This window comes from Salvelinus fontinalis, chromosome 3 (assembly GCF_029448725.1).
Source record: "Salvelinus fontinalis isolate EN_2023a chromosome 3, ASM2944872v1, whole genome shotgun sequence".
Lineage (NCBI taxonomy): Eukaryota > Metazoa > Chordata > Actinopteri > Salmoniformes > Salmonidae > Salvelinus > Salvelinus fontinalis.
In genome coordinates this window covers 59,671,832-59,743,920 of record NC_074667.1, presented here as the reverse complement: position 1 = coordinate 59,743,920, position 72,089 = coordinate 59,671,832, and the positions used below count along the sequence as shown (strand labels likewise).

At 43.7% G+C, this 72,089-nt stretch overlaps 3 protein-coding genes across 4 annotated transcripts; 1 reads left to right on the top strand and 2 right to left on the bottom strand.

The window, feature by feature from the left end:
- Positions 1–20,223: 20,223 nt before the first annotated feature.
- LOC129851236 (soluble calcium-activated nucleotidase 1-like) lies at positions 20,224–26,703 on the top strand. The gene is made up of 5 exons (XM_055917645.1): positions 20,224–20,673; positions 22,648–22,774; positions 25,561–25,701; positions 25,845–26,048; positions 26,321–26,703. Exons 1-5 carry the CDS (start codon positions 20,233–20,235, stop codon positions 26,689–26,691), a joined length of 1,284 nt encoding a protein of 427 aa, XP_055773620.1. The 5' UTR covers positions 20,224–20,232; the 3' UTR covers positions 26,692–26,703.
- Positions 26,704–27,766: 1,063 nt separating this feature from the next.
- LOC129851235 (protein O-GlcNAcase-like) lies at positions 27,767–43,588 on the bottom strand. The gene is made up of 17 exons (XM_055917644.1): positions 43,117–43,588; positions 41,260–41,311; positions 41,005–41,102; positions 40,192–40,322; positions 39,507–39,678; positions 39,085–39,183; positions 38,769–38,908; positions 34,693–34,831; positions 34,306–34,419; positions 33,787–34,085; positions 32,445–32,619; positions 32,128–32,213; positions 31,161–31,253; positions 30,048–30,133; positions 29,229–29,349; positions 28,916–29,033; positions 27,767–27,940 (listed from the first exon to the last, which is right to left on the bottom strand). Exons 1-17 carry the CDS (start codon positions 43,190–43,192, stop codon positions 27,804–27,806), a joined length of 2,136 nt encoding a protein of 711 aa, XP_055773619.1. The 5' UTR covers positions 43,193–43,588; the 3' UTR covers positions 27,767–27,803.
- A 342-nt stretch (positions 43,589–43,930) lies between these two features.
- LOC129851234 (peroxisome proliferator-activated receptor gamma coactivator-related protein 1-like) lies at positions 43,931–60,337 on the bottom strand. Of its 2 annotated transcripts, none has more exons than XM_055917642.1 (13): positions 60,169–60,337; positions 57,859–57,963; positions 57,090–57,242; positions 56,755–56,862; positions 51,255–53,211; positions 50,590–50,643; positions 50,258–50,341; positions 49,053–49,989; positions 46,575–46,799; positions 46,350–46,416; positions 45,667–45,788; positions 45,077–45,228; positions 43,931–44,627 (listed from the first exon to the last, which is right to left on the bottom strand). In XM_055917642.1, exons 1-13 carry the CDS (start codon positions 60,298–60,300, stop codon positions 44,524–44,526), a joined length of 4,200 nt encoding a protein of 1,399 aa, XP_055773617.1. In that variant the 5' UTR covers positions 60,301–60,337; the 3' UTR covers positions 43,931–44,523. The 2 variants fall into 2 exon arrangements, with proteins under 2 accessions (XP_055773617.1, XP_055773618.1); XM_055917643.1 differs by lacking the exon at positions 60,169–60,337 and adding an exon at positions 59,970–60,095.
- Positions 60,338–72,089: the final 11,752 nt, after the last annotated feature.

Below are 72,089 nucleotides of genomic sequence, written 5' to 3'. Positions count from 1 at the left end.
TGTCTTGTTGGAGGGGACCTAGCTATATCAGGGGTGTCAAACTCTTTCAATAGAGTTTATGCAGGTTTTGTTGTTTCCTTTTAATGTTTCCGATTCAAGACGTAGACGACCAGGTGAGGGGAGTTCCTAACTAATCAATGGCCTTAATTGATCAAGGTCGCTGTTGTAAATGAGAACTTGTTCTCAACTAGCCTACCTGGTTAAATAAAAACATTAAAAAAAATCAAATACAAGGGAGGAGCGAAAACCATTAGACACTCGGCCCTCCATGGAATGAGTTTGATCTGGTAGTGCACTATATAGGGAATAGTGTGCCATTTGAGACAGATCCATTGTTTTATAACAGCCTATTAGCGAGTGATTTTATCACCATAACAACAGTGGTGGTTTTGCCTCTTGTGTTGTTTACTTATGGGTTAGCGTTTCGTTATTTTGTGCTCCAGTCAATCAAACATTGTTACCTCATTTACCTGTATTAGGTTACATCACCTGGTTGCATCACAAATGGCACCTCATTCCCTATGTAGTGCTCTACTTTTGAACAGGGCACTATGGTAAAGTAGTGTACTATATAGGGAATAGGGTTCCATTTGGGACACACTTGGTTTGGAGTTTTTTTACTCTGTCATTATTGCACAGTTCTACCTTTCCTCTCACTGGCTAGAGAGAGGGGGATACAGGGACGGAGAGAGGGACACAGGGCCGGAGAGGGGGACACAGGGCCGGAGAGCGGGACACAGGGCCGGAGAGGGGGATACAGGGCCAGAGAGGGGGATACAGGGCCGGAGAGGGGGATACAGGGAGGTACAGAGGGATACAGGGACGGAGAGAGGGAGGGATACAAAGACGGAGAGAGGAAGAGATGGAAATCACTTGCTGGATGAGTGGGTGGCAGAGAGGATAGGGGGCTGGAGAAAGGAATGCGGTCAAGTGAAGGAGAGGAATATGCCCGTTGCTGAGCGCTCAGGAAGGAGGAGGAGAAATGGTGAATAACGGAACACAGCTGGATCTGAGAGAGGAAGAGATCAATAGTTGTCACAGCTGGTTTCTGTGGCACGCAGGTTTGGGTTTACATGCAGTGTGAGGGCGGTGATTTGGTGAGTGACTGCTTGAGTGAGAGAAAGTGAGAGTGTGTTTGTGTTAGAGGCACATGGTTTTGATAGGAGAGACCAGTGTTAGTCTCTTGTGGTCGGCTACCTCAGTAAGTCTTCACAGACTGGCTGATAACCTCATGATGATACATCCTACTCTCCTTACCTACACAGCTAACCTGTTGACATCTCTTTATTTTACCTTTATTTAACTAGGCAAGTCATTTAAGAACAAATTCTTATTTACAATGGCGGCCTACTCCGGCCAAACACTTACGGCGCTGGGCCAATTGTGCGCCGACTCCCAATCACAGCCGGATGTGATACAGCCTGGAATAGAACCAGGGTCTGTAGTGACGCCTCTAGCACTGAAATGCAGTGCCTTAGACCGCTGCACCACTCAGGAGCGCTAACTGAAGTGGAACAGAACCAGTGTTTATGTAACAGTTTTTCTTTCCAAAATGGCACCCTATTCCCTACATAGTGCACTGCTTTTCAACCCTATGGCCCCTGGTCAAAATAAGTGCCTTAAACAGGAAATATGGTACCGTTTTGGACACATCCTACAGTGTTTAGTAATCATTTAGTCTCTCCTAGACCAGAGGCAGATAGCATCAAGGGAGACGCCACTCCACAGTTCCCCTTACAGAGAAAATGTGTGTTTCCCTGGGGTCAAATACTATTTAAAATCATTTCAAATACATTATCTGGGCTTGATTGAGCTTGCCTGGCACAGTGGAACCAATAGAATAGTTGCAAGCAGTCAAACTCCACCCATCTGGGACTCCAACATGCTAGAGAGCAAACGCTAAAAGTCTTTGAAAGATTTAAAATAGTATTTGAACCCTGGTACGTATTCTACAGTATTGTAGTGTCTAGCCCTTGTTGCCTGTCTTGTAGCATTGCGTGACTCAGTAGTACAAGTGAGTGGGTGCATAACTGTGACAGAGGAACAACGGAACTAGTACCTACTTGTCTCTACCTTTTTTAAAGTCTGTTGCCCCTGGCAACCATGATGCAAGACATGCAGAGAACGGGTCATCTTGTCTGTACCACACACTAGAGGTCGACCGATTATGATTTTTCAACGCCGATGCCGATTACTGGAGGACCAAAAAAAGCCGATACCGATTAATCGGCCGATTTTTAAAATTTATTTTATTTGTAATAATGGCAATTACAACAATACTGAATGAACACTTATTTTAACTTAATATAATACATCAATAAAATCAATTTAGCCTCAAATAAATAATGAAACATGTTCAATTTGGTTTAAATAATGCAAATACAAAGTGTTGGAGAGGAAAGTAAAAGTGCAATATGTGCCATGTAAGAAAGCTAACGTTTAAGTTCCTTGCTCAGAACATGAGAACATATGAAAGCTGGTGGTTCCTTTTAACACGAGTCTTCAATATTCCCAGGTAAGTAGTTTTAGGTTGTAGTTATTATAGAAATTATAGGACTATTTCTCTCTATACGATTTGTATTTCATATACCTTTGACTATTGGATGTTCTTATAGGCACTTTAGTATTGCCAGTGTAACAGTATAGCTTCCATCCCTCTCCTCGCCGCTACCTGGGCTCGAACCAGGAACACATCGACAACAGCCACCCTCGAAGCAGCATTACCCATGCAGAGCAAGGGGAACAACTACCCCAAGTCTCAGAGCGAGTGACGTTTGAAACGCTATTAGCGCGCATAACGCTAACTAGCTAGCCATTTCACATCGCTTACACCAGCCTAATCCCGGGAGTTGATAAGTTTGAAGTCATAAACAGCGCAATGCTTGAAGCATTGCGAAGAGCTGCTGGCAAAACGCACAAAAGTGCTGTTTGAATGAATGCTTACGAGCCTGCTGGTGCCTACCATCGCTCAGACTGCTCTATCAAATCATAGACTTAATTATAACATAATAACACACAGAAATACGAGCCTTAGGTCATTAATATGGTCGAATCCAGAAACTATCATCTCGAAAACAAAACGTTTATTCTTTCAGTGAAATACGAACCGTTCCGTATTTTATCTAACGGGTGGCATAAGTCTAAATATTCCTGTTACATTGCACAACCTTCAATGTTATGTCGTAATTACGTAAAATTCTGGCAAATTAGTTCGCAATGAGCCAGGCGGCACAAACTGTTGCATATACCCTGACTCTGCGTGCAATGAACGCAAGAGAAGTGACAATTTCACCTGGTTAATATTGCCTGCTCCCTAGGAGAGGGGATGACCTTGATCATTTATTGTTAAAACGAGAGGCTGCCTGGATCTTTAACTTAAAGACCCTTGCTCCCTTCGGTCTCAACGTAGACTTTGATCTGAAGCCATTCTTGTGATATTTGTGACTTTGTAATTGTTTGTAAGCTTGTGTAGTCTAAAATGAATCTATGATCGTATGCTATCCATTTGTTTTTTGTATGCTGCTCTTTGTATTCCATTTTAATATTTGAGAATGAACCAATGATATTAGGCCACTCTTGGCCATGATTACAGACACCTGTGTGTCTTTTGACACTATATAAACGAGTCATCCCGCAGGGTTTGTGATTATACCCTGATGAAGACAGCTTGGCTGTCGAAACGTTGGTAATTACATTTTTGCATCTGAGCTCCTAGAGTGTGCGGCTCTCCTTTATTTTTAATATTGCCTGCTAACCTGGATTTCTTTTAGCTAAATATGCAGGTTTAAAAATATATACTTCTGTGTATTGATTTTAAGAAAGGCATTGATGTTTATGGTTAGGTACACGTTGGAGCAACGACAGTCCTTTTTCGCGAATGCGCACTGCATCGATTATATCCAACGCAGGACACGCTAGATAAACTAGTAATATCATCAACCATGTGTAGTTATAACTAGTGATTATAATTGATTGATTGTTTTTTATAAGATAAGTTTAATGCTAGCTAGCAACTTACCATGGCTTCTTACTGCATTCGCGTAACAGGCGGGCTCCTCGTGAGGCAGGTGGTTAGAGCGTTGGACTAGTAACCGGAAGGTGGTAAAAATCTGTTGTTCTGCCCCTGAACAAGGCAGTTAACCCACCGTTCCTCGGCCGTCATTGAAAATAAGAATGTGCTCTTAACTGACTTGCCTAGTTAAATATAAAGGTGTAGAAAAAAACCCCGGCAAAATCGGCATCCAGAATTACCGATTTCCGATTGTTATGAAAACTTGAATTCGGCCCTATTTAATCGGCCATTCAAATTAATCGGTCGACCTCTACCCCCCCCCCCCCCCCCCCCCCCACACACACACACACACACACACACACACACACACACACACACACACACACACACACAGCCCTCTCCAGTTTCAATTGGAAGACACCTGTTCCCTCTCCTCCACCCAGACATGGCACCCTATTCCCTACATAGAGCCTTATGGGACCATGTCAACAGTAGTACACTACATACAGAATGGGTGTTCAGGTACCACACCTGTGTTCAGGTAGGGGGAAGTTGCCCCTATACGCTGTTGTGTTGGGTCAGTTTGGCATTTTCCCTACTCCTAGTTAAAGATGGGACTGGGGTAGGTGAAGCTGACTCTAGATCTGTATTTAGTGGTAAACGACACCTAGAAGAGCTGGTAGCCCAGGGTCATATTCATTAGTGCAAACTTGTTGCAACAGGAAATGTTACGCAAAAAAACCCGGACATTCTTTCTTATTGGATAAGTTCAGTTTCTGTCTGTTTTCTTTTGTTTAGTGTCTAGTGAATACGACCCAGTCCTGGGGAGCCTTGTTCAGTCACTAGCTGGTTTAGTGTCTAGTGAATACGACCCAGTCCTGGGGAGCCTTGTTCAGTCACTAGCTGGTTTAGTGTCTAGTGAATACGACCCAGTCCTGGGGAGCCTTGTTCAGTCACTAGCTGGTTTAGTGTCTAGTGAATACGACCCAGTCCTGGGGAGCCTTGTTCAGTCACTAGCTGGTTTAGTGTCTAGTGAATACGACCCAGTCCTGGGGAGCCTTGTTCAGTCACTAGCTGGTTTAGTGTCTAGTGAATACGACCCAGTCCTGGGGAGCCTTGTTCAGTCACTAGCTGGTTTAGTGTCTAGTGAATACGACCCAGTCCTGGGGAGCCTTGTTCAGTCACTAGCTGGTTTAGTGTCTAGTGAATACGACCCAGTCCTGGAGAGCCTTGTTCAGTCACTAGCTGGTTTAGTGTCTAGTGAATACGACCCAGTCCTGGGGAGCCTTGTTCAGTCACTAGCTGGTTTAGTGTCTAGTGAATACGACCCAGTCCTGGGGAGCCTTGTTCAGTCACTAGCTTGTTTAGTGTCTAGTGAATACGACTCAGTCCTGGGGAGCCTTGTTCAGTCACTAGCTGGTTTAGTGTCTAGTAAATACGACCCAGTCCTGGGGAGCCTTGTTCAGTCACTAGCTGGTTTAGTGTCTAGTGAATACGACCCAGTCCTGGGGAGCCTTGTTCAGTCACTAGCTGGTTTCCATCTAATTTGCTGACAGATCTTCATGCAAATATTTAAACATCTGCATAAAGAAACATTTTTGCATTTTCCCAACAGTGGAGTTTCCTTCAAACAGACTTGTTGCTGTTAAAAGTCAGTGCATGATGACTTGGTGAACAAAATGTACTTTTAAACGTTTTATTTGGTACATGAAAACTTAAAGTTCAACGTGTTTCCATCACATTTTCACCTCCACGTGTTCTCTAGCCACAGCTGTCACATGCAGTGTGGTTAGGCTACCTACATTATGGTGTTATTATGGATACGAGCAAGAGGATTTTTTTTATTAGTCAAGCGGCAGTTTAGCATCAATCATCATGTCACCAGAATAAGACCCTGGATATTTATTGAAAGGAGCATCAAGCTCATCACCGTGCACTTTCACCACCCTGTGAAGTTCATCATGACTTATTTCATCTGTAGCCTAATAAACTGCATGCTGTCCTGAGTCATAGTGGGAGGCCCACACACACCATCATCACGTGACTCCATGTTTACTTCCATATGCTGGATAATAAACCAATATTTGCTGATAAAGGCATGTCCACCACCATCTCTCGCATAATACATTTTACAGGCTGCAGTATAACAATAAACAGTGGACAATATAGTGTTCAGCACCAGGCTGCAGTATAATAATAAACAGTGGACAATATAGTGTTCAGTACCAGGCTGCAGTATAATAATAAACAGTGGACAATATAGTGTTCAGCACCAGGCTGCAGTATAGCAATAAACAGTGGACAATATAGTGTTCAGCACCAGGCTGCAGTATAACAATAAACAGTGGACAATATAATGTTCAGCACCAGGCTGCAGTATAATAATAAACAATATAGTGTTCAGCACCAGGCTGCAGTATAACAATAAACAATATAGTGTTCAGCACCAGGCTGCAGTATAACAATAAACAATATAATGTTCAGCACCAGACTGCAGTATAACAATAAACAGTGGACAATATAGTGTTCAGCACCAGGCTGCAGTATAATAATAAACAATATAATGTTCAGCACCAGACTGCAGTATAACAATAAACAGTGGACAATATAATGTTCAGCACCAGGCTGCAGTATAACAATAAACAATATAATGTTCAGCACCAGACTGCAGTATAACAATAAACAGTGGACAATATAATGTTCAGCACCAGGCTGCAGTATAACAATAAACAGTGGACAATATAGTGTTCAGCACCAGGCTGCAGTATAATAATAAACAGTGGACAATATAATGTTCAGCACCAGGCTGCAGTATAACAATAAACAATATAATGTTCAGCACCAGGCTGCAGTATAATAATAAACAATATAGTGTTCAGCACCAGACTGCAGTATAACAATAAACAGTGGACAATATAGTGTTCAGCACCAGGCTGCAGTATAACAATAAACAATATAGTGTTCAGTACCAGGCTGCAGTATAACAATAAACAACGGACAATATAATGTTCAGCACCAGGCTGCAGTATAATAATAAACAGTGGACAATATAGTGTTCAGCACCAGGCTGCAGTATAACAATAAACAGTGGACAATATAGTGTTCAGCACCAGGCTGCAGTATAACAATAAACAGTGGACAATATAGTGTTCAGCACCAGGCTGCAGTATAACAATAAACAACGGACAATATAGTGTTCAGCACCAGGCTGCAGTATAATAATAAACAGTGGACAATATAATGTTCAGCACCAGGCTGCAGTATAACAATAAACAGTGGACAATATAGTGTTCAGCACCAGGCTGCAGTATAATAATAAACAGTGGACAATATAATGTTCAGCACCAGACTGCAGTATAATAAAACAGTGGACAATAGAGTGTTCAGCACCAGACTGCAGTATAATAATAAACAGTGGACAATATAGTGTTCAGCACCAGACTGCAGTATAATAATAAACAGTGGACAATATAGTGTTCAGCACCAGACTGCAGTATAATAATAAACAGTGGACAATATAATGTTCAGCACCAGGCTGCAGTATAATAATAAACAATATAATGTTCAGCACCAGGCTGCAGTATAACAATAAACAATATAATGTTCAGCACCAGGCTGCAGTATAACAATAAACAGTGGACAATATAGTGTTCAGCACCAGGCTGCAGTATAACAATAAACAGTGGACAATATAGTGTTCAGCACCAGGCTGCAGTATAACAATAAACAGTGAACAATATAATGTTCAGCACCAGGCTGCAGTATAACAATAAACAGTGGACAATATAATGTTCAGCACCAGGCTGCAGTATAACAATAAACAGTGAACAATATAGTGTTCAGCACCAGGCTGCAGTATAACAATAAACAGTGGACAATATAATGTTCAGCACCAGGCTGCAGTATAACAATAAACAGTGGACAATATAATGTTCAGCACCAGGCTGCAGTATAACAATAAACAGTGGACAATATAGTGTTCAGCACCAGGCTGCAGTATAACAATAAACAGTGGACAATATAATGTTCAGCACCAGGCTGCAGTATAATAATAAACAACGGACAATATAATGTTCAGCACCAGGCTGCAGTATAACAATAAACAGTGGACAATATAGTGTTCAGCACCAGGCTGCAGTATAATAATAAACAGTGGACAATATAGTGTTCAGCACCAGGCTGCAGTATAATAATAAACTGGACAATATAGTGTTCAGCACCAGGCTGGAGTATAACAATAAACAGTGGACAATATAGTGTTCAGCACCAGGCTGCAGTATAACAATAAACAGTGGACAATATAATGTTCAGCACCAGGCTGCAGTATAACAATAAACAATATAGTGTTCAGCACCAGGCTGCAGTATAACAATAAACAGTGGACAATATAGTGTTCAGCACCAGGCTGCAGTATAACAATAAACAGTGGACAATATAGTGTTCAGCACCAGGCTGCAGTATAACAATAAACAGTGGACAATATAATGTTCAGCACCAGGCTGCAGTATAACAATAAACAATATAATGTTCAGCACCAGGCTGCAGTATAATAATAAACAGTGGACAATATAGTGTTCAGCACCAGGCTGCAGTATAATAATAAACAGTGGACAATATAATGTTCAGCACCAGGCTGCAGTATAATAATAAACAGTGGACAATATAGTGTTCAGCACCAGGCTGCAGTATAACAATAAACAACGGACAATATAGTGTTCAGCACCAGGCTGCAGTATAATAATAAACAGTGGACAATATAGTGTTCAGCACCAGGCTGCAGTATAATAATAAACAGTGGACAATATAGTGTTCAGCACCAGGCTGCAGTATAATAATAAACAGTGGACAATATAGTGTTCAGCACCAGGCTGCAGTATAATAATAAACAGTGGACAATATAATGTTCAGCACCAGGCTGCAGTATAACAATAAACAGTGGACAATATAATGTTCAGCACCAGGCTGCAGTATAATAATAAACAGTGGACAATATAATGTTCAGCACCAGGCTGCAGTATAACAATAAACAGTGGACAATATAATGTTCAGCACCAGGCTGCAGTATAACAATAAACAGTGGACAATATAATGTTCAGCACCAGGCTGCAGTATAACAATAAACAGTGGACAATATAATGTTCAGCACCAGGCTGCAGTATAACAATAAACAATATAATGTTCAGCACCAGGCTGCAGTATAATAATAAACAGTGGACAATATAGTGTTCAGCACCAGACTGCAGTATAATAATAAACAGTGGACAATATAATGTTCAGCACCAGGCTGCAGTATAATAATAAACAATATAATGTTCAGCACCAGGCTGCAGTATAATAATAAACAGTGGACAATATAGTGTTCAGCACCAGGCTGCAGTATAACAATAAACAGTGGACAATATAATGTTCAGCACCAGGCTGCAGTATAACAATAAACAGTGGACAATATAGTGTTCAGCACCAGGCTGCAGTATAATAATAAACAGTGGACAATATAGTGTTCAGCACCAGGCTGCAGTATAACAATAAACAGTGGACAATATAGTGTTCAGCACCAGGCTGCAGTATAACAATAAACAGTGGACAATATAGTGTTCAGCACCAGGCTGCAGTATAACAATAAACAGTGGACAATATAGTGTTCAGCACCAGGCTGCAGTATAATAATAAACAACGGACAATATAATGTTCAGCACCAGGCTGCAGTATAATAATAAACAGTGGACAATATAGTGTTCAGCACCAGGCTGCAGTATAACAATAAACAGTGGACAATATAGTGTTCAGCACCAGGCTGCAGTATAACAATAAACAGTGGACCATATAGTGTTCAGCACCAGGCTGCAGTATAATAATAAACAGTGGACAATATAATGTTCAGCACCAGGCTGCAGTATAACAATAAACAATATAATGTTCAGCACCAGGCTGCAGTATAACAATAAACAGTGGAGAATATAGTGTTCAGCACCAGGCTGCAGTATAACAATAAACAGTGGACCATATAGTGTTCAGCACCAGGCTGCAGTATAACAATAAACAGTGGACAATATAGTGTTCAGCACCAGGCTGCAGTATAACAATAAACAGTGGACCATATAGCGTTCAGCACCAGGCTGCAGTATAACAATAAACAGTGGACAATATAATGTTCAGCACCAGGCTGCAGTATAACAATAAACAGTGGAGAATATAGTGTTCAGCACCAGGCTGCAGTATAACAATAAACAGTGGACAATATAATGTTCAGCACCAGGCTGCAGTATAACAATAAACAGTGGACAATATAGTGTTCAGCACCAGGCTGCAGTATAATAATAAACAACGGACAATATAGTGTTCAGCACCAGGCTGCAGTATAATAATAAACAGTGGACAATATAGTGTTCAGCACCAGGCTGCAGTATAACAATAAACAGTGGACAATATAGTGTTCAGCACCAGGCTGCAGTATAACAATAAACAATATAATGTTCAGCACCAGGCTGCAGTATAATAATAAACAGTGGACAATATAGTGTTCAGCACCAGGCTGCAGTATAATAATAAACAGTGGACAATATAATGTTCAGCACCAGGCTGCAGTATAACAATAAACAACGGACAATATAGTGTTCAGCACCAGGCTGCAGTATAATAATAAACAGTGGACAATATAATGTTCAGCACCAGGCTGCAGTATAACAATAAACAGTGGACAATATAGTGTTCAGCACCAGGCTGCAGTATAATAATAAACAGTGGACAATATAATGTTCAGCACCAGACTGCAGTATAATAAAACAGTGGACAATAGAGTGTTCAGCACCAGACTGCAGTATAATAATAAACAATATAATGTTCAGCACCAGACTGCAGTATAACAATAAACAATATAATGTTCAGCACCAGGCTGCAGTATAACAATAAACAGTGGACAATATAGTGTTCAGCACCAGGCTGCAGTATAACAATAAACAGTGGACAATATAGTGTTCAGCACCAGGCTGCAGTATAACAATAAACAGTGAACAATATAATGTTCAGCACCAGGCTGCAGTATAACAATAAACAGTGGACAATATAATGTTCAGCACCAGGCTGCAGTATAACAATAAACAGTGAACAATATAGTGTTCAGCACCAGGCTGCAGTATAACAATAAACAGTGGACAATATAATGTTCAGCACCAGGCTGCAGTATAACAATAAACAGTGGACAATATAATGTTCAGCACCAGGCTGCAGTATAACAATAAACAGTGGACAATATAGTGTTCAGCACCAGGCTGCAGTATAACAATAAACAGTGGACAATATAATGTTCAGCACCAGGCTGCAGTATAATAATAAACAACGGACAATATAATGTTCAGCACCAGGCTGCAGTATAACAATAAACAGTGGACAATATAGTGTTCAGCACCAGGCTGCAGTATAATAATAAACTGGACAATATAGTGTTCAGCACCAGGCTGCAGTATAATAATAAACTGGACAATATAGTGTTCAGCACCAGGCTGGAGTATAACAATAAACAGTGGACAATATAGTGTTCAGCACCAGGCTGCAGTATAACAATAAACAGTGGACAATATAATGTTCAGCACCAGGCTGCAGTATAACAATAAACAATATAGTGTTCAGCACCAGGCTGCAGTATAACAATAAACAGTGGACAATATAGTGTTCAGCACCAGGGTGCAGTATAACAATAAACAGTGGACAATATAGTGTTCAGCACCAGGCTGCAGTATAACAATAAACAGTGGACAATATAATGTTCAGCACCAGGCTGCAGTATAACAATAAACAATATAATGTTCAGCACCAGGCTGCAGTATAATAATAAACAGTGGACAATATAGTGTTCAGCACCAGGCTGCAGTATAATAATAAACAATATAATGTTCAGCACCAGGCTGCAGTATAATAATAAACAGTGGACAATATAGTGTTCAGCACCAGGCTGCAGTATAACAATAAACAATATAATGTTCAGCACCAGGCTGCAGTATAATAATAAACAGTGGACAATATAATGTTCAGCACCAGGCTGCAGTATAACAATAAACAATATAATGTTCAGCACCAGGCTGCAGTATAATAATAAACAGTGGACAATATAGTGTTCAGCACCAGGCTGCAGTATAATAATAAACAGTGGACAATATAATGTTCAGCACCAGGCTGCAGTATAACAATAAACAACGGACAATATAGTGTTCAGCACCAGGCTGCAGTATAATAATAAACAGTGGACAATATAGTGTTCAGCACCAGGCTGCAGTATAATAATAAACAGTGGACAATATAGTGTTCAGCACCAGGCTGCAGTATAATAATAAACAGTTGACAATATAGTGTTCAGCACCAGGCTGCAGTATAATAATAAACAGTGGACAATATAATGTTCAGCACCAGGCTGCAGTATAACAATAAACAGTGGACAATATAATGTTCAGCACCAGGCTGCAGTATAATAATAAACAGTGGACAATATAATGTTCAGCACCAGGCTGCAGTATAACAATAAACAGTGGACAATATAATGTTCAGCACCAGGCTGCAGTATAACAATAAACAATATAATGTTCAGCACCAGGCTGCAGTATAATAATAAACAGTGGACAATATAGTGTTCAGCACCAGACTGCAGTATAATAATAAACAGTGGACAATATAATGTTCAGCACCAGGCTGCAGTATAATAATAAACAATATAATGTTCAGCACCAGGCTGCAGTATAATAATAAACAGTGGACAATATAGTGTTCAGCACCAGGCTGCAGTATAACAATAAACAGTGGACAATATAATGTTCAGCACCAGGCTGCAGTATAATAATAAACAGTGGACAATATAGTGTTCAGCACCAGGCTGCAGTATAATAATAAACAGTGGACAATATAGTGTTCAGCACCAGGCTGCAGTATAACAATAAACAGTGGACAATATAGTGTTCAGCACCAGGCTGCAGTATAACAATAAACAACGGACAATATAGTGTTCAGCACCAGGCTGCAGTATAATAATAAACAACGGACAATATAATGTTCAGCACCAGGCTGCAGTATAATAATAAACAGTGGACAATATAGTGTTCAGCACCAGGCTGCAGTATAACAATAAACAGTGGACAATATAGTGTTCAGCACCAGGCTGCAGTATAACAATAAACAATATAATGTTCAGCACCAGGCTGCAGTATAACAATAAACAGTGGAGAATATAGTGTTCAGCACCAGGCTGCAGTATAACAATAAACAGTGGACCATATAGTGTTCAGCACCAGGCTGCAGTATAACAATAAACAGTGGACAATATAGTGTTCAGCACCAGGCTGCAGTATAATAATAAACAGTGGACAATATAATGTTCAGCACCAGGCTGCAGTATAACAATAAACAATATAATGTTCAGCACCAGGCTGCAGTATAACAATAAACAGTGGAGAATATAGTGTTCAGCACCAGGCTGCAGTATAACAATAAACAGTGGACCATATAGTGTTCAGCACCAGGCTGCAGTATAACAATAAACAGTGGACAATATAGTGTTCAGCACCAGGCTGCAGTATAACAATAAACAGTGGACCATATAGTGTTCAGCACCAGGCTGCAGTATAACAATAAACAGTGGACAATATAATGTTCAGCACCAGGCTGCAGTATAACAATAAACAGTGGACAATATAGTGTTCAGCACCAGGCTGCAGTATAACAATAAACAACGGACAATATAGTGTTCAGCACCAGGCTGCAGTATAACAATAAACAGTGGACAATATAATGTTCAGCACCAGGCTGCAGTATAATAATAAACAGTGGACAATATAGTGTTCAGCACCAGGCTGCAGTATAACAATAAACAGTGGACAATATAATGTTCAGCACCAGGCTGCAGTATAACAATAAACAGTGGACAATATAGTGTTCAGCACCAGGCTGCAGTATAACAATAAACAACGGACAATATAGTGTTCAGCACCAGGCTGCAGTATAATAATAAACAGTGGACAATATAGTGTTCAGCACCAGGCTGCAGTATAACAATAAACAGTGGACAATATAGTGTTCAGCACCAGGCTGCAGTATAACAATAAACAATATAATGTTCAGCACCAGGCTGCAGTATAATAATAAACAGTGGACAACATAGTGTTCAGCACCAGGCTGCAGTATAATAATAAACAGTGGACAATATAATGTTCAGCACCAGGCTGCAGTATAACAATAAACAGTGGACAATATAATGTTCAGCACCAGGCTGCAGTATAACAATAAACAATATAATGTTCAGCACCAGACTGCAGTATAACAATAAACAGTGGACAATATAGTGTTCAGCACCAGGCTGCAGTATAACAATAAACAGTGGACAATATAGTGTTCAGCACCAGGCTGCAGTATAACAATAAACAATATAATGTTCAGCACCAGGCTGCAGTATAACAATAAACAATATAGTGTTCAGCACCAGACTGCAGTATAACAATAAACAGTGGACAATATAGTGTTCAGCACCAGGCTGCAGTATAACAATAAACAGTGGACAATATAGTGTTCAGCACCAGGCTGCAGTATAATAATAAACAGTGGACAATATAGTGTTCAGCACCAGGCTGCAGTATAACAATAAACAGTGGACAATATAATGTTCAGCACCAGGCTGCAGTATAACAATAAACAGTGGACAATATAGTGTTCAGCACCAGGCTGCAGTATAACAATAAACAGTGGACAATATAATGTTCAGCACCAGGCTGCAGTATAACAATAAACAATATAATGTTCAGCACCAGGCTGCAGTATAACAATAAACAGTGGACAATATAGTGTTCAGCACCAGGCTGCAGTATAATAATAAACAGTGGACAATATAGTGTTCAGCACCAGGCTGCAGTATAATAATAAACAGTGGACAATATAGTGTTCAGCACCAGGCTGCAGTATAATAATAAACAGTGGACAATATAGTGTTCAGCACCAGGCTGCAGTATAATAATAAACAGTGGACAATATAGTGTTCAGTACCAGGCTGCAGTATAATAATAAACAGTGGACAATATAGTGTTCAGCACCAGGCTGCAGTATAATAATAAACAGTGGACAATATAATGTTCAGCACCAGGCTGCAGTATAATAATAAACAGTGGACAATATAGTGTTCAGCACCAGGCTGCAGTATAACAATAAACAACGGACAATATAGTGTTCAGCACCAGGCTGCAGTATAATAATAAACAGTGGACAATATAGTGTTCAGCACCAGGCTGCAGTATAATAATAAACAGTGGACAATATAGTGTTCAGCACCAGGCTGCAGTATAATAATAAACAGTGGACAATATAATGTTCAGCACCAGGCTGCAGTATAACAATAAACAGTGGACAATATAATGTTCAGCACCAGGCTGCAGTATAATAATAAACAGTGGACAATATAGTGTTCAGCACCAGGCTGCAGTATAACAATAAACAGTGGACAATATAGTGTTCAGCACCAGGCTGCAGTATAACAATAAACAGTGGACAATATAGTGTTCAGCACCAGGCTGCAGTATAATAATAAACAACGGACAATATAATGTTCAGCACCAGGCTGCAGTATAATAATAAACAGTGGACAATATAGTGTTCAGCACCAGGCTGCAGTATAACAATAAACAAAATAATGTTCAGCACCAGGCTGCAGTATAACAATAAACAGTGAAGAATATAGTGTTCAGCACCAGGCTGCAGTATAATAATAAACAGTGGACCATATAGTGTTCAGCACCAGGCTGCAGTATAACAATAAACAGTGGACCATATAGTGTTCAGCACCAGGCGGCAGTATAACAATAAACAGTGGACAATATAATGTTCAGCACCAGGCTGCAGTATAACAATAAACAGTGGACAATATAATGTTCAGCACCAGGCTGCAGTATAACAATAAACAATATAATGTTCAGCACCAGACTGCAGTATAACAATAAACAGTGGACAATATAGTGTTCAGCACCAGGCTGCAGTATAACAATAAACAGTGGACAATATAGTGTTCAGCACCAGGCTGCAGTATAACAATAAACAATATAATGTTCAGCACCAGGCTGCAGTATAATAATAAACAGTGGACAATATAGTGTTCAGCACCAGGCTGCAGTATAACAATAAACAGTGGACAATATAGTGTTCAGCACCAGGCTGCAGTATAACAATAAACAATATAATGTTCAGCACCAGGCTGCAGTATAATAATAAACAGTGGACAATATAGTGTTCAGCACCAGGCTGCAGTATAACAATAAACAGTGGACAATATAATGTTCAGCACCAGGCTGCAGTATAACAATAAACAGTGGACAATATAGTGTTCAGCACCAGGCTGCAGTATAACAATAAACAACGGACAATATAGTGTTCAGCACCAGGCTGCAGTATAATAATAAACAGTTGACAATATAGTGTTCAGCACCAGGCTGCAGTATAACAATAAACAGTGGACAATATAGTGTTCAGCACCAGGCTGCAGTATAACAATAAACAATATAATGTTCAGCACCAGGCTGCAGTATAATAATAAACAGTGGACAATATAGTGTTCAGCACCAGGCTGCAGTATAATAATAAACAGTGGACAATATAGTGTTCAGCACCAGGCTGCAGTATAACAATAAACAATATAATGTTCAGCACCAGGCTGCAGTATAATAATAAACAGTGGACAATATAATGTTCAGCACCAGGCTGCAGTATAATAATAAACAGTGGACAATATAATGTTCAGCACCAGGCTGCAGTATAATAATAAACAGTGGACAATATAATGTTCAGCACCAGGCTGCAGTATAATAATAAACAGTGGACAATATAATGTTCAGCACCAGGCTGCAGTATAACAATAAACAGTGGACAATATAGTGTTCAGCACCAGGCTGCAGTATAACAATAAACAGTGGACAATATAATGTTCAGCACCAGGCTGCAGTATAATAATAAACAGTGGACAATATAGTGTTCAGCACCAGGCTGCAGTATAATAATAAACAGTGGACAATATAATGTTCAGCACCAGGCTGCAGTATAACAATAAACAGTGGACAATATAGTGTTCAGCACCAGGCTGCAGTATAACAATAAACAGTGGACAATATAATGTTCAGCACCAGGCTGCAGTATAACAATAAACAATATAATGTTCAGCACCAGGCTGCAGTATAACAATACACAATATAGTGTTCAGCACCAGTACAATATAAGCAGTTCAGCACCAGGCTGCAGTATAACAATAAACAATATAATGTTCAGCACCAGGCTGCAGTATAATAATAAACAGTGGACAATATAGTGTCCAGCACCAGGCTGCAGTATAATAATAAACAATATAATGTTCAGCACCAGGCTGCAGTATAATAATAAACAATATAGTGTTCAGCACCAGGCTGCAGTATAATAATAAACAGTGGACAATATAGTGTTCAGCACCAGGCTGCAGTATAACAATAAACAGTGGACAATATAATGTTCAGCACCAGACTGCAGTATAATAATAAACAATATAATGTTCAGCACCAGGCTGCAGTATAACAATAAACAATATAATGTTCAGCACCAGGCTGCAGTATAACAATAAACAATATAGTGTTCAGCACCAGGCTGCAGTATAATAATAAACAGTGGACAATATAGTGTTCAGCACCAGGCTGCAGTATAACAATAAACAGTGGACAATATAGTGTTCAGCACCAGGCTGCAGTATAATAATAAACAGTGGACCATATAGTGTTCAGCACCAGGCTGCAGTATAACAATAAACAGTGGACAATATAATGTTCAGCACCAGGCTGCAGTATAACAATAAACAGTGGACAATATAATGTTCAGCACCAGGCTGCAGTATAACAATAAACAATATAATGTTCAGCACCAGACTGCAGTATAACAATAAACAATATAATGTTCAGCACCAGGCTGCAGTATAACAATAAACAGTGGACAATATAGTGTTCAGCACCAGGCTGCAGTATAACAATAAACAATATAGTGTTCAGCACCAGGCTGCAGTATAATAATAAACAGTGGACAATATAATGTTCAGCACCAGGCTGCAGTATAATAATAAACAGTGGACAATATAATGTTCAGCACCAGGCTGCAGTATAACAATAAACAGTGGACAATATAGTGTTCAGCACCAGGCTGCAGTATAACAATAAACAGTGGACAATATAATGTTCAGCACCAGGCTGCAGTATAACAATAAACAATATAATGTTCAGCACCAGGCTGCAGTATAACAATAAACAATATAGTGTTCAGCACCAGTACAATATAAGCAGTTCAGCACCAGGCTGCAGTATAACAATAAACAATATAATGTTCAGCACCAGGCTGCAGTATAACAATAAACAGTGGACAATATAGTGTTCAGCACCAGGCTGCAGTATAACAATAAACAGTGGACAATATAGTGTTCAGCACCAGGCTGCAGTATAACAATAAACAATATAATGTTCAGCACCAGGCTGCAGTATAACAATAAACAGTGGACAATATAGTGTTCAGCACCAGGCTGCAGTATAACAATAAACAGTGGACAATATAGTGTTCAGCACCAGGCTGCAGTATAACAATAAACAATATAATGTTCAGCACCAGGCTGCAGTATAACAATAAACAGTGGACAATATAGTGTTCAGCACCAGGCTGCAGTATAACAATAAACAGTGGACAATATAGTGTTCAGCACCAGGCTGCAGTATAACAATAAACAATATAATGTTCAGCACCAGGCTGCAGTATAACAATAAACAGTGGACAATATAGTGTTCAGCACCAGGCTGCAGTATAATAATAAACAATATAATGTTCAGCACCAGGCTGCAGTATAATAATAAACAATATAGTGTTCAGCACCAGGCTGCAGTATAATAATAAACAGTGGACAATATAATGTTCAGCACCAGGCTGCAGTATATCAATAAACAGTGGACAATATAGTGTTCAGCACCAGGCTGCAGTATAATAATAAACAGTGGACAATATAGTGTTCAGCACCAGGCTGCAGTATAATAATAAACAATATAATGTTCAGCACCAGGCTGCAGTATAATAATAAACAATATAGTGTTCAGCACCAGGCTGCAGTATAATAATAAACAGTGGACAATATAGTGTTCAGCACCAGGCTGCAGTATAATAATAAACAGTGGACAATATAGTGTTCAGCACCAGGCTGCAGTATAACAATAAACAGTGGACAATATAATGTTCAGCACCAGGCTGCAGTATAACAATAAACAGTGGACAATATAGTGTTCAGCACCAGGCTGCAGTATAATAATAAACAATATAATGTTCAGCACCAGGCTGCAGTATAATAATAAACAATATAGTGCTCAGCACCAGGCTGCAGTATAATAATAAACAATATAGTGTTCAGCACCAGGCTGCAGTATAACAATAAACAGTGGACAATATAGTGTTCAGCACCAGGCTGCAGTATAATAATAAACAGTGAACAATATAGTGTTCAGCACCAGGCTGCAGTATAACAATAAACAGTGGACAATATAATGTTCAGCACCAGGCTGCAGTATAACAATAAACAGTGGACAATATAGTGTTCAGCACCAGGCTGCAGTATAACAATAAACAGTGGACAATATAATGTTCAGCACCAGGCTGCAGTATAACAATAAACAGTGGACAATATAGTGTTCAGCACCAGGCTGCAGTATAACAATAAACAATATAATGTTCAGCACCAGGCTGCAGTATAACAATAAACAATATAGTGTTCAGCACCAGGCTGCAGTATAATAATAAACAATATAGTGTTCAGCACCAGGCTGCAGTATAATAATAAACAGTGGACAATATAGTGTTCAGCACCAGGCTGCAGTATAATAATAAACAATATAATGTTCAGCACCAGGCTGCAGTATAATAATAAACAATATAGTGCTCAGCACCAGGCTGCAGTATAATAATAAACAGTGGACAATATAGTGTTCAGCACCAGGCTGCAGTATAATAATAAACAGTGGAGAATATAATGAATGAACATTTGCTCTTTTCCACTCCTTTTCTTTTTCCAATTCTCTTTCTCCTTTTACCCCCTGCATCTCTGGCTTCTTTCTCTGTCCATCTCTCACTCACTCACCCGTCCCTTCTTTCCCTCCCCCATGTCCATTATCTCAGGGTATAATTCGGAGCCGGAACGTGGTGGTCCTGATGATTCCAGTTCCATGAATTCCCTGCGGATCTCCGTTCGAGGCCTTCCCGCCCTGGCCTTCATGGCCTGCGCTGCCGCCGACCCCCGCTTCCGCCTAAAATGGAGGGCCATCACCGTGGCAACGCTCCTCGCCCTCACCCTGCTGCTCTACCTGCACCAGACGACGGGGGTCGGAACTGGCGGCAATGACTTCTTCGGCGGCGTCTCCTCTGACCGCTTCCATCACCACGGTAACGGGGCGCAAAGCTGGTGGACGAACAATGACAAGGAAGTAAACAATAATGGTAACCGTCAACCGGTGGCTGCAGTGGGATCCAACGGCGGCGTCAACTGGAAGAATAAACACTACAACAACACATATCCTCTCAGCCCGCCGGAGAGGATTGCGTCTGGGAGCATCCGGTACCGTATTGGGGTGATCGCCGACTTGGACATGGCTTCAAGGAGCACCAAGGTATTTAAATCATGCTTAAAAACCCACATTTCTGCTTTATCCGTAATTAGACTGTTTATGTTCTTTTTTCTTTTCTTTTTCATTTATTGCATTTTATATAAAACATTTTTTTTATTTTTTATTATAAATCTCCCCAATTTCGTGGTATCCAATTGGTAGTTACAGTCTTGTCTCATCGCTGCAACTCCCGTACGGACTCGGGAGAGGCGAAGGCCGAGAGCCGTGTGCCCTCCGAAACACGACCCAGCCAAGCCGCACTGATTCTTGACACAATGCCCGCTTAACCCGGAAGCACCAATGTGTCGGAGGAAACACCTTACACCTGGCGACAGTGTCAGTGTGTACTGTGCCCGGCCGCCACAGGATTCGCTAGTGTGCGATGGGACAAGGACATCCCTGCCGGCCAAACCGTCCCCTAACCCGGACGACGCTGGGCCAATTGTGCACCGCCCCATGGGCCGGCTGCGACTGAGCCTGGACTCGAACCCAGGATCTCTATTGGCACAGCTAGCAGTGCGATGCAGAGCCTTAGACCACAGCCAGCGGTGTGATGCAGAGCCTTAGACCACAGCTAGCAGTGTGATGCAGAGCCTTAGACCACAGCTAGCAGTGCGATGCAGAGCCTTAGACCACAGCTAGCGATGTGATGCAGAGCCTTAGACCACAGCTAGCAGTGTGATGCAGAGCCTTAGACCACAGCTAGCAGTGTGATGCAGAGCCTTAGACCACAGCTAGCAGTGTGATGCAGAGCCTTAGACCACAGCTAGCGATGTGATGCAGAGCCTTAGACCACAGCTAGCAGTGCGATGCAGAGCCTTAGACCACAGCTAGCAGTGTGATGCAGAGCCTTAGACCACAGCTAGCAGTGCGATGCAGAGCCTTAGACCACAGCTAACAGTGTGATGCAGAGCCTTAGACCACAGCTAGCAGTGCGATGCAGAGCCTTAGACCACAGCTAGCAGTGTGATGCAGAGCCTTAGACCACAGCTAGCAGTGCGATGCAGAGCCTTAGACCACAGCTAGCAGTGCGATGCAGAGCCTTAGACCACAGCTAGCGGTGTGATGCAGAGCCTTAGACCACAGCTAGCAGTGCGATGCAGAGCCTTAGACCACAGCTAGCAGTGTGATGCAGAGCCTTAGACCACAGCTAGCAGTGTGATGCAGAGCCTTAGACCACAGCTAACAGTGTGATGCAGAGCCTTAGACCACAGCTAGCAGTGTGATGCAGAGCCTTAGACCACAGCTAGCAGTGTGATGCAGAGCCTTAGACCACAGCTAGCAGTGCGATGCAGAGCCTTAGACCACAGCTAGCGATGTGATGCAGAGCCTTAGACCACAGCTAGCAGTGCGATGCAGAGCCTTAGACCACAGCTAGCAGTGCGATGCAGAGCCTTAGACCACAGCTAGCAGTGTGATGCAGAGCCTTAGACCACAGCTAGCAGTGTGATGCAGAGCCTTAGACCACAGCTAGCAGTGTGATGCAGAGCCTTAGACCACAGCTAGCAGTGTGATGCAGAGCCTTAGACCACAGCTAGCAGTGCGATGCAGAGCCTTAGACCACAGCTAGCAGTGTGATGCAGAGCCTTAGACCACAGCTAGCAGTGTGATGCAGAGCCTTAGACCACAGCTAGCAGTGTGATGCAGAGCCTTAGACCACACCTAACAGTGTGATGCAGAGCCTTAGACCACAGCTAGCAGTGTGATGCAGAGCCTTAGACCACAGCTCCACTCGGGAGGCCCGTGTGTTTATGTTCTTTATTCATCAGTTTGCTTTATTTCTTTTAACTGTTTTACTCTGAAGCGTGTGGTGATTTTAAATGTACTCAAAAGAAAATGTGATTGGATTTGATGTTAATTCAACAAGCTTATTTTATTTTAAAGAGCAGACATGTTTAGCTACGTCAGTATTTCTTAATTTATCTTATGTTATTTTATCTTAAGAGAAATTGTTTATTCTACTCCTATGTCCTGTAGGGTCAGACGTGGTTTAGCGTCATGCGGAGGGGCCACCTGGTGGTGTCTGAGAGTGGGGACAGAGTGGAGGTGGAGTGGGACGCAGACAGCCTGACCCTGGAGAGCCACCTGGCTGAGAAGGGACGAGGTGGTTTTAATTACTGTGGTTCCATCTATAATGGCACTCTCTTCCCTATTTAGTGCACCACTCGGTAGTGCAGTATACAGCGAATAGGGTGCCATTTGGGACTCGAACCGTGTTGTACCATTTATTCAAATGGCTTCAAAGATTTTTTTTTATATATCAGCATTTGTCACAAACTGCTTTTAAAGCTGGGGCGACCCAACCAAATTCACATAGAAATGCGTGTTATAGATCTGTAGTTCTCATTGAAAGCAAGTCTAAGAAGTGGTAGGTCTGTCCTATGTGCGCTATTTCTGTGCTTCCTGTTCTTAAGTTTTAGGTTCTCTACACTACACCTGCGTTTTGTCACAACTATTAGAATTGTAGCAACCAGGAAATGGCTGAGCGATTTCTGCATAGTGCGTCTTTACAGTAACCCGGCCTAGACCCCAAAGACTAAGCAGAAGAGGAGAATGGTTTAAACCAGGGGTTCTCAAACCTCTCCTCAGGGACCCCCAAGTCGTTCCATGTGTTTGATCTATTCCAGAGCTAGCACACCTGATTCAACTTGTCAACTAATCATCAAACCGTCAACTAGGTGAATCAGGTGAGCTAGTTCTACAATGGAATTGTGAAACGTCCGAGGTTCCACGAGGAGAGCTTTGAAAGCCACTGGTTTAAACCACTGTGTTGTGTTCTCTGCCTGGCTGCCAGACCACTCTGATTCTGCTCTCTTGCCAACTCCTTATGTAAGGAGTGGCTAGAGGGCAGAGACGGACTGGCAGCCAGGCTAGTATCACATAACAGTAGTTGGAATGTGTTCTCCTTTCTTCTGTCATATGAGAAGTATAAATCTCTGTGACTCTGTGACTTATTCCACATTTTATTGTGTTACAGCCTGAATTCAACATAGCTTTAATATATGTTTTTCCTCTCACCCATCTACACACAATACCCCGTAATGACAAAGTGAAAACATTTATTGAAAATGAAATCCAGAAATATCTTATTTACATAAGTATTCACACCCTTGAGTCAAGACATGTTAGAATAATCTTTTGCAGCGATTACAGCTGTGAGTGTTTCTGGGAAAGTTTCTAAGAGCTGTGCACAGTCTTTGCCTTCTTAATTAAAAAAATATTCAAGCTCTGTCAAATTGGTTGTTGAGCATTGCTAGACAACCAAGTCTTGCCATCGATTTTTAAGTAGATTTAATTCAAAACTGTAACTCGGCCACTCAGGAACATTAACTGTCTTCTTGGTAAGCAACTCCAGTGTAGATTTGGCCTTGTGTTTTAGGTTATTGTCCTGCTGAAAGGTGAATTAATCTGCCAGTGTCTGTTGGAAAGCAGACTGAACCAGGTTGTCCTCTAGGATGTTGCCTGTGCTTAGCTCTATTCCGTTTCTGGTTTATCCTGAAAAAGAACTCTGTCCTAAACAATTACACGCATGCCCATAACATGATGCAGACACCACTATGCTTAAAAATATGGAGAGTGGTACTCAGTAATGTGTTGTATTGGATTTGCCCCAAACATAACACTTTGTATTCAGGACAAAAAGTTAATTGCTTTGCCACATTTTTAGCAGTATTACTTGTTTAGTGCGTTGTTGCAAACAGGATGCATGTTTTGGAATATTTTTTATTCTGTACAGCCTTCCTTCTTTCCACTCAGTCAATTAGGTTAGTAATGTGGATGTTGTTCAACAATGTTGTTGATCCATCCTCAGTTTTCTCCTATCACAGCCATTCAACTCTTTAACTGTTTTAAAGTCACCGTTGGCCTCATTGTGAAATCCGTGAGCGGTTTCCTTCCTCTCCTGAGTTAGGAAGGACACCTGTATCTTTGTAGTGACTGGGTGTATTGATACACCATCCAAAATGTAACTAATAACTTCACCATGCTCAAAGGGATATTCAATGTCTGCTTTTTATGTGTTCCCATCTACCAATAGGTGCCCTTCTTTGTAAGGCATTGGAAAACCTCCCAGGTCTTTGTGGTCGAATCTCTGTTTTAAATCCACTGCTCGACTGAGGGACCTTACAGATAATTGTATGTGTACAGAGGGGCGGCAGGTAGCCTAGTGGTTAGAGCGTTGGGCCAGTTGCTAGATCGAATCCCCCAGCTGACAAGGCAAAAATCTGTCGTTCTGCCCCTGAACACTGTTACTAGGCCGTCATTGTATATAAGAATTTGTTCTTAACTGACTTGCCTAGTTAAATAAAGGTTCAATAAATTAAAAAAAGGTGAGGTAGTCATTCAAAAATCATGTTAAAGACTATTATTGCACACAGAGTGAGTTCATGCAACTTATGTGACTTGTTAAGCACATTTGTATCTCTGAACTTAAGGCTTGCCATAACAAAGGGGTTGAATACTTATTGACTCAAGACATTTCAGCTTTTTATTAATTAGTAAAAATGTCTAAAAACATTCTTCCACTTTGACATTATGAGGTATTGTGTGTAGGCCAGTGACAAAACGATCTCAATTTAATACATTTTAAATTCAGGCTGTAACACAACAACATATGGAAAAAGTTAAGGAGTGTGAATACTTTCTGTACTTAATATTAATGAAGACTGCGCTGGGTGCATCATACTGACCGGCTGATCATCATACTGACCGACTGATCATCATACTGACCGACTGATCATCATACTGACCGACTGATCATCGTATTGACCGACTGATCATCGTACTGACCGACTGATCATCGTACTGACCGGCTGATCATCGTACTGACCGACTGATCATCGTATTGACCGAGTGATCATTGTATTGACTGACTGATCATTGTACCCCCAGGTATGGAGCTGTCGGAGCTAGTTGCGTTCAACGGTCACCTATACAGTGTGGACGACCGTACAGGAGTTGTCTACAGGATAGAGGGGAACCAGGCGGTACCCTGGGTGATACTGACTGATGGAGACGGGTCTGTCTCAAAAGGTCAGTGTGTGTGTGTGTGTGGGGGGCTCAAAACAGAGTGGCTGGCCCTGAAGGATGAGTGTCTGTACGTGGGGGGGTTCTGGGTAAAGAGTGGATCACCAGGACCATACTGTAATAACCTCTAACCCTTGACCTCTGTGTAGGGTTCAAGGCGGAGTGGCTGGCGGTGAAGGATGAGTGCCTCTACGTGGGGGGTCTGGGTAAAGAGTGGACGACCACTACCGGAGAGTTCATCAACGACAACCCCCAATGGATCAAGGTGGTGGGTTACCGCGGCGACGTGGAACACGAGAACTGGGTACCGCGTTACAACGCCCTGCGCAGCGCAGCCGGGATTCAACCGCCAGGTGAGGGAGGGGGGCGGAGTCTAATACACCTGTCTTTAATCCTCTTGGTTCCTGGGAGAATGTATGACACACCCTTTAATCTTTCTGTCACGCTAACTCTCTCTGTTCCTCTGAAGATGTCACTTTCTATTGTCTTTCTCCGAGGCGACCTGATGCACCAAGTCAGTTGTGTGGAAAAACACTCCCTCAATCATCTCACCATCTCTGTCAACTGGATTAATCTCACACTTTCTCTCTCATATATCTCCCCTTTCTCTCTTTCTCCCGTCCAGGTTACCTGATCCATGAGTCTGCGGCGTGGTCCGACCGCCTCCAGCGCTGGTTCTTCCTCCCCCGCCGCGCCAGCTCCGAACGCTACGATGAGATGGCCGACGAGCGCCGCGCCACCAACCTCCTCCTCTCCTGCCCCTCGGACTTCCGCGACATCACCGTGGGGCACGCTGGACCGCTCCACCCAACGCACGGTTTCTCCTCCTTCAAGTTCGTACCGGACACCGACGATCAGATCGTACTCGCGTTGAAGTCGGAGGAGGACGCGGGGAAGATAGCGACGTATATCCTGGCGTTTACGTTAGACGGGAGGATGTTACTGCCAGAGACGAAGATAGGAGACCTGAAGTATGAAGGACTGGAGTTTATTTAAAATGGAGGGATGGGGAGATTGGAGAGAGGGAGAATACAACAGGACAGGGTTGGTTGTTAGAACTTACAAACATCACCTACCTGTGAAGTAGTGTGATGAGGTAGGAGGACTCTGTTCCAGGAAGGTCCCAGTCATCACCAAGGTTGTCCAGAAAAATGACTAGTGTTGTAAGATTCTTCACATGGGCAACTTCCTGCCCCCAAAAGAGTCTGGGTTTAAACAGGCAGCCCAATTCTGAGGTTTTTACCAATCACATCAGATCTGACTGGTCAAAATAATTGGCTGCATATCTAAACGCAGCCTAAGGAGACCTATGGTTGAACAACGGACGTAAAAACTGACGCTCACAGGAACAAAAATACTAAAATTGACAGGGTTGTGTTCAGTAGGCACAAATCGGAAAGAAACGTTTTAAAACTGAGCATTAATTACCTGAAGTTGTCCAATAAGGCCAGTAATTTTGGGGGTGTTCTGTTAGAATGTTTGTGCCTTCTGAAGAGGACCCTTGTTTAAACTAACACTGACTCACAAATGCAAAACTTAGATGACGTTGGGTTGTCAACATATGTTGACCAGACTACTGAATAAGATGCATGATCTTCTTACACCAGCTGTTATCTTAATAACTTGTTTTCTCTTAAAACAGAACACCTCAGATTAAAATGTTCACATGTCATTCTGGTTCTTGATCAGAGTTGGTTGAATAATGAACAGCTTACCACAGAAAACATGTCATACAGATTCAAATTGGTCAAATCTTTATTGATCACAACATAAAACAGATACAGTACATTAGTTAGATCCTGGTTGATTTAAATGCAATCAATCACTTCAAGTTATCATTCCATTAATATGGGATTGTTCAGGGAAGTCATAATTTAAAACATACCATTAACTGATTGGAATTTACAAAGATACGTTCCACAAATACTCAATGTGGATCAGATACATTTCACACATCATCCTATAGTGATTGACACATGGCCATGAAACAATGTTTTTCAATCAAACGTTCTCGTCCCTGTTATCCAAAAGGCCATTTTGAAAACCTGACGATGTAGTAGTACAAGGTGGTTCCCATGGCGACGACTCTTTGCGGCAGCCATCTTTGTTTACAAGCTGGTTCCCATGGCGATGACGTCCTGAGGCAGCCCTGCCATTTTGAGCGTTGTGAAGGAGCCCAGTTTAGAGTAGAAGTCAAACATCCTCCTGTCACCCTGCCTCAGCTCACAGAACACACCTCTGGAACCTGTAGGAGAGAGAGGGGCGGGGTAGATTCAGATGTTAACTACAGTCAAATGATAACGAGGGGAAAAGAATAAGGAACAAGACAAACTGAACGATGCACCTCATTCTGAATGAGGGGCTGTACATGTGTTAGTTCTGATAATCCAGCCCTATGCCATCAGGGAGAGAAGCACCATCTGGCATAGACACATCTGATTCATTTCTGGATCAGTAACTGAATCCTACTTTGTATTGTGCCAATAGTCAAATCCCCACCTCTAAAGCTGAATGTGCTTGAACCCCGGTCTGATTACTAATAGGTCAAGGGTATTGTTGAACTCTGACATCATCACGTTGCATAGCAGCCATCACACTAAGCCAGGGTTCTCCAACCCTGTTCCAGGAGAGCTACCGTTCTGTAGGTTCACTCTAACCCTGTTCCAGGAGAGCTACCGTTCTGTAGGTTCACTCCAACCCTGTTCCTGGAGAGCTACCGTCCTGTAGGTTCACTCCAACCCTAATCTAGTGCACCTGATTCTAATAATTAGCTGGTTGATCAGCTTAGTTACAACTGGGGTTGGATTGAAAACCTCCAGGAGAGTATCTCTCCAGGAACAGGGTTGGAGTGAAAACCTCCAGGAGAGTATCTCTCCAGGAACAGGGTTGGAGTGAAAACCTCCAGGAGAGTATCTCTCCAGGAACAGGGTTGGAGTGAAAACCTCCAGGAGAGTATCTCTCCAGGAACAGGGTTGGAGAGAAAACCTCCAGGAGAGTATCTCTCCAGGAACAGGGTTGGAGTGAAAACCTCCAGGAGAGTATCTCTCCAGGAACAGGGTTGGAGTGAAAACCTCCAGGAGAGTATCTCTCCAGGAACAGGGTTGGAGAGACCTGCTCAGTCAAACAGTGACCAGAAACCCACTGTGCAGGTGCACAACTACAAGGGAGTCAGCCCCCTAATCACAGTAGTGGCACTTGAATATACAAGTTAACAACTCACCACTGGTCTTCATCAACGAGAGCAGGCTGCCAATCATACGTCTGGCGGGGGCGGGGTCTGTAACCCGGGGGTGGAGCTGCATGGTTATCATGGAAGGGAAGTCCCCTGGCAACGCTCTCTACAAGAAGGACGGGGGAGAGGGAGAAAAGATCAAATCGTATTTTCAGAGTCAAGGAACTCCATACAAAACATCTGAAGTAATACAGAGACAGAACTGAACTACAACCATATAGAATCATGTTGGGGTCAATGATTGAAACAAGACCAAGTCATATTCCAGTGTGTGATTGTGCCGTTGGAACCTAGCGGTTACCTGGTTGTTCAGTGCAGCTGCTGTGGCGTCAGTAAGGCCCAGGGCATAACCACACACCCCCCTCTCATCCTCCAGAACCAGACCACAGCTTGGGGAGGGGCACAGCTGCCCTCCTGCTAGCCTGGGGAGGGGGAGAGGTACACTGGGACATTACATACTGGCTGTCTAGACTGAAGGTCAGGACAAGCGCGCAGTCACATATTGAAGAACAACTACTGGCTGATCAGAGACTGTCCAGAGTGGATCATTGGGGAGTCATGCTGTACACACACACTCCCTCACCCATCACTGATCAGAGACTGTCCAGAGTGGATCATTGGGGAGTCATGCTGTACACACTCCCTCCCTCACCCATCACTGATCAGAGACTGTCCAGAGTGGATCATTGGGGAGTCATGCTGTACACACTCCCTCCCTCACCCATCACTGATCAGAGACTGTCCAGAGTAGATCATTGGGGAGTCATGCTGTACACACTCCCTCCCTCACCCATCACTGATCAGAGACTGTCCAGAGTGGATCATTGGGGAGTCATGCTGTACACACTCCCTCCCTCACCCATCACTGATCAGAGACTGTCCAGAGTAGATCATTGGGGAGTCATGCTGTACACACTCCCTCCCTCACCCATCACTGATCAGAGACTGTCCAGAGTAGATCATTGGGGAGTCATGCTGTACACACTCCCTCCCTCACCCATCACTGATCAGAGTAGATCATTGGGGAGTCATGCTGTACACACTCCCTCCCTCACCCATCACTGATCAGAGACTGTCCAGAGTGGATCATTGGGGAATCATGCTGTACACACTCCCTCACCCATCACTGATCAGAGCAGGTAGTGCTGCTGCAGGAGCCTTGGCCTCTCCTCTCTGCATCTCCATGTGGATCTTCTGTATCTCAGTCTGAAACAACAGAGATGTTATAAAGACAAAATCAATAAAGATGTCAGCTAGCCGATACATGCCTCACGTATTACAGAGGTGGTTTGGTGAACCAAACCTAACGCCCAGGCTAGCTAATGCCCGGGTTAGCTTATAACTACACACGTTAGCTTCTCAATGAGAATTAAACGTGCAAGTTATATTAGCATAATTATTCAAACAGAGTACCACAGTATGAGTCAGAATACCCATAAAACCTAGCATCATTCATTTTTCCCATAAGGGATTTTAGAAACACTTAAAATAAGGGCTGTGTTTTGTGTAGGTTTACCTTGGCGTGATGTTCTGATAACCATGTAAATCCCCCCCATCAGACAAGGTGACTTATCAATATATTCGCCTGTATTTACCTCCCAAAAATGTAATGCTAATGTGGCTATCATACAGAACTACAAATGCCATGACATAGACGAGACTGCTGAATCGATGTTGTAATGAATAAATTGACTAAAGTTCTTTATATGGACAATTCTGTGAACTGTCTTGTGCAAGTTTTAAATTGACACAATACCTGTTAGCAAAGGTGTCAGCTAGAGATGATGTGCAGGAGCTTCTTGGGATTTGTAGTTTTGCATGATGTCTACTTTGATGCTAATTAGCATTTTTGAATCAGAGTAAATAGAGCCGAATATATTGATTTAAAAAAGTCACCTTGTCCGAGAGAGATTTACATAGTTATCAAAACATCACTCCAGGGTAAACCTACACGAAACACAGCCCTTATTTTAAGTGTTTCTAAAATCCCCTATGGGAAAAATGAATGGAGGAAAAACGTTTGGAACCATTTCCCTTTTTGACTGCTAGGTTTTATGGGAATTCTGACGTGTCCACTGTGGTGCTCTATACTACAGGCTTTCGCTCAGTGGGCTAACACAGTCTTATGGCAAAACACTCAGAAAACCTGGTTTCCATTCCCAGTCGGTCCACACGTCTCGTATATTTTAACAGATATGTTATAGTCAGTTCTAGATATATTGAAATAACTAACCTTGTCTTCTGGGCAGAAGGGTCGTATAGAATACACTGATGTCATAGGAGGGTGGCGGAACAGATCTCTGTTACCATGGCAAGGCAGCATTCTCTAAACAACAATAAACAGCAGCAATACTATCGTCATCAACCAGTCAGTACCAAGTCAATGATCTCTTTGTTATGCCTGAGAGATCAATGGCTCTGTCTAGGTGGTTGTCTGTGATCCCCTGTGTGTGTGTGTGGCTTGTCATTGAGTGTTGATCTGTGATGTGAATGTGACAGCAGAAGTACATACAGCTGTAGTGTGTTCTGTGTGGTGCATCACATTGTACTCGTAGACAAAATAGTAGCAAAAGGTGAATGTTGAACTTTTGTTGCAGACATCCAGTTACAATTTTGGATGACAATTACATAAAAGTTTGACTGCAGAATTTATTACCAATGTTGATGCAATGACGCTGTCGACCGATTGAGATGTAAGAGGCATACAAAATAATTCCAGTCATCTCATCAAAGGGGAGATGGGGGTTAAAATGGGGTGGGATTTGGGGGTTAAAGGGGTGGGATATGGGATTTAAAGGGGTGGATGATGGGGGTTAAAAGGGTGGGATATGGGATTTAAAGGGGTGGATAATGGGGGTTAAAGGGGTGGGATATGGGGGTTAAAGGGGTGGATGATGGGGGTTAAAGGGGTGGGATATGGGGGTTAAAGGGGTGGATGATGGGGGTTAAAGGGGTGGGATATGGGGGTTAAAGGGGTGGGATATGGGGGTTAAAGGGGTGGGATATGGGGGTTAAAGGGGTGGATGATGGGGGTTAAAGGGGCGGATGATGGGGGTTAAAGGGGTGGGATATGGGGGTTAAAGGGGTGGGATATGGGGGTTAAAGGGGTGGGATATGGGGGTTAAAGGGGTGGGATATGGGGGTTAAAGGGGTGGGATATGGGGGTTAAAGGGGGCGGATGATGGGGGTAAGCGCCGTACCTGGAACTCCCCGGAGAGACCCCCTCTAAACCCCCAGGGCTCTGGGTCGTCAGTCATCACCTGGCCTGAGGACCTACTCTGCCCCCCTGTGGACACAAACAATATTACACTTAAATGATACATCAACCTGTATGCTTATTGCCTACTGCATACAGCTCCTTGTACCACAACATACAATAACGCAGTGACCTACACAACAACATACTATATGGGTCTCTCTCCCCTCCCCGCAGCCACGCCCGTTGTACTTAATTATTTGGCGGCGCCGCTTCATGTGTCTCACACACACACACACTATTCCCCCCCCCCCGTTGTACCCAATTGTTTGACGTAGGCGCGGGCCAGGGTGACACCACTCTTGATGTCACAGATGTAGTTGTAGAGGTCGTAGAGGATGCTCCGGTTGGGGGCGTTGGACAGACGGTTAAACATGGTAAACACAGCAACACACATCACGTCAAAACACTTCGCCCTGGAACGCCACTCTGCTGTCTGTAGAGAGGGAGAGGGGGGACCGAGAGATACATGGAGACAGAGAGACAGAGTTAGTGAGAAAGAGAGAGAGGGTGTGTGTGTTAGAGAAAGTTGTCAATGTAAGTTCTTACAATTTCCACATCAATAAAGATACTTAAATTATTACATTGATTGAGTGTGTCCCACTCAGTCCTTGTCTCTATATCCCACACTGCCTCAGTCCCTTCAGCCAGTCCAGTCCCAACACACACACTCCTCACCATCCCAGTCCCAACACACACACACTCCTCACCATCCCAGTCCCAACACACACACTCCTCACCATCTCAGTCCCAACACACACACTCCTCACCATCCCAGTCCCAACACACACACACTCCTCACCATCCCAGTCCCAACACACACAATCCTCACCATCTCAGTCCCAACACACACACTCCTCACCATCCCAGTCCCAACACACACACTCCTCACCATCCCAGTCCCAACACACACACTCCTCACCATCTCAGTCCCAACACACACACTCCTCACCATCCCAGTCCCAACACACACACTCCTCACCATCTCAGTCCCAACACACACACTCCTCACCATCCCAGTCCCAACACACACACTCCTCACCATCTCAGTCCCAACACACACACTCCTCACCATCTCAGTCCAGTCCCAACACACACACTCCTCACCATCCCAGTCCCAACACACACACTCCTCACCATCCCAGTCCCAACACACACACACTCCTCACCATCCCAGTCCCAACACACACACTCCTCACCATCTCAGTCCCAACACACACACTCCTCACCATCCCAGTCCCAACACACACACTCCTCACCATCCCAGTCCCAACACACACACTCCTCACCATCCCAGTCCCAACACACACACTCCTCACCATCTCAGTCCCAACACACACACTCCTCACCATCTCAGTCCCAACACACACACTCCTCACCATCCCAGTCCAGTCCCAACACACACACTCCTCACCATCTCAGTCCCAACACACACACTCCTCACCATCCCAGTCCAGTCCCAACACACACACTCCTCACCATCTCAGTCCCAACACACACACTCCTCACCATCTCAGTCCCAACACACACACTCCTCACCATCCCAGTCCCAACACACACACACTCCTCACCATATCAGTCCCAACACACACACACTCCTCACCATCCCAGTCCCAACACACACACTCCTCACCATCTCAGTCTCTGCCTCTCCCACTGCTTCTCTGTGTGCTTTCAGCCAGTCCAGTTCCGTCAGCATGGTTCTAGCAGTAGAACCGTGTTCATACGGCAGGTAGAACAGTTCTGAGAGTAGCTGGAGATCGTCCAGGGTCAGGGGTTCTGCTGTGAACAGGGGGTTGTCCCCAGAGCCTGGCACGTACACGGGGTCTCCCACGTCAGTCTGCATGGGCTCCTCATCAGAGGACTCTTTCTTCAGGTGGGTGGGGTTCAGAGGTCGAGGGCCTGAGGTGAAGACGACAGCCAGAGAGTTAATTCATCTGTTTTATCTCTTCACAATGAATAGATGTAATTAAAAAGTGGATCTGTAATCACGGTCCTCATGGAGACTATGATGTGTTGTTTTTGTGTCGTTTTCATGTGTTTGCCCACGAGGGGATAAATAAAGTTGTATTGAATTGAATGTTGAAGCTGCCCTCTTGGTTGGTCATCTTTCCCTCTGTACCTCCAGGCTGGTCCGTGCTGAGGAACTCCTGTAGCCAGTCAGTCAGGGCCAGGGTGAGGGCTCTCCTGGGGCTGTAGCGGGGGTCTGAGCCTGCCTCATCATCATCATCACCTGCTGGGGCGATGACATAGTTTAGGGTTAGTTTAACTCATTGGCATTGTGGTTCATCCTAAGATTGGAAGGTTAGGGGTTCGATCCCCCCGGTTGAGTCATACCAAAGACTCTAAAAATGGGTGCCGATGCCTCTCTGCATGGCACTCAGTGGATGGATTGGGGGCAAGGCCCTGAGATAGACTGGCGTCCTGTCCAGGGGTTATTTGTACATCAAGCTGCCTCACATAAGACATTAAAAGGAGTGTAAAACAGTAACACCTCATAGATACTCACTCATCTCCACGTCTCTCTGTCCTCCTCCAGACCGGCACCACGTCGCCAGGGTATGGATCGCCACGAAGTTAGGGTAGTACTCACAGTTAGGGTTGGTCAGCACCCCTCTCAGCTTGGGGATCAGGTCTGTGGGACGATCCTAAGGAGAGGGGGACATGTAGCCAATTAGGGGGGTTCAGCCTGACCGGGAAACTATCCAAGGTGGATTAATGGAGAAACAAGCTGGATTTTTTATTCTACATCTACTATTAACATACTCCCTGTCTACCACACTGCTTATAGAACACTGTTTATAGAACACAGCTTCTAGAACACTGCTTATAGAACACTGCTTCTAGAACACTGCTTCTAGAACACTGCTTCTAGAACACTGCTTCTAGAACACTGTTTCTAGAACACTGCTTCTAGAACACTGCTTCTAGAACACTGCTTCTAGAACACTGCTTCTAGAACACTGCTTCTAGAACACTGTTTCTAGTGCAATAGCAGTGCATTATATAGGCAATAGTGGTTGAAAAGACAATAATTATCATAAACCCACAATAGAAGGTGAATAGAAAAGCGTATTAATTATAGACACCTTGTATGGTCTCGTCCACTGGGGTCATAGTATTAATTATATAAACCTTGTATGGTCTCATCCTCTGGGGTCATAGTATTAATAATAGGCACCTTGTATGGTCTCATCCTCTGGGGTCATAGTATTAATTATATAAACCTTGTATGGTCTCATCCTCTGGGGTCATAGTATTAATAATAGACACCTTGTATGGTCTCATCCTCTGGGGTCGTAGTATTAATAATAGACACCTTGTATGGTCTCATCCTCTGGGGTCGTAGTATTAATAATTGACACTTTGTATGGTCTCATCCCCTGGGGTCGTAGTATTAATTATAGACACCTTGTATGGTCTCATCCTCTGGGGTCGTAGTATTAATTATATAAACCTTGTATGGTCTCATCCTCTGGGGTCGTAGTATTAATAATAGACACCTTGTATGGTCTCATCCTCTGGGGTCGTAGTATTAATAATAGACACCTTGTATGGTCTCATCCTCTGGGGTCGTAGTATTAATAATAGACACCTTGTATGGTCTCATCCTCTGGGGTCGTAGTATTAATAATAGACACCTTGTATGGTCTCATCCTCTGGGGTCGTAGTATTAATAATAGACACCTTGTATGGTCTCATCCTCTGGGGTCGTAGTATTAATAATAGACACCTTGTATGGTCTCATCCTCTGGGGTCGTAGTATTAATAATAGACACCTTGTATGGTCTCATCCTCTGGGGTCGTAGTATTAATTATAGACACCTTGTATGGTCTCATCCTCTGGGGTCGTAGTATTAATAATAGACACCTTGTATGGTCTCATCCTCTGGGGTCGTAGTATTAATAATAGACACCTTGTATGGTCTCATCCTCTGGGGGCGTAGTATTAATAATAGACACCTTGTATGGTCTCATCCTCTGGGGTCGTAGTATTATTTATATAAACCTTGTATGGTCTCATCCTCTGGGGTCGTAGTATTAATAATAGACACCTTGTATGGTCTCATCCTCTGGGGTCATAGTATTAATTATAGACACCTTGTATGGTCTCATCCTCTGGGGTCGTAGTATTATTTATATAAACCTTGTATGGTCTCATCCCCTGGGGTCGTAGTATTAATAATAGACATCTTGTATGGTCTCATCCTCTGGGGTCGTAGTATTATTTATATAAACCTTGTATGGTCTCATCCTCTGGGGTCGTAGTATTAATAATAGACACATTGTATGGTCTCATCCTCTGGGGTCGTAGTATTAATAATAGACACCTTGTATGGTCTCATCCTCTGGGGTCGTAGTATTAATAATAAAAGCCTTGTATGGTCTCATCCTCTGGGGTCGTAGTATTAATAATAAAAGCCTTGTATGGTTTCATCCTCTGGGGTCGTAGTATTAATAATAGAAGCCTTGTATGGTCTCATCCTCTGGGGTCATAGTATTAATAATAGACACCTTGTATGGTCTCATCCTCTGGGGTCATAGTATTAATTATATAAACCTTGTATGTTCTCATCCTCTGGGGTCGTAGTATTAATAATAGAAGCCTTGTATGGTCTCATCCTCTGGGGTCGTAGTATTAATAATAGAAGCCTTGTATGGTCTCATCCTCTGGGGTCGTAGTATTAATAATAGACACCTTGTATGGTCTCATCCCCTGGGGTCGTAGTATTAATTATAGACACCTTGTATGGTCTCATCCTCTGGGGTCGTAGTATTAATTATATAAACCTTGTATGGTCTCATCCTCTGGGGTCATAGTATTAATAATAGGCACCTTGTATGGTCTCATCCTCTGGGGTCATAGTATTAATTATATAAACCTTGTATGGTCTCATCCTCTGGGGTCATAGTATTAATAATAGACACCTTGTATGGTCTCATCCTCTGGGGTCATAGTATTAATTATATAAACCTTGTATGGTCTCATCCTCTGGGGTCATAGTATTAATAATAGACACCTTGTATGGTCTCATCCTCTGGGGTCGTAGTATTAATAATAGACACCTTGTATGGTCTCATCCTCTGGGGTCGTAGTATTAATAATTGACACTTTGTATGGTCTCATCCCCTGGGGTCGTAGTATTAATTATAGACACCTTGTATGGTCTCATCCTCTGGGGTCGTAGTATTAATAATAGACACCTTGTATGGTCTCATCCTCTGGGGTCGTAGTATTAATAATAGACACCTTGTATGGTCTCATCCTCTGGGGTCGTAGTATTAATAATAGACACCTTGTATGGTCTCATCCTCTGGGGTCGTAGTATTAATAATAGACACCTTGTATGGTCTCATCCTCTGGGGTCGTAGTATTATTTATATAAACCTTGTATGGTCTCATCCCCTGGGGTCGTAGTATTAATAATAGACACATTGTATGGTCTCATCCTCTGGGGTCGTAGTATTAATAATAGACACATTGTATGGTCTCATCCTCTGGGGTCGTAGTATTAATAATAGACACCTTGTATGGTCTCATCCCCTGGGGTCGTAGTATTAATAATAGACATCTTGTATGGTCTCATCCTCTGGGGTCGTAGTATTATTTATATAAACCTTGTATGGTCTCATCCTCTGGGGTCGTAGTATTAATAATAGACACATTGTATGGTCTCATCCTCTGGGGTCGTAGTATTAATAATAGACACCTTGTATGGTCTCATCCTCTGGGGTCGTAGTATTAATAATAAAAGCCTTGTATGGTCTCATCCTCTGGGGTCGTAGTATTAATAATAAAAGCCTTGTATGGTTTCATCCTCTGGGGTCGTAGTATTAATAATAGAAGCCTTGTATGGTCTCATCCTCTGGGGTCATAGTATTAATAATAGACACCTTGTATGGTCTCATCCTCTGGGGTCATAGTATTAATTATATAAACCTTGTATGTTCTCATCCTCTGGGGTCGTAGTATTAATAATAGAAGCCTTGTATGGTCTCATCCTCTGGGGTCGTAGTATTAATAATAGAAGCCTTGTATGGTCTCATCCTCTGGGGTCATAGTATTAATAATAGACACCTTGTATGGTCTCATCCTCTGGGGTCGTAGTATTAATAATAGAAGCCTTGTATGGTCTCATCCTCTGGGGTCATAGTATTAATAATAGACACCTTGTATGGTCTCATCCTCTGGGGTCATAGTATTAATTATATAAACCTTGTATGTTCTCATCCTCTGGGGTCGTAGTATTAATAATAGAAGCCTTGTATGGTCTCATCCTCTGGGGTCGTAGTATTAATAATAGAAGCCTTGTATGGTCTCATCCTCTGGGGTCATAGTATTAATAATAGACACCTTGTATGGTCTCATCCTCTGGGGTCGTAGTATTAATAATAGAAGCCTTGTATGGTCTCATCCTCTGGGGTCGTAGTATTAATAATAGACACCTTGTATGGTCTCATCCTCTGGGGTCGTAGTATTAATAATAGACACCTTGTATGGTCTCATCCTCAGGGGTCATAGTATTAATAATAGACACCTTGTATGGTCTCATCCTCTGGGGTCGTAGTATTAATAATAGACACCTTGTATGGTCCCATGAAGATTCTCTGGGGGTCGTAGTCATTGGCGTGGATGTTGTCCCAGATAACCGGCGCCCTCTTCAGGACAGAGGACACCTCTACAATGGACTCTACAGTGATGTGGTGCGACACCACCTTAGGACCTGCAGGACAGGATAGCATAGAGTGGGTTAGATTGGATGCCTGATAGTCTTACCAATGTGCATTGTACTGTCCTTAAAACTCACTCATCCGAGGAAACCTTCCAGGAGCAAAATTTAGCAAACAGACTATAGTTGGTGGAAAACAACATGGAAAGTGACTTCCTGTCTGATCTCACCTGTCCAGAGAACATCAATCCCAGGTAGGAGGTTCTCTCCCACAGTGTGAAGGTAGGCCGACTGGGAGACGTTAGGAGTACAGAATGCTGCACAGTAATCTGAAACAAACCACAACACACACAGACATTCTAGTCCTTGACGACACTTGCAAAAAGCAGCAAATTGTGAGAAAATAAAGAATTTTTATTGAATTTTAAAACAGGGTGTGTCCAATATGGCTGCCAGCAACCAACATGTAATGGAACACTGCTTTTAATTACAATGACATTCTCATTGTGCAGTTGTCTGACATTGGAATGTTGATATGGAATTGGAATGTCCATTCTAGATCCTTCTGATCCTATTTCTATGGGTCTTACTGACCGTTTGTCCCTTCTAGATCATTCTGATTCTGTGGTGATGGTCTGACCTCTGACCTCACCTGTGGGGCAGAAGAGGAAGGTGTCAGGCTGTCCCAGGTGTTTGAACACCTCGTTGGTGACAGCTACCTGGGCGTGGGCGAACGAGCTGAATGCCTGCTTGTCCGCCGGACACATCTCTGTCTCGATGTCGTCGAAGAGGAGGGAGAAGGAACTGCAGCCAAACCCACTTACCTGGAAGAGGAGAGGGGAGGAGAAATCAGCTTTTCTCACAGGCCACACTTTCTCTCTAAACATACTTCTAGAACCCCACCTGACCTGGTCCAGTTCTAGGCTACCATACTTCTAGAACCCCATCTGGTCCAGTTCTAGGCTACCATACTTCTAGAACACCACCTGGTCCCATTCTAGGCTACCATACTTCTAGAACCCCACCTGGTTCAGTTCTAGGCCACCATACTTCTAGAACCCCACCTGGTCCAGGTCTAGGCTACCATACTTCTAGAACCCCACCTGGTCCAGTTCTAGATCATCATACTTCTAGAACCCCACCTGGTCCAGTTCTAGATCATCATACTTCTATAACCCCACCTGGTCCAGTTCTAGGTTACCATGGTTCTGGAACATCACTTGGTCCAGTTCTAGGTTACCATGGTTCTGGAACATCACTTGGTCCAGTTCTAGGCTACCATAGTTCTAGAACATCACTTGGTCCAGTTCTAGGCTACCATAGTTCTGGAACATCACCTGGTCCAGTTTCCTCTTCAGGGTGGCCACCTCTTTGGGGTTGGAGAATGTGATGTCCAGTCCAGGGGAGATGGCGTAGATGAAGTCCACTCCGTTCTTCTTCGCTGCAGTTATCAGAGCAACCAGTTTCTCTGGAACAGAAGATTAACATTCACCCCAAATGGCACCCTATTCCCTTTATAGTGCACTACTTTTGACCAGGTCAAAGGTCGTGCATTATATATCCTGTACATACTGTATAGATTAGGGAAGAGGGTGCCACGTCAGTTTTTTTTTAAATACAATTTTACCTTCAATTAACCAGGTAAATGGATTGACAAGAACACATTTTATTTGTCCATGTCTCAAAATGACTAACTATACCCTAAAGACGTGCACCATCTACTTTTACTATTTGGGGGAAATGGTGTCATTCGAGACAGAGGCTTTTACAACAATGCGTTAGTTGCTAAGTAGATCAATTCAATCTAAGTAGATCAAAGGTAAAGGGGAGTGGATCTTCAGGTCAAAGTGAGGGCATCAACGATGATTTGACATGACAACATATCAACAGACACAATACGGAGCTGCATCTCCTAGGCAACGCCACAACAACAACAACACACATCACAATCACTGTCTCTTATCTGAACTAAGGGTGGGGTGTAACTAGGTGGTACTGATGTAGGGGTCAGGGGTTTGCAACACTTTGTGTGTGTGTGTGTGTGTGTGTGTGTGTGTGTGTGTGTGTGTGTGTGTGTCTGTGTGTGTCTGTGTGTGTGTGTGTGTGTGTGTGTGTGTGTGTGTGTGTGAGTGACGCGGTGTCCTCCTAACCTGCCTCCTCAGGTGAGTACAGGTCCCTCCAGTACATTCTGTGTTTGTAGTCATCTTTAGGGGCGTAGAGGTACGTGTTCAGACCCCACTTCTGCTCCCTACACAAACAAACACACTGTATGAGACACTTCTGGCAAAGCAACAACTTCCTGTAAGGACTGGATAGGTGAAAGGAACACGTGGATAATAAGTTCCCTGTGAAGAAGAGGGAGAGGAAGAGTATGGGTGAGTGTGTGTTTAGAAATGGTTTACTACCTCTGGAAAAGCTCAGTCCTCTGTTCCATAGTCCATGGTCGCCCGTAAAAGCCTGAGTGAAGCAAAGGTCATATGAACTGTTACAGTTGTCATGCATACCGTGGAGCACAGAGCACGCAAAGCTGTCATCAAGGCACAGGGTGGCTACTTTGAAGAATATAAAATATATTTTGATTTGTTGAACACTTTAATAAAGGTTACTAAATGATTCCATATGTGCTATTTCATAGTTTTGATGTCTTCACTATTATTCTACAATGTAGCAAATATTAAAAAATGAAGAAAAACCCTGTAATGAGTAGGTGTGTCCAAACTTTTGACTGGTACTGTATATATATCATGGATGGGTAACTCCAGTCCTCCAGAGCCTGATTGGTCACTCTTTTTGCCCCAGCTAACACACCTGACACCAATGATCAACTAATAGTGGCCTTCAGTTTAGAATGCAAGTAGGTTAAATCAGCTGTGTTTGCTAGAGATAGGGGGAACATGAAACCACTCCACCCCTCAGGACTGGAGTTTCCCCATCCCTGATATAAACTCAGCCAAAAAAGAAACGTCCCTTTTTCAGGACCCTGTCTTTCAAAGATAATTCGTAAAAATCAAAATCACTTCACAGATCTTCATTGTAAAGGGTTTAAACACGTCGAAGAAATGAGAGTTACACCGAGGCCTGTACTGTGGAGCGGGATCGATTTGGAGGTGGAGGGTCCGTCATGGTCTGGGTCAGTGTGTCACAGCATCATCGGACTGAGCTCATGGTCATTGCAGGCAATCTCAACTCTGTGTGTTACAGGGAAGACATCCTCCTCCCTCATGTGGTACCCTTCCTGCAGGCTCATCCTGACATGACCCTCCAGCATGACAATGCCACTAGCCATACTGCTCTTTCTGTGCATGATTTCCTGCAAGACAGGAATGTCAGTGTTCTGCCATGGCCAGCAAAGAGCCCAGATCTCAATCCCATTGAGCATGTCTGGGACCTGTTGAATCGGAGGGTGAGGGCTAGGGCCATTCCCCCCAGAAATGTCCGGGAACTTTCAGGTGCCTTGGTGGAAGAGTGGGGTAACATCCCACAGCAAGAACTGGCAAATCTGGTGCAGTCCATGAGGAGGAGATGCACTGCAGTACTTAATGCAGCTGGTGGCCACACCAGATACCGACTGTTACTTTTGATTTTGACCCCCCCCCCCCCCTTTGTTCAGGGACACATTCTGTTTCTGTTAGTCACATGTCTGTGGAACTTGTTCAGTTTATGTCTCAGTTGTTGAATCTTATGTTCATACAAATATTTGCACATGTTAAGTTTGCTGAAAATTAATGCAGTTGACATTGAGAGGACGTTTCTTTTTTTGCTGCGTTTAAAATGTCTTCATAGAACTACAATTTCCTCATAGAACTAGAATGTCCTCATAGAACTAGAATGTCCTCATAGAACTAGAATGTCCTCATAGAACTAGAATGTCCTCATAGAACTAGAATGTCCTCATAGAACTAGAATGTCCTCATAGAACTAGAATGTCCTCATAGAACTAGAATGTCCTCAGATAATTCAAATTCCTCATAGAATTTGAATGTCTTTATACAATTACAATGTCTTAATAGATCTAAAATGCCCTCCTAAAATTAGAAAATAAACGCAGTTGACAGTGAGAGGACGTTTCTTTTTTTGCTGAGTTTATATGGTATATACAAATATACCATATTATTATAATCTGACACATGCACTGAAATGTGTGGCTTAATGTAACTACATTGAATCAAAACAGACACTATTTGTAGGCCTTTCCTACAGCAGGCTATTTGATTGACATCTTACAGTAGACCATTTGACGTGATGACGAGTAGAACTCTCACCTTCCACCACACCACTGATGAACCTGCGGGTCTTCCCCGTCTCAGCTGCCGCCTTGGAAGCGCTCGGCTTCGGCATGGTTTTCTCCAAGTTCTAGGTAGTTTCAATTTGTGTACCTGTCCCGGAGATGATTTGATCAGGCGTTAGATGAAGCCTTTAGTAGCACATCGAGCTAGGTAAAGTTAGTCAATGACACTCGATCACTCAAAACGGCCTAGCTGTGTTTGTGTCAACCACGTAGCTCTGCATAGGATTTTATTAGCATGATAGTAATGAGTTCCTTATTGCTCCCTAGTGCGCAGACTCAGTAGCTCGCCAAATAAAGCGATATAAGTTGTGCTACAGAATTAGACAGTGGAATGCCAATCATAGGAAGAATCATAATTAAAAGTCGAGAAAATATTGTTTTAGTTAACCATGCGCAATCGTGGATCGATCGATGTCGAGCTACTGGTTGGTGCGTGCTTAAAGAGACAGTGTACAATTTCCTTTAAAGGGTCCGCCCTCCATCTTATCAACGTGCCAAATAAAAAAAATAGGCATCAGTTCACAAGTCTACTTTAACTTAATTCATTTCCTCTTAAACTAGTCTTGCCTGTGATTACCTTGTACCATCCTATTCAAAGTGAATGTCGTTTTGGAAATGTATAGTTTGGCAGGTTAATTATTTTCTACATTGTGAGCTTCAAAGCCAAAGGTAGGCTGTTACTAAGCAACTCATTTCCACTTTAAAAAGACGGACGTGTAGTGTTTGAGATATTCCTTCATCTGTCAGTCCATGGATCCATCCAGTCAGGGAAATGGGGTGGACACTAGTTCAGTATTACACAATAATACTCTTTATTCATTCATAAAGAACATGTTCATAATTGGGAATAAAATGACTAAGGGAATCTCAACTTTTTAAACATTGTAACAGATGAGAGTAAAGCAAAGCTTGCAAATGCAATATGAGTGCAAACAAAGATATTTAAAGATTCTTCCTTTAAAAAATAAATAAACTACAATATTCCATAAGTTTCATATGATTTTTTTCTTCTTACAAATCTTTTTACTGCATCAACAAAGTCTTGCTAGCACGGTAAATACAATGAGTTAAAAGTGAACAAGTTAAAACAACATTTCTACAATGTTAAAGTATGTGCATGTGTATAGCTCTGAGGTAAGTCTTTCTAACTTGTTGGAGCAGGACCAAATTACACCCCGTTCCCTTCTATAGAGGGCACTGCTTTGAGACCAGAACCCCCAGGTTAGTGCCCTCTATAGGGAATAGGGTGACATCTCCATCATTCCCTTCTATAGAGGGCACTGCTTTGGGACCAGAGCCCTCAGGTTAGTGCCCTCTATAGGGAACAGGGTGACATCTCCATCATTCCTTTCTTGGCTCCCTCTCTTCCTCCAGGACTCTGCTACCGCTTCAAGCCTTTCTGTGCCTGCTTCAATAGCGTGTCAAAGTCCAGCTCCTCCTCCTCACTTTTCGCTGGAGTGGGGTCCTCCTCTTCCCGATTAGAATCTGGTGAAACAACCCAGTTCAGTTACCAACATGCTATGATTTCAACCTGTTTACCCTGCAATTACATCTGCGACCCTGTGCATGTGACTTAATAAACTCATGTCATCCATTTCCCAAAAGGGGAAAGCCTTCGTCTGAGAGGCCGATACACATTCTTAATAAACATAGGGTGCCATTGTGTGGCAGGTAGCCTAGTGGTTAGGAACGTTGGTCCAGTAACCAAAAGGTTGTTGGATCAAATCCCCGAGCTGACAAGGTAAAATCTGTCATTCTGCCACTGAGCAAGGCAGTTAACCCACTGTTCCCCAGGCGCCGAATACATGGGATGTTGATTAAGGCAGCCCCCCGCACCTCTCTGATTCAGAGGGGTTAAATGTGGAAGACACCTTTCAGTTGAACAACTGAGTAGGTATCTCCCTTTCCCATTTGGGACCCTTAAAGGTTCTCACCTAGGTCGGCGTACGTAGATTTGCAGAACTGACGCCTGCCCCCGAAGCAGAGGTCAAAGGGCAGCTCGTCAGGTCTCCTCAGCTTGTAGCCGTTCTCGATGGCTGAGAACGCATCTTTCATGTTGTAGAACGTCACAAAGCCGTAGTGGTCGCTATGGAAACAGAACACAGGTTAAGAAATTGTTATTTCCTAACCACTTGACATGGACAAAGGTAAGTTACCTGGTAAAATAAGTGTTCAATAAATAAAATGAAGTATGATTATATCTAAGGGGGCCGAAAGAGTGACAGAGGTGAAGGGGGACAGAGAGAGAAGTGAGGGGGACAGAGAGAGAAAGAGAGAGAGGTGATGGGGACAGAGAGGGAGAGGTGGGGGCGAGGGGGAGGTGGGGGGCGGAGGAGAGAGGTGAGGGGGCAGAGAGGAGAGGTGAGGGGGACAGAGAGGGAGAGGTGAGGGGGACAGAGAGGGAGAGGTGAGGGGGCGAGAAGGGGAAAGAGGACAGAGAAAGTCTAGAGAAGAAAGAGTTTAAAGACACTGATGCTAATGATTTTTGTCCATCTCTTTTGATGCAGAGAAAGAAAAGACTCACCCCCTGTCTCTAAAGTGCAGGGTGCATTCCTCCACCTCTCCAAACAGAGAGAAGCGTTCTCTCAGCTCCGCGTGCATCATGGTCCTCTGGATGCGGCCCACGTACACCACCCTGCGCTCGTCCTGGCCACACAAAACAATGCACCAAGGGTTGTCACTATCACAATCTGCCCTGCAGATTTCTACAAATGATCTTCTTAAAATCAGATTTTAAACCCAAACATGAAGCAGAGATCTGCGAAAGGGGAAACGGTGCCGCAGGTCTCTCCCAGGCGCATCTGTATTGGTTTTGTTTCAGAGGAGATGAGACTCCAGCAATGTAATTCAAATACATTGTAGTACATGCTGTTATATCACACATGCAATGATGTCAGAGGGAATGAAAGTGCTTGTTGTCTGAAACATCTTTGTTATTGTATTGTATTCCTGACCTAAATTGAAGACCAAAAAGCTCATTTTGGTTTCCAGAAATGTTTATGATATAGCCAATCTTCAATTTGCAGCTTGGCCATCTGGTGGGAACCGAAGAGGACAGTTGGCGACAATTTGGTCTCCAAATTAATCAGGAAGTAATGTCACGTTTACATTTAACATCTTAAAATGTATTAAAAAATATATTTCTAAAATGTTAACAGCAAAAACACAAGGTGTACCACGGTTTGTAATGTACTACTCAGTACTCACTATGGCTTTTAGTTTTTGATTCCTCATCTCTTGTTGTCTCTTTCGTTTCCTGGAGTCCCTGTTGGAGCTGAAGGTTGGGGGAGGGGAGACAGCGAGGTGAGATGGACTACGGAAGACCAGTGTGGCTTTTGTATTATTAACTATCATTCAGAACTCCTTTAATAATACACACCCCTAAAAACTTTTACAAAATACTTTAAAAAAAGTATTAATGCCATCAGTGACCTGCAGCAGTCCTTCCACCTCTGGGCCCTGCTGTGGGCCAGTGTGGAGGGGGATCTGGACCTAGATCTGGAACCAGACTGAGTCCAGGACTTTGATGTGGACCGAGAGCGGTTCCAGGACTGTGGGTAGGGGAGCCGGTACCGACAGGGAACCGGGGAACGGGAGACGGAGCTGGAGCAAGAGGACGAGGAGGAGGAACTGCTTTCAGAACGCCTGGGACAGAACCTGGTGGGGGAGGAGGGATGGGGAGGAGAGGGATGGGGAGGAGAGGGATGGGGAGGAGGGGGAGGGATGGGGAGGAGGGAGAGGGATGGGGAGGAGAGGGAGGGGATGGGAGGAGAGGGATGGGGAGGAGAGGGATGGGGAGGAGGGAGAGAGGGATGGGAGGAGGAGGGATGGGAGGAGAGGGATGGGGCGGAGGGGAGAGGGATGGGGAGGAGGGGGAGAGGGATGGGGAGGAGGGGAGAGGGATGGGGAGGAGAGGGAGAGGGATGGGGAGGAGAGGCAGAGAGGGATGGGGAGGAGGGAGAGGGATGGGGAGGAGGGAGAGGGAGGAGAGGGATGGGGAGGAGGGAGAGGGATGGGGAGGAGGGATGGGGATGGGGAGGAGGGGAGGGAGGAGAGGGATGGGGAGGAGAGGAGAGGGATGGGAGGAGGGGAGGGGAGGAGGGATGGGGAGGAGGGAGAGGGATGGGGAGGAGAGGGATGGGGAGGAGGGATGGGGAGGAGAGGGATGGGGAGGAGAGGGATGGGGAGGAGGGAGAGAGGGATGGGGAGGAGAGGCAGAGAGGGATGGGGAGGAGAGGGAGAGGGATGGGGAGGAGGGAGGGGATGGGGAGGAGAGGGAGAGGGATGGGAGGAGGGAGAGGGATGGGAGGAGGGAGAGTGAGGGGAGGAGGGAGAGTGATGGGAGGAGGGAGAGTGATGGGGAGGAGAGGGATGGGGAGGGAGGGATGGGGAGGAGAGGGATGGGGAGGGAGGGAGAGGGATGGGGAGGAGGGGAGGGGGATGGGGAGGAGGGGGAGAGGGATGGGGAGGAGAGGGAGAGGGATGGGGAGGAGAGGGATGGGGATGGGGAGGAGGAAGAGGGAGGAGAGGGATGGGGAGGAGGGAGAGGGATGGGGAGGAGGGAGAGGGATGGGGAGGAGAGGGATGGGGAGGAGAGGGATGGGGAGGAGAGGGATGGGGAGGAGAGGGAGAGGGATGGGGAGGAGGGGGAGGGGGATGGGGAGGAGGGGGAGAGGGATGGGGAGGAGAGGGAGAGGGATGGGGAGGAGAGGGATGGGGATGGGGAGGAGAGAGGAGGGAGGGATGGGGAGGAGGGAGAGGGATGGGGAGGAGGGAGAGGGAGGAGAGGGATGGAGAGGAGGGAGAGGGATGGGGAGGAGGGGGATGGGGAGGAGAGAGAGAGGGATGGGGAGGATAGGGAGGAGGGATGGGGAGGAGAGGGAGAGGGATGGGGAGGAGGGATGGGGAGGAGAGGGATGGGGAGGAGAGGGATGGGGAGGAGGGAGAGAGGGATTGGGAGGAGGGAGAGAGGGATTGGGAGGAGGGAGAGAGGGATTGGGAGGAGGGAGAGAGGGATTGGGAGGAGGGATGGGGAGGAGGGATGGGGAGGAGAGGGATGGGGAGGAGGGATGGGGAGGAGAGGGAGAGGGATTGGGAGGAGAGGGAGGAGGAATGGGGTGGAGAGGGATTGGAGAAAGAGGAAGGAGAGGATGTGGGTTAAAGCAAGAAAATACATTTTGGTAAAACGTTGTGTGTAAACTTAATGACTAAAACCAGAGGTAAAGTATGTAGAAGATGTAATGGAGATATTTATTTTGAAGACCATCTTTTAGAACTAACAATCACCAAAATAAAAAGTAGACAGCCAGGGAGAAGTTAAAATCTCATGTCATTGATTGGTGGCTTATAACGTTGGCAAAATGTGTAAAACTGCAAAGAATTATCTTTAAAAACTGATCTTTTTTTTCTGTCCGTCTCATGGCAAAATGTGTAGAATTAGAAGAAATTAGGTTTAAAACAGCAAAAGAAAGTACCGTACCATTGGCCACACCCACTAACATGCCCCCCCCCCCCTCCCCAACTTCAATTCAAGAGCAATAACAGTCACCACACCCACTAACATGCCCCCCCTCCCCAACTTCAATTCAAGAGCAATAACAGTCACCACACCCACTAACATGCCCCCCCCCCCCAACTTCAATTCAAGAGCAATAACAGTCACCATACCCACTAACATGCCCCCCCTCCCCAACTTCAATTCAAGAGCAATAACAGTCACCACACCCACTAACATGCCCCCCCTCCCCAACTTCAATTCAAGAGCAATAACAGTCACCACACCCACTAACATGCCCCCCCTCCCCAACTTCAATTCAAGAGCAATAACAGTCACCACACCCACTAACATGCCCCCCCTCCCCAACTTCAATTCAAGAGCAATAACAGTCACCACACAGGATCTGAACCTACCTCTTTCGGGGTGGAGAGCGAGACCTGGATCGAGAGGAGGAGGATGATGAGGAAGATGATGATGAAGAAGGGGACCTAGAGCTAGAGTCCGAGCATGAAGACCTTGTCCGATAGCGCCGGGACGACCTCCTACCTCTGGCAGGGGGACTGGGTGAAGGAGGGGAAGGGATGCAGGGGTTGGTTCTCTCTTCCTGTGTCTCCCCTGCAGTAATGGCGTCCGTCCTAGAGGGGGAGCTCTCTGTAGATGGCGGAGCAGAGTCTGAGGGAAGTTCTGTCTCTGGAACAGTCCTGGAGTCCATTGGCTGCTGCTGGCGCAAATGTTTCCCAGAGTTCTGTGTGCCAGGCACTGAGGAGGGGTTGGGGATTGGTTGGTGGTCGGGGAGTATCGTTTGTTTTTTGCTGCATAGCATAGTAGTATTACTCCCTGGTTGATCCTGAGATAGACAGTAGTCGTGGTCCGAGGAGACAGATACTGGTGTCTGGAACTCAGGGGGGTTGACAGGGGGCTTTGGGTGGAGGGGGTGGGCCTTTTTGGGTGTTAGAGGACGGGGGTCGATGATTTGGATGGCCTTGGGAGGGAGAGGTTTGGGGGTCGCCGGTTGCTTCCTCTGAGGTGCGACAGGGGTAAGCGGTTTCCAGCGCGGCTGTGCAGGGGCCTGTTCCTGAGTGCTGAGAACATTCTGGATGCTGAGAGGTTCCTGAGTATCGCAACGTTCCAGAGTTCTGAGGGGTCCCAGAGTTCTGAGGGGTTCCGGAGTTCTGAGGGGTTCCGGAGTTCTGAGGGGTCCCGGAGTTCTGAGGGGTCCCGGAGTTCTGAGGGGTTCCGGAGTTCTGAGGGGTTTGAGTGTGTTGACAAGTTCTGGAAAGCCAGCAGGTTCTGGAAGACAGAGTTTTTCTTGGGTGCTGAGGAGATAGGCACCCAGCAGTGTCGGCATCCCTGGAAAGAAAGCAACAAATCAGATGATAAACTGAAGTTCTGAGGATAACCACAGCAAAGTCCTCTGGGCAACTGTGTGGACTAAACTAGAAATGAAGTCGAAGAACCGGTTCATCCCAAATGGCGCCCTATTCCCTTTATAGTGCACTAGTTTTGACCAGTGCCCATATTTGGCTCTGGTCAAAAGTAGTGCACCAAGGAGGTAATAGGGTGCAAGTCTCCAGGCGGAGTCCTTCTGCATAATAGAAAGGACCTTCCTTTAACTCACCTTCAGTGTTACTGCTCAGCTCTTCATCTCCAACAGGGCTCCTATCTGGACTGCCTTCAGGTTCACTCTCAGTCTCCTCTTTGGCTGTGGGAAGAGACACAGCCATGAGGGAGGCAAGATCAGGGGTTGAATCTTACAGTAGGAGTGCTGATTTAGGATCTGTTGTGCCTTTTTCCAGCACCATGTTTAAGATGACAGGGACAGGGGTAGCTGGGATGTATGCATCAACCAAATCAATACATCTGAATGCAAATCCCACAATGGATGGGACGTAGTATAGCTGGAAGAAGAACAGGAGAGAGTTAACAAAACCCCACTGATCCCTCACTCACCTTGTGTCTCCTCAAACCGCTCCAGAAGACTGGTCAGATCTGTGGCTTCGATTCCTGCAACGTGACCAAGAGAAATCAGTTTCTGAATGCAGGGACGGTAGCAGTTCATCAAGGTGAACGTTCTGCTGGTCTAGTGTTCTAAGCTGCTTCCTCCAGAACACATACACCCCTGCTATTTCAGCAACTCTCTTTTTCCTCTCCATCTTTCCTATCTGAACAATATGACTGGGACTGCCCCACTCCTTACAAAACAAATACAAAACTATAAACACGTTCTGAAAAGCAGTCGTCAATCTAGTACATGTTTAAAGCTTTGATTCCTTCAGCTGAACATGGAGACAACAATATATTTCTGAATGAGGCTTAGAAAGAATGACACAGGATATCAAAGTCATCACAAATGATACATTTTTGTCCATTTCACACCAGCTCTAACTAAATCACAAATCATCTACTTTTATCTCTAGCTTAATTAGCTTTATCTGAAGAAATACATACTCAGGGTGTAGTTTCCCCTAGGTACAGTTCTAGATTCAGATTCCACTCCCCCAATCCTAACCTTAACCTGTAATAAGTCAAATGATAAACTGACCCAAAATCAGAGTCAACTTCACCCTACACCAAAATATATTGTTTATGTGTGTGTTATGGCTCATCTGGCTTACCTGTGCTGCAGGTGGGGGTCTGTATGCAGGTGCTACTCTCTGGAGATGTGGACAGTTGGACATGGGGGAGGTTCCCAAGGGCTACCCGCTTTGCCCTCTCCATCTCTGGGTAAGGAGCAACAACAGCATGGGTGGGTGGATGGACTGAGGGTCTGGAGGACGGACTTGCCATTACTGGTGCACTTGGGGAAAACTTGGACCCTTCTGGTACGGTCTCAATCCCTTTCCTTGGACTGAGAGAGCGAAGCTGATCCCCTTGTTTCGTGGTCTCTGCAGTGTTTTGGGTGTGAAGTGCTTTCCGCAATGGTTGTTTGGTGGAGAACCTCCGCTGGATCTCAAGGAGGAGACTGGTGCTCTTCAGGCTTGGATCCCGGTTGCAGAACACCATTTTGGGCTTGGGCGCCGGAGACTCCTGGGTGGTGGACAGAGGTAGAGATTGTTCCTGCTTCTCCTGGTTGGTCCCATGGCTCCTATCAAATCCATCCAAAGATGGACGGGTTCCTGGTAGTGGGACCAGGACAGGGTTTGGGGGGTCGCTACTGACAGCAACAGCACTCTTTTCTGGGCTCGTCCTGTTCTGGCCCAGACCCGCCACTGAGTTGGAGTTCAGGTTGGGACTTGGTAAGGGACTAGCAGGAGAGATGGTCTCAGTCCAAATACGCTTTAATACACCAACATAATTAGCAGATTTAGCTTCCATTGAGTTGCGTTTGGGCTTTAAAGCTGAGCTGGCAGGAGAAGTCTTAGTCCCACTTCTTACAGGCTTTGATCCATTGATGCCAATGCCTTTACCAGGTTTACTGGGACAAGCAGGAGAGACAGTCTTTGTCCTAGTCTTAGATATAGGCTTGAATCCACTGACATCATCCCCTGTTTTACTTCCTATGTAATGATGTGTGGTCGTCGGTCCCCAAACATTATATTTAGGTCCTTGCAAATAGGGTATAGGAGGCAACTCCTTGGGGGTTTCAGGTAGAGAGGGCCATTTGGTGGTGTAATTCTCAGGTTTCACCACCAGGGGTAGTCTTTTCTGCTGGCGCAGCAGGCGGTACTGCTGAAGACTGAGGGCCGGTCTGGGCTTGGACTCGCCTTGCTGTGGTGGAGGCTCTGACGACGACTTATCTCCGGTCCTTTCAGGTAAGTCAGTTACAACCGGATGTTGGTTGTCCTTTGAAGATGCTGCTGAAGACTCTGGAGAGGATGTTGTGAGGGAAAAGGTTGTTGTTTTGGTGTTGAAGTCAAAAATGGGGATTTGGCTGGTGAGCTCGCTCAAGTCCGGGAGCACTGTTAAGTCAAGTGTGTCTGTTTCTGGTAGCTCGTAGGATGTCACCAGGACGGGTCCGAAACTCACTCTTTTTTTGTTCTTGGTCTTCTGGCCTTCTTGGGACACGTCCCACTTCACAAGTAGACTTTTTAGTTGCTTCACTTCTTCACCTTTACTTTCCTGTTCTCCACCCCCCTCTTTCTCATCCTTCATCCCTCCTCTCGAGGGACACTCGTCATCTGATCCGTCCACATCAATTTCCTCGTCGCTCTCTTCCGAACCAGGCTTCGTATACCTCCACACCTCGCCCTCCAGGGGTACTCTCTGGTCCGCGCTCCGTTCCCCCAGGGAGGAGGCCTCCTGCCTGGATGTGCCGACCCAGTCCTTCCCCTCCTCATCCAGGCACACCCTCAGGCAGTAGGGGTGCATGAGTTTCACCAGGTCCACCAGGGACACTGTAGAGGAGTAGCCATGGTCCTTCTCTACTGAGTTCAGCGCTCTGACTTCTGATTGGTCAAGGGAAAGTTTTCCAGAGTCCTGATTGGTCAGATTGAAGCCCCGAGGCGGACTGTGAATGTGGACCTTGCCGCCCTCCTCCTCCTCTCCATCGCTCCTCTGTATGGATGTGGAAGAGCCCTGGGCTCTGGGAGTTAGCCTAGCCCTCCTGGGTCTGTCAGTAATGACTGTCTCAACCTGGAAGGAAGAATGACGTCAAGACTGTTACTCCAGCAGAGCCAGCTATCGTGCTCGCTATTTCTCTATTTTTAATAAAGATATCATTCTCTGTATTATTTTTCATGACAAACTCAATCCCACAGTCTAGTACACTAATATTTTTCATGACAAACTCAATCCCACAGTCTATTACACTAATATTTTTCATGACAAACTCAATCCCACAGTCTAGTACACTAATATTTTTCATGACAAACTCAATCCCACAGTCTATTACACTAATATTTTTCATGACAAACTCAATCCCACAGTCTAGTACACTAATATTTTTCATGACAAACTCAATCCCATAGTCTAGTACACCAATATTTTTCATGACAAACTCAATCCCACAGTCTATTACACTAATATTTTTCATGACAAACTCAATCCCACAGTCTAGTACACCAATATTTTTCATGACAAACTCAATCCCACAGTCTATTACACTAATATTTTTCATGACAAACTCAATCCCACAGTCTATTACACTAATATTTTTCATGACAAACTCAATCCCACAGTCTATTACACTAATATTTTTCATGACAAACTCAATCCCACAGTCTAGTACACCAATATTTTTCATGACAAACTCAATCCCATAGTCTAGTACACTAATATTTTTCATGACAAACTCAATCCCATAGTCTAGTACACTAATATTTTTCATGACAAACTCAATCCCACAGTCTAGTACACTAATATTTTTCATGACAAACTCAATCCCAAAGTCTAGTACACTAATATTTTTCATGACAAACTCAATCCCACAGTCTAGTACACTAATATTTTTCATGACAAACTCAATCCCACAGTCTAGTACACTAATATTTTTCATGACAAACTCAATCCCACAGTCTAGTACACTAATATTTTTCATATATGATTTCCAAACTATGACACAACCCAATCCCATACAAATGTATGTCAAATTTATTATGATAGACATTTTATTTAGTACATTAAAACGAATGTAAATCTTAGACCATTTTTCTTATTTGAAATCAAACAAGTTACTCCAGCGCAGGGCTCTTCCTATGGTACTCATAACTTGAATATGGCTCGAGAGGAATATTTATCTTGCATATAAATAGATAATTCTACAATGGGGTTGTCAGATTTTTCTATTCGTAACTTGTTTCGTTTGCAGAGGAAAAGTAAATGTTGACTGTTCCAGCATCTTCAAAGTGCCCCTCGACAGAAATATTTTCTTTGCGTGACGGTGCATGCGTGTGGGCGCAGCTCACCTCGGACTGCCACGCAGATTAAATATCAGCCCGCGCAGAGAAGCACGAGACTGAACCTCACTCGACTGTCTAGTTTTCCCCGTTAGTTAACACTATCAACTGTGGGAATTGGGATCGAAACAACGCAATGTTAGCCACTTTCAATGCAACATACCGAAACAAAACGAACTACGCAAGACTTAGTAAACAAAACGAACTACGCAAGACTTAGTATGCAAAACGAACTGTGCAAGAGATTTTCTTGTATGCAGAACGCATCGGAGTAGGATTCTATTGCATTGACAAGCACCACTACACAGACCAGTGCACCATAACCAATCAGAGCTGCAGTAGGCCTATATGAAAATAGCCATTGCCATATATGGATCATATATGGCCACTGGACAGCATGTGCTTGTTTTGAGATCAAAGCGAAGGCTGCATGTAGGCACCTGTGCACATGTGTTCATATCCTTTGCTAGTTAGTGAGTTATTAGCCCAGTTATAGATCATTTGTACTTAACAATGGGGGGAGTGGTTGCTTCCTACAAGAGCACAAAGCGTTTGTATTTCTAGACATCTTTGAAAAGCCAGTCAGGTAAAGAGCATTTGCATGTCTTAAAGGGGCAGTGTTGTATTTTGAGACAGGCTTGAATAAGCTAAGTAGCCAATAGGCAGAGGGTAGCATAATTTGTCTGATTATCTGTAATAACGGTATGGGAATAATTATGCATTTTATTTTGTAAAGTGGTTTCTTGCATCAAACAACATTTTTCAATCACCTCCTTGTATGAAGGACAAGTGGATAAACAGGTTCATGTCAAGCCCTGCATGTTTCCCCCCCATAAGTCTCATGGAATGTACACCTATATTGAACACCACACATTGGCTGCTACTGTAGGCTGAATGATTGAACAGCTATTTCCATGTTAAAATGTTATGGGAGGCATTTGTCTCCCTTGTTTCTGATGGTAGGCTACTCTGGTAGGCCTACATGATGATCAAATAGCCACAGTAGCCTACTAACTAACTTAAAGCCGGTACAGGCTCAGTGGTCACAATAAACGCGCGCCGGAAGTTCCACAGAATTTTCAATGTTCAAGTTTGCAGTCAGCAGACCTGAAATCTGCTCAGTGATGGAAAAAAGCGAAGCGCCACAGCTAAATGACTGTTCCGCAACAGAAACAGTTTACTCCAAATGGAAAACGTTTTGCAATAAAAATCGAGTTTCTATTGGACAAATTCAAGTAGGACCCTCCCCGTTTCATTATGTTTGCTTCTTAAACAGTAAACTGTTTCCGTTGCAAGACGTAATAAATACACCCCAGGTTAGTTACAAACAGGGTTGGAGTAAAAACCTACAGGAGGGTTGCTTGCAGGAACAGGGTTGGAGTGAAAACCTACAGAAGGGTTGCTTCTAGGAACAAGGTTGGAGTGAAAACCTACAGGAGGGTTGCTTCTAGGAACAAGGTTGGAGTGAAAACCTACAGGAGGGTAGCTTCCAGGAACAGGATTGGAGTGAAAACCTACAGGAGGATAGCTTCCAGGAACAGGGTTGGAGTGAAAACCTACAGGAGGATAGCTTCCAGGAACAGGGTTGGAGTGAAAACCTACAGGAGGGTTGCTTCCAGGAACAGACTTGGAGTGTAAACCTACAGGAGGATAGCTTCCAGGAACAGGGTTGGAGTGAATACCTACAGGAGGATAGCTTCCAGGAACAGGGTTGGAGTGAGTGAATACCTACAGGAGGATAGCTTCCAGGAACAGGGTTGGAGTGAAAACCTACAGGAGGATAGCTCTCCAGTAACAGGGTTGGAGTAAAAACCTGCAGGAGGATAGCTTCCAGGAACAGAGTTGGAATGAAAACCTACAGGAGGGTTGCTTCCAGGAACAGGGTTGGAGTGAAAACCTACAGGAGGATAGCTTCCAGGAACAGGGTTGGAGTGAAAACCCACTGGAGGGTAGCTTCCAGGAACAGGGTTGGAGTGAAAACCTACAGGAGGGTAGCTTCCAGGAACAGGGTTGGAATGAAAACCTACAGGAGGATAGCTTCCAGGAACAGGGTTGGAGTGAATACCTACAGGAGGATAGCTTCCAGGAACAGGGTTGGAGTGAATACCTACAGGAGGATAGCTTCCAGGAACATGGTTCGAGAGCACTCTTCTAGTGGTTCTTTTATCATTGAAATGACCTCTGTAAACCTAGATTAACGGGTGGGATTACCAGTAGTAGTATGGCTAATCTTAATCTGACACACACACTTCCATAAAACAGAAAGGGATGAGGTTTCTACCTTTCCAACAGAGGAAGAGGGGGATGAAGATGAAGAGGGGGTCTTTATGGAACGAAAGAGTGCTTCTTTATCAGGTGGAGACCGTGTGAAACTCAGCAGCCGCCTCAACTGGAGAAACACACCAAACAGGAGAAATACAGTAATTACAAAACAACAATCACTTCCTCCCACAGACACCATTTTCACCATGACTTCCAGATAAAACCAAAATAAAAGCAGTACCCCTGATTGTCATCAAATCAACAACACCTGGGACTGTATTCACACAGCGTCTCAGAGTAGGACTGCTGGTTACTCTGAATCACACACACAGACCCACACTTGGTTTTACCCACCGGTGAGTTGTCCCGTAGCCTCTGGTCAGAGAAGAGCCCAGTGTCAGGCAGGGTGTCAAAGGGAGACAGGGTCTCATCGTCAACACTGTCCAGTATCTCTGTTAGAGCTGTCAACAACGTGGACTCACTCTCCTCATCCAGTCTGCTCCTAGTCTGAAAAACAAATGTCATTCATTTCTGAAATAAATTGAATTAATTAAAAATAATACAACTGGCATCTCTCATTTCTGTTTCTAATTGGACAAGTTACTGTAAACCCGTACTTTTTCTGCACACGACTCCAAATGGACACAATGCAGGGGACCCCACTTGGAAACATGATATTCCTTAGTTAACGCTGCGTGTTGATATTTACTCAGTTTTAGGTCCCGCAGGCTGTCCCAACTCATAATAACGACATGAAAGAGCTATTCTAATAGTGTAAAAGGCCCTTAGTTGACACTAAAAGGTTCTACTCTAGACCCATTTGAAGATTCTAAAAAATCTTAATTTGTTTGATAAGATCACACATTTTCTCAGGGGACCCCAGATTGGGTCCCGACCTGAAGTTTGGAAACCACTGATGTAGAACCTGTCTCGGATGGGAACAGGGTCTACACCAGGGGCGTATTCATTACGGAAACCGTTTAAGACCCAAACGGTAGCAAAGAACAAAGTTAGAGTTTCTATTGTTTTGCCTTCTTTTAAGAAACGTTTTACAACAGAATCAGCGTAATGAATACACCCCAGTATATCTGAATGTTGGCCAACATTGTGTCCTGATACTGACCTCTGCAGCTACGGCGGAGTCTTCAAACATAGCCAGGATGGAAGGGTCCAGGCAGGAGTGAGTGTCCATTTCCAGATCACTGACTTCCCCTTTAGCCAGGACAGCCTGTAACAAGCAACAAGATCAGAAAGGGAGAACAAGTTCAATCACGAGTCAGGCAAATAGGCTGCCCAAATATTGGAAAAAGATCTGATCTGATTGGTCAAAAGAGCAAGCAAAAATATCTGAATTGGGCCTCCTGTGTAAACGCAGCCTACAGAAACAGTTGCTCGATCATAAGTCTTTTTGTGATTCCCCGCATCCCATCTCCTCGTCTCTTTCCCAACCGTATTGGAGGAGAAGGTCCAAAGGTCCCTCCCTTCTGACGTTCTTCTTTAATGTATTTACAGAAAGTGGCAAAGAGGAAGGATGGGGGGAATTAAGGAAAGATTGAGAAAGTTAACACATTTCTACTAAAATACACTTGAGTAACATAACTCAAAGGGCAGTCTGAATACGATAAAACAAGCTGCTAGTCATTAGTGTTTGTTGAGGCTGCGTTTGTATGCTTCCTCCCATCAGAATGAGTGTGTGTGCATGTTTTCAGACTGTTGAGGAGCCCTGTGGCGGAGGAGGGAAATGTTCAGACAGTCATTCCCACACTTCAGTTTAATTTATCCAACGAGGTGTAAAAACAGCAGCACAAAGTGTCTCGCATCATAAGGACATGCGTTGTCTTGTCATAAAAAGTGAGTTAGCCCATAGCACACTAGTCCGCACTCTCACTCCTTGACAACAACAGCCCCCTCCCTGGGTGTGGTGGTGGTTGTTGCTGGGACACTGTCTGTCTATAATATGATTATGGGCCTACGTCCCTACACCCTATTCCCAAATGCAGTGCACTACTTATGACCAGGGCTTATAGATCCAAATGGATCTTGAGAAATGTGATAGTCACAAGCTGCATCCCATATGGCATCCTATTACATATGAAGTGCAGTGCACTACTTTTGACCAAGGCCCATTCTCTGGTCAAAAGTAGTGCACTATAGGGAGTAGGGTGCCATTTGGGAGAGTTTCCAGTCAGTGTTCTTTTCTCAGTGTCACCCAACCAATAAGTGTGTGGGAGATGAGATCCGACAGCGAACAGTAACAATGGGAGCGTTGTAAAATGTTCAGACTGGGGAAAACAGAAAAGCGTCGCGTAACGTTATTTTTTATTTAGCCTTTATTTATTATTGAGCCCGTTCCAAATGGCACCCTATTCCTTATATAGTACACTACTTTGGACCAGAGCCCATTGGGTCCCTATGTACTAATCCCTCATTACCTCTCAGGAAATATAAATTATTTTAATTGAGCGGGGATAGTACAGTAGTATAAAGACGTGGACTGCGTTGAAATAGGCCATTGTAGGCTACTAGGTGCCTGACACTCACTCCTATTAACGTCAATGTTAGGCCTATACAATCACACTAGCTACAACTCTGTTTATCATGAACGTTTCCCACAAGAGTAGAGCGGCTATAGCTAGTTCAGCAAAACAAGACCCTGGGTGTGAGACCAGTGTTGACAGGTGTTAATGATATATGGAGAATATTTACTGAAATGGGTGGTACGCAAAGGCAATTGAAATACAATGATATAAAAATTAGTAAAATAAGGGTGCATTGTAGCGGAATTAGATGTACCTCTGTATGAGCCCATGGTTGACATAGGTAACAGTTACATTACAAAAGTAACGTGTCCCTGTCTGAATATATATGGGACAGTGAGTGTGTACGTTCCACTACTTTGCTAAATATGCATATCGGCAGCCACGTGAATGCAGAATAAACTCAATCGAATCTTATCATTTGCTTTTGATTGACGCCAAACGACAATTCATTGTTGCCAGCTTCCGCATACCCAACACGACCAGTCTTTAGGTGTCCAGCAACTATAAACGTTAGCAGCAGACAGAACATCGCCTTTTCCGAGTAGAGAAGAAACTTGGCTGACTCCTTACATAATTATAGTACATTAAATTTACTGTCACTGCAACTTAGACAGGTATTACTTTGCAGAAAGCCAATGAAATTGTTTTATGCCGAACTAAATCGTGAAATAATGGAGACATTATAGTTGAATACTTGTGTCACCAGCAGTTATTTTCCCATGCCACCATGCGACTCGCAGCTAACGTTAGCTACTACTAGCCGTTCACATCCACGTGTAGGCACCGCGTGCTGGTTTGCCTTTTTCAAACACGAAAAATAGTCAAAGCCAAGTGGTACAAGTAACTTTTATTTGGCCACATGTATGCAGAAAAATTCTGTATTAAAGCCGTACCTCATTGAATGTGTTTGTGGTCAGAAAGTCCGTGTTGCCGGTGATTATAAGCTGATCTTTTCCACGCCACTGCGCCGCCATTTTACAGATCCTCACATGGCTTCGTTCAGCTATAGCTAGTAGCGTTGCCATTGGTCAGCGCACCGACACGTGGTCGCCAGCACACGGAAGTTACCGGTAAACGCAGATCTGGGATCAATGTATCTTGCTCAAATCATAACCAAGTACTGTTTTGCAAGTAAGAGCAAAACTGACCGGAAATCAGATCGTCATCCGATTCGCTTTGGCCTCTGCAGAAAGCCCCAAATTAAATATCTTTGATATGTCAAATCTTAATCATGTCAAAGTCAACGCAAACGAAGAACAGATTTTATACCTGTCAAATAAATGTTTTCTAGTTTTATGTCCAACCCAACTGCAACGCCAGAGTGGCAGTTTGAAGTTTGACTCAAATACAAAAAAATAATGTATATAGTTGAGTCAAATCTGATATTTTTCCTGTAGTCTGCACAGACAAAAAGCACATGGAATCAGATATTTCAAGCCACATTTTGAAATCACATAAATCTGATTCCTGGCCATGTGACTTGTTTGAAAGGTCAAATGCCCTTAAGTGGTTTCTAGACTGTGATTTAGCATATATTGTTGCTTGCTAGCTACTCACTTGACAGTTTGACAAGAACATCTGGTAGCTCACAAGTTTGTTCATTGTTTGAACGCTTGAATGTGAAAGCTAAACAGCTACATAGCTAGCTAGTTGAATGCTGTGGCTAGCCAAAAAGGACTATTTTTGAAAGTTGGATCGTCTTACCCTTTGAGGCTTTAAAAGTGTCCTTACACTAAGATTTCAAACATTCAAAGCAACTGGGGTAGACTTTCATATCGAACATTAAAAGCATCTGGGGTAGACTTTCATATCGAACATTAAAAGCATCTGGGGTAGACTGCATGCTACAAAACAACTTCTGATTGAGAGGAAGAATGGGCACCACCACCAATCACCACCAACCAACCAACCAATCACCACCATCACCAACCAATATGCCCCTGCACACACCTGCCATTACCATGACAACTAGAGTAGCCATGTCAGTCTGAACACATCTGACATTTGAACAGACATTTCACTGGGTGTATAAATGTGAGGCATCCGCTTGGCGTTTCCACTCACTACCAAATATGGTAGTGAGAGGAAGCCCAGTTGCCGGCAATGGGAGAAGATGGAATGAGATGGGAGAAGATGGAATTGCAGACATTCTGCAAATCTTCTCATCGATTAAACATTTGATCTCAATACACTTTTCTGTTCCCAATACTATAAACTGTTACGAACAGAGTGGACTAAGTTTTGTAGACTTTACGATTTTCAAAGTTTCCAAATATGGCATTGTTTAGAAGTAGTGCAAATGTAACAGTATAACTTTACGTCGTCCCCTCGCCCCGACCCGGGCGCGAACCAGGGACCTTCTGCACACATCAGCAACTGACACCCACGAAGCGTCGTTACCCATCGCTCCACAAAGGCCACGGCCCTTGCAGAGCAAGGGGCAACCCTACTTAAAGTCTCAGAGCAAGCGACGTAACTGATTGAAATGCTACTAGCGCGTACCCGCTAACTAGCTAGCCATTTCACATCCGTTACACAAAGGCGAATTGAGTTATTGCACACGTGCACTTCACAGAGTAGGCGTTCCCTAACGGAAATATGACGCCCCCAAACTACTTCCCCCAGCGATGTCTGCACCTGTTACGAAAAGTCACTTCTAGTCGTAGCTGTATCGAAGTGGTATGTTGTTAGGGGGTCCAGTATACATCTGTTTTACGCCGCAAATTATAAGGTTGGTTGTTTAGCAACAAAACTGATGCTTGCGCAACTATGGGGCAAAACACCCCCTGTGTTGTCTTAGATTGTTGACAACATGGAAACTAGATTTCATCTCCAATGTTTATTGAAAAGATAAATACATTTGCACAATGAGCACTTGTTGTCTCTCAAATACATGATTACAGTTGCTGGTTAGATAACGAGCTGAAAAGAGCCACAAGGCAGCTTCTTGTCATTGTTGCTAGTTATCTGGCCATCCAGAATCACAACACACAGCTTTCTGCCCGTTGTAAACTAACCCATCTTTTGTTATTCTTCATTATTACAAAAGTGCCATCTAGTGGCTTGAGGATGCACAATCAAAAATAATGTAGACTCCAGAATGTGCAGGAATCTCAATCCACAATATTCTGAACAGTTTCCAGTTTGAAGTAGACTTCTTATTGCAGATGTTTGCTCCCGGAGTTAGCTAGCTAACTTAATCGCTAGTTAAATAGTACATTTTACCTTCGTTGTTAACGTTATTTTGTGTGGTTAAAGCTAATGACGTTTGTGGTTAAAGCTAATACACCATTAAAAAGGTCAGAATGCACGTCCACCATGGTACACATTCCATCGTCTACCAACTGCGGAAGAAGACAAGCAATTGTGGTTGCGAAATCTCAAATTAAAGAAACCACGAAGACTTCATCTCCAATGTTGCATCCTCATGCCACTAGATGGCATTTTTGTAATAATGAAGAATAACAAAAGATGGGTTAGTTTACAACGGGCAGAAGGTCGTGTGTTGTGAAACCACGTGTACTAGTAGCCTCATTAACTGCAATGTATTGTTCAATGTAACTGAAGTTTTATTTGAAAACATGAAATACAGTGACTCCGAACAAATGATGTACAACTTGGTAGTATATTTAACACTGACAGATGATAACCTACTTTTTTAATTCATATTTTGTTGCAGTAGTGACATAACATAACCAAAATGATTAGGCAACATAAGCAAAAAGGTTGGTAATGGGCATGACAAAATGATTACAGAGTCGACTACGTTATTGGTTTCAGTCAAGATAATGTGAACTCCATTTTCATAATGAATACAGCATAACTCCTCTCTCAATACATGAGATGATTTGGTGGCAGTTATCACCCTTTTATAAAACATAATATCACACGATCATTTATCCCTACCAGTTTGTGAGTTCATAGACTTCTGAGAAATTTGATGAATTTACCTACTCTTAACATTATGCCCCACCCCCATCTCCTCTTTATCTTGTTTATGCCCCTCCCCTTTTATCTAGTTTATACCCCTCCCCCATCTCCTCTTTATCAAATCAAATTTTATTTGTCACATACACATGGTTAGCAGATGTTAATGCGAGTGTAGCGAAATGCTTGTGCTTCTAGTTCCGACCGTGCAGTAATATCTAACAAGTAATCTAACAATTTCACAACAACTACCTTATACACACAAGTGTAAAGGAATGAATAATATGTACATATAAATATATGGATGAGCGATGGCCGTGCGGCATAGGCAAGATGCAGTAGATGGTACAGAGTACAGTATATACATATGAGATGAGTAATGTAGGGTGTGTAAACATTATATAAAGTGGCATTGCTTAAAGTGACTAGTGATACATTTATAACATCCAATTCTTTATAAAGTAGTTAGAGATTTGAGTCAGTATGTTGGCAGCAGCCACTTAATGTTAGTGATGGCTGTTTAACAGTCTGATGGCCTTGAGATAGAAGCTGTTTTTCAGTCTCTCGTCCCAGCTTTGATGCATCTGCACTGACCTCGCCTTCTGGATGATAACGGGGTGAACAGGCAGTGGCTCGAGTGGTTGATGTCCTTGATGATCTTTTAGGCATTCCTGTGACATCGGGTGGTGTAGGTGTCCTGGAGGGCAGGGAGTTTGCCCCCGGTGATGCGTTGTGCAGACCTCACTACCCTCTGGAGAGCCTTACGGTTGTGGGCGGAGCAGTTGCCGTACCAGGCGGTGATACAGCCCGACAGGATGCGCTCGATTGTGCATCTGTAAAAGTTTGTGAGTGTTTTCGGTGACAAGCCAAATTTCTTCAGCCTCCTGAGGTTGAAGAGGCACTATTGCGCCTTCTTCACCATGCTGTCTGTGTGGGTAGATTGCGATTGTGTTGTCTGTGGACCTATTGGGGTGGTAATCAAATTGGAGTGGGTCTAGGGTGTCAGGTAGTGTGGAGGTGATATGGGCCTTGACTAGTCTCTCAAAGCACTTCATGATGACAGAAGTGAGTGCTATGGGGCAATAGTCATTTACCTCAGTTACCTTAGCTTTCTTGGGAACAGGAACAATGGTTGCCCTCTTGAAGCATGTGGGAACAGCAGACTGGGATAAGGATTGATTGAATATGTCCGTAAACACACCAGCCAGCTGGTCTGCGCATGCTCTGAGGACGCGGCTAGGGATGCCGTCTGGGCCGGCAGCCTTGCGAGGGTTGACACGTTTAAATGTTTTACTCAAAACCCCGCAGGTTTTAGTAGCGGGCCGTGTCATTGGCACTGTATTGTCCTCAAAGCGAGCAAAGAAGTTGTTTAGTTTGTCTGGGAGCAAGACATTGTGGTCCGCGACGGGGCTGGTTTTCCTTTTGTAGTCCGTGATTGACTGTAGACCCTGCCACATACCTCTCGTGTCTGAGCCGTTGAATTGCGACTCTACTTTGTCTCTATACTGACGCTTAACTTGTTTGATTGCCATGTGGAGGGAATAGCTACACTGTTTGTATTCAGTCATGTTTCCGGTCACCTTGCCCTGATTAAAAGCAGTGGTTCGCGCTTTCAGTTTTGCGAAAATGCTGCCATCAATCCACGATTTCTGGTTTGGGAATGCTTTAATAGACGCTGTGGGTACAACATCATCGATGCACTTGCTAATAAACTCGCTCACCGAATCAGCGTATTCATCAATGTTATTGTCCGACGCTATGCGGAACATATCTTTATCTAGTTCACTGGCATCTTTACTAACTCGCTGTACTTGCTGCAGACCTTAAGTTTACTGGCCACAAAGTCATCTACAATTCTGGCGAGCATGTGCAGAAAGTAAAAATGTAACCGTGTCACATGACCCTGTGTATAGTCTGCATTAAAGGGATGTCCAGGTCTTCTGTAGGTGTCCAGATGACCAAACAGAACATGGACAACTGGACCTGGAGGTAATATCCACTTGGCCCATTTGGAAGGATGACAAACTGTTTGTTGTCACCATGTGACTTGACGTCACCACGTGACTGGGTCAAAGACTCCTTAAGTGATGTGGTCACTTTAATAATGTCACTTTAATAATGTTTACATACCTTGCATTACTCATCTCATATGTATATACTGTATTCTATTCTACTGTATCTTAGTCTATGCCGCTCTGACATTGCACGTCCAAGTATTTATATATTCTTAATTCCATTCCTTTACTATATTTGTGTGTATTAGGTATATGTTGTGAAATTGTTAAGATATTACTTGTTAGATATTGCTGCACTGTCGGAACTAGAAGCACAAGCATTTCGATACACCCGCAATAACATCTGCTAAACACGTGTATGTGACCAATAAAATTTGATTTGGAGCCTCAGGTCACATTTCACTTCCAGAATCCAGAATCCCAGCTGCCGACCAGGGATGGCCAGGATGCACCACCAGGCCTTTTCTCTCCACAGCAAATCCTCTGCCGTCCATCAGTTGTATGCCTTTGTCCTTGTTGCAGTACCAAGTGGCAGAATTCCCTCTAAAAGCCAGGAGCAAGTGTTCATTTAAGAATTTTTCTGGGTTTGTTGTACTGCGTCTGGGAACTTTTTGTGCTGTGCTGGCGGTGATGCGCAGCATTCTTGCATTGTGCCACAGCTGGGAGGCGCTCTGCATCTGTGTTTCATGCGTCAACCTATCCACCTGGTCTGGGCTTAGCTTAACGAAGGCATTGTAAAAAGTTACACACTTATCACAGGTAAACTTAGTGCCATGGTCATTGTGAGGCTATTGTGGGTCAAAAGGTAGGCCTCTGAATGTAATATCTCAGAGGATTGTATGTCTCACCACCAGTGAACTATAATATCTTTGATAGATTCTTGTATGTCTCACCACAAGTGGTTTTCCTCCTGTTGTAGTAATCGAGACCAACTGCACCAAAGACCACCCCCAGCACCAGCCCAGGCGGCTATCTTACTCCTCTCAGACTGAGTTAGAATGGCTCAAGTTAGTCACAAAACAAACACATCTCTAACATGCATATAACCACACTTAAATAATGCATCAAGTTGTGTTTGGGATTAAATAAAAGTATGTCTGAAATGGTGAACCAAATTAATATGAGCTCTTTGATTCCCCACTTCTTTATCTCCTTGTTCACCCCCTTCCCTAAGCCATTCCAGTATCACTCAGTTTGTTAAACCAGTAAATTCCTGTCAAACTCAGTGTGGCTACTTGTTTCCTCATCTCTTCATTCCCTTAATTCCTTGTGCCATTACATCCTCGTTCCCTTACACCCTCGTTCCCTTACACCCTCGTTCCCTTACCCCAGTGTAGGCTCTTTGGTTCAGTGAAGCTGGCGTGCTTCACCATACAGGAGATCCTCTCTAAAGGTATGGGCGTGTACTCCAGGTAGGCGTGGATCTGGTGGTACCCGTTGCCATTGGCCAAGTCCTCAGGGGAAGTTGCATCTGAGGTCACTTCCTGTCCGTCCCTCCACCAGGTCACCCTGATCTGTTTGGGGTTGAACTTGTAGGCGCTGCACGTCAACTTGGAGGGGTGTCATGGACCTCAGATGAACGGAGGGCTCAACTGCGAGGGGAAAATATCATAAAACACTTATTCTGTTTTCTACCGTTTTACTAATGCACATGTACAGTACTAGTCCAAAGTTTGGACACAGCTACTCATTCAAGGATTTCTCTTTATTTTTTACTATTTCCTACATTGTATAATAATAGTGAAGACATCAAAACTATGAAACAACACATGGAATCATGTAGTAACTGTGAGTAGACCAAGTACTTTGAGGTTGCTCTAAAGCGAGAAGGTGGAATAAACGAGTCAGGAGCAGGTTTTCTTAATTTAACAAAGTTCTCTATTGAGGTATTTTTTTCTTCTCAAAAACTCCAAGACAATCAAGAATGATCTCCCAAAGAAAACACAATCTTCTTTACAAGAACAAGGAACACAAGGTGAGTATCTTTAAACTATAACATAAATCACAGGTGTGTCACCGCCTTAACGATCCGTTCATGGAGAGCTCCCTTCGGGTGGTGGGCCGGATCCGTGGTGGCTATTCCCCAGAGGTAGTTTGTCCTCTTCTTCTCCCTTCCGAAAGGTATGTCCTCTCATTTGGAGAAGCAAACACTCTTTTCTTTCTCCAGTCCCCCTTACTGCCGGTTCCCTCCGCTCTCTTGTTGGGGAAAGAGAATAGGTCATTAGTACCATCAGCTGTGCATAATTGCCTCTGATCACCTTGACTCACATGCTGGGCTGGGCTACTATCCGTGGGACCAGCCTGCCCTCTGGTGGTCCTTCCACATAACCAAAAAAGTGTTAAACAAATCAAAATATATTTGAGATTTTTCAAAGTAGCCACCCTTTGCCTTGATGACAGCTTTGCACACTCTTGGCATTCTCTTAACCAGCTTCATCAGGTAGTCACCCAGAATGCATTTCAGTTCACAGGTGTGCCTTGTTAAAAGTTCATTTGTGGAATTTCTTTCCTTAATGCGTTTGAGCCAATCACTTGTGTTGTGACAAGGTAGGGGTGGTATACAGAAGATAGATTTGACCCTATTTGGTAAAAGACCAAGTCCATATTATGGCAAGAACAGCTCAAATAATTACTTTAAGACATGAAGGTCAGTCAATGCGGAAAATTTCAAGAACTTTGAAAGTTTCTTCAAGTGCAGTCGCAAAAACCATCAAGCGCTATGATGAAACTGGCTCTCATGAGGACCGCCACAGGAAAGGAAGACCCAGAGTTACCTCTGCTGCAGAGGGTGAGTTCATTAGAGTTACCAGCCTCAGAAATTGCAGCCCCAAATCAATGCTTTACAGAGTTCAAGTAACAGACACATCTCAACATCAACTGTTCAGAGGAGACTCAGTCCTTCATGGTCGAATTGCTGCAAAGAAACCACCACTAAAGGACACCAATAAGAAGAAGAGACTTGCTTGGGCCAACAAACATAATCAATAGACATTAGACCGGTGGAAATCTGTCCTTTAGTCTGATGAGTCCAAATTTGAGATTTTTGGTTGCAACCGCTGTGTCTTTGTGAGACACAGAGTAGATGAACGGATTATCTCTGCATGTGTGTTTCCCACCTTGAAGCATGGAGGAGGTGTGATGTTGTGGGGGTGCTTTGCTGGTGACACTGTCAGTGATTTACTTAGAATTCAAGGCATACTTAACCAACGTGGCTACCACAGCATTCTGCAGCAATACGCCATCCCATCTGGTTTGCACTTAGCGGGACTATAATTTGTTTTTCAATCGGACAATGAACCAACACACCTCCAGGCTGTGTAAGGGCTATTTGACCAAGCAGGAGAGTGATGGAGTGCTGCATCAGACGACCTGGCCCCCACAATCCCCTGACCTCAACCCAATTGAGATGGTTTGGGATGAGTTGGACTGCAGACTGTAGGAAAAGAAGCCAACAAGTACTCAGCATATGTGGGAACTCCTTCAAGACTGTTCGAAAAACATTCCAGGTGAAGCTGGTTGAGAGAATGCCAAGAGTGTGCACAGCTGTCATCAAGGCAAAGGGTGGCTAATTTGAATAATTAAACAAATAATATATGTTTAACGCTTTTTTGGATTCTACATGATTCCATATGTGTTATTTCATACTTTTGATGTCTTCACTATTATTCTACAATGTAGAACATAGTGAAAATAAAGAAAAACCCTTGAATAAGTAGGTGTGTCCTAACTTTTGACTGGTATTGTAAATGTCCAATAAGGTTGGACAGATTCATACTGGCCAGGTCTCTTGTATTTCAATGCGTTTCACCTATAAGCTTTAGTAAGTGTACTTTTAGACAGGGTCAATTGAGATGCCTTGTGTTGTGTCAGACTGATACCCAAGCTAGTTCTCTTTCACTTCCTCAAAACAAACTCAGCAAGATTCCACCCTGGGATGGTACAAGTTAGATAAGAACTGCACAGACAGGTTTCTTTCTGGAAGTTCCCTGACTTGTCAAATACAAACCTCACTCATGTTAGAGTCAACCAAATAGTGCTTAGCAGAATATTTTATATGCCATAAAACACACATTATGTAAAATACATTTTGCCTGAAGCACATTTATTATGTTTTCACTACTGTCCTCTATGGGTGCTTGCCTGTTTTATTAAATCCAGCTTTGTAGACGAGTTCACCATCATTTTTGCAGTAGAAAAACAGATCTTTGTTCTGTATCTCAGCATGATATATTCCAACTATATATCCAGTGTATCTGTTGAAAGCACTGTTGTATTACACAACCGTCACCATGTTGAATAGATTCTGATGATGAACTCACATGTTGTGGATCTTCCCCTCTGTAATAACAAAGTTCGAGGGTGGTGACAAAGTGTACATCTGGAGAGAAAAAACATGGAATTCACCTGTATACTTGCACCACCACATATTGATTGTTATCCTACAAGAATGTGCAGTTACCCTTATAAAAAAAAAACACATGATTTCACATGTTGAAAATCACATGATTTGCGCATATTTCACATGTGAAATTTCATGTGAAATCGTGAAACCTCCATGTGATTCACATGTGATGATAATTCACATGTTCACATAACTCTGCACACGTGCATTCAAATGTTCAAATGATGCCGCCCATCAAACAAAAATAAGGATGTCCCCAGAACATCACGAAATAACGTCGCCGTTTTCAATGTACATATGACATAAATGATTACATAGTGTATGTACTGTATATTTATACAGTAATTATTATTCAACATGTCCTCATCTGGGATTTGAACTCCAACCTCTTGGTTTATGGTATGGCTATCTTCCTGCTACGCCACCATGTCTGTGTCAATGGCTGATTTGACCTGTATTCCTACAGCTTAGTATAATATATTCAAGAATAACTATTATATTTATCAAAGTGATTCAGGGGTAACATTAAAACAGAATAATATGCCCCACCAACATTAGACTACTATAAAAAATTTAAAAATCAAATTGCTGAAATAAGTCAATTAAATCAATGATTAACTGGCAACAAAAATAGCAGTGGAGAATGCACTATTTTTCTAAGAGCAGATACAGTCCATTCAGAAAGTATTCAGACCCCTAGACACATTTGTTATGTTACAGGGTTTTCTAAAATTGATTGAATAGTCCCCCCCCCCTCATCAATCTACACACAATACCCCATAATGACAAAGCAAAAAAAAATAATTGAAATTTTTGCAAATGTATAAACAAAACAAAAAAACAGAAATATCTTATTTACATAAGTATTCAGACCCTTTGCTATGAGACTTGAAATTGAGCTCAGGTGCATCCTGTTTCCATTGATCATCTTTGAGATGTTTTTACAACTTCGAGTCCACCTGTAGTAAATTCAATTGATTTGGAAAGGCACACACCTGTCTATATAAGGTCACAAAGTTGACAATGCAAAAAAATGTCAGAGCAAAAACCAAGCCATGAGGTCGAAGGAATTGTCCGTAGAGCTCCGAGACAGGATTGTGGCGAGGCACAGATCTGGGGAAGGGTTCCAAAAAAATGTCTGCAGCATCTCTCCTTAACATCTGACAGAGCTCCAGAGTTCCTCTGTGGAGATGGGAAAACCTTCCAGAAGGATAACCATCTCTGCAGCACTCCACCAATCAGGCCTTTATGGTAGAGTGGCCAGACGGAAGCCACTCCTCATTAAAAGGCACATGACAGCCTGCTTGGAGTTTGCCAAAGGGCACCTAAAGGACTCTCAGACCATGAGAAACAAGATTCTCTGGTCTGATGAAACCAAGATTGAACTCTTTGGCCTGAATGCCAAGCATCACGCCTGGAGGAAACCTGGCACCATCCCTACGGTGAAGCATGGTGGTGGCAGCATCATGCTGTGGGGATGTTTTTCAGCGGCAGGGACTGGGAGACTAGTCAGGATCAAGGGAAAGATGAACGTAGCAAAGTGCAGAGATCCTTGATGAAAATAGCTATGCAGTAACGCTCCCCATCCAACCTGACAGAGCTTGTGAGGAAGCTTATAGCATCATACCCAAGAGGCTGTAATCGCTGCCAATGGTGCTTCAACAAAGTCTTGAGTAAAGGGTCTGAATACTTATGTAAATTATATTTCTGTTTAAACACACACACGCACATACACACACACACACACACACACACACACACACACACACACACACACACACACACACACACACACACACACACCTTTTTTTCGCACTATTGGTTAGAGCCTGTAAGTAAGCATTTCACTGTAATTCAACCATTTCACTGTAATTGTATTCAACCAACGTTTAAAAAAGTGTTGACAGGACCATCAAATAATTTTTTTAAATAATGGCTACTTCTCAGTAAGTTTTAAACTGTCAAGAGGAGTAAAATAAGGTTGTCCACTTTCGATCGCCAGGTGTATGGTGTTTCCTGCATTGGTGCGGCTGGCTTCCGGGTTAAGTGGGGATTGTGTCAAGAAGCAGTGAGGCTTGGTTGGGTTGTGTTTCGGAGGACGCCTGGCTCTCGACCTTCGTACGGGAGTTGCAGTGATGAGACAAGACTAACTACTACTTGGATACCATGAAATTGGGGAGAAAAAGGGGAATAAAAAACAAAACTCAAATATACTAATTTCAGCAACAAAAAAGTACCAAAAAATGTATATTCTTTGTAAATTCTATCATAAATAGGACTGGTGGAGTTGTCATACATGCAGCTATCAAAAATATATGGAAATGTCTGCTCTTCCCAAAATTACAACCAACTAATTGCAGCATTACTGCAAAAATGGAAGGGGCCAGGTTTAAAGCTGTCATCAAGGCAAAGGGCGGCTATTTGAAGAATCTCAAATATAAAATATATGTTGATTTGTTTAACACCTTTT

Excerpts from the sequence above, each read along its gene's own strand:
- LOC129851236 (XM_055917645.1), top strand. The coding sequence starts at position 20,233 with ATGAATTCCCTGCGGATCTCCGTTCGAGGCCTTCCCGCCCTGGCCTTC. Across the intron at positions 22,775-25,560 it reads CCTGGCTGAGAAGGGACGAG|GTATGGAGCTGTCGGAGCTA; the intron begins GTGGTTTTAATT and ends TTGTACCCCCAG. Across the intron at positions 25,702-25,844 it reads AGACGGGTCTGTCTCAAAAG|GGTTCAAGGCGGAGTGGCTG; the intron begins GTCAGTGTGTGT and ends ACCTCTGTGTAG.
- LOC129851235 (XM_055917644.1), bottom strand. The coding sequence starts at position 43,192 with ATGCCGAAGCCGAGCGCTTCCAAGGCGGCAGCTGAGACGGGGAAGACC. Across the intron at positions 39,184-39,506 it reads CTTCCTCTTCTGCCCCACAG|ATTACTGTGCAGCATTCTGT; the intron begins GTGAGGTCAGAG and ends GGTTTGTTTCAG. Across the intron at positions 29,350-30,047 it reads CCTGCTCTGATCAGTGATGG|GCTAGCAGGAGGGCAGCTGT; the intron begins GTGAGGGAGTGT and ends CCCCCTCCCCAG.
- LOC129851234 (XM_055917642.1), bottom strand. The coding sequence starts at position 60,300 with ATGGCAACGCTACTAGCTATAGCTGAACGAAGCCATGTGAGGATCTGT. Across the intron at positions 57,243-57,858 it reads ACTCCGCCGTAGCTGCAGAG|ACTAGGAGCAGACTGGATGA; the intron begins GTCAGTATCAGG and ends TTTGTTTTTCAG. Across the intron at positions 46,800-49,052 it reads CGCTCTCCACCCCGAAAGAG|GTTCTGTCCCAGGCGTTCTG; the intron begins GTAGGTTCAGAT and ends CTCCCCCACCAG.